General features: G+C 45.5%; 1 protein-coding gene and 1 long non-coding RNA gene across 3 annotated transcripts; one reads left to right on the forward strand and one right to left on the reverse strand.

The window, feature by feature from the left end:
* Window positions 1-16,603: 16,603 nt before the first annotated feature.
* On the reverse strand, window positions 16,604-27,813 carry SIK1 (salt inducible kinase 1). The gene is made up of 14 exons (XM_064497059.1): window positions 27,662-27,813; window positions 27,208-27,441; window positions 26,235-26,351; window positions 23,641-23,704; window positions 23,311-23,472; window positions 22,946-23,070; window positions 22,699-22,822; window positions 21,462-21,685; window positions 21,075-21,224; window positions 20,272-20,394; window positions 19,797-20,019; window positions 18,829-19,104; window positions 18,066-18,297; window positions 16,604-17,280 (listed from the first exon to the last, which is right to left on the reverse strand). Exons 2-14 carry the CDS (start codon window positions 27,358-27,360, stop codon window positions 16,860-16,862), a joined length of 2,394 nt encoding a protein of 797 aa, XP_064353129.1. The 5' UTR covers window positions 27,361-27,441; window positions 27,662-27,813; the 3' UTR covers window positions 16,604-16,859.
* A 22-nt stretch (window positions 27,814-27,835) lies between these two features.
* LOC112981954 (uncharacterized) lies at window positions 27,836-34,764 on the forward strand. Of its 2 annotated transcripts, XR_010385035.1 has the most exons (3): window positions 27,894-28,047; window positions 30,092-30,211; window positions 33,426-34,764. It is a non-coding gene; the product is annotated as an uncharacterized LOC112981954 (long non-coding RNA). The 2 variants fall into 2 exon arrangements; XR_003258862.2 differs by having other exon boundaries at window positions 27,836-30,211.
* The last annotated feature ends 37,044 nt before the right edge of the window (window positions 34,765-71,808 follow it).

The following is a 71,808-nucleotide window of genomic DNA, read 5'->3' on the forward strand; positions in this document are numbered from 1 at the left end:
TTCGGCTTTGGCCCTCTGATCAAAGGAGCTTCTGACCCCTCCTGTTTCAGTGATAGTCGAGTGTAGGAGAAAAAAGTCCAGATTTCCGGGATGCATTTGCAATGCTGGGGAGTACCCCACAGGGACCTTCCCTCAGCCCTTCTACCCCCCTCCCCATTTATCTGACTCCTGCATCTCTAATCTGCAACTTTGCTGTTGTGGAGCAGGAGCCAATGCATCAGTAATGCAAATAATACAGGGAGAGTCCTCTAATGCCTCTTTGCAGCATTGTTCCTCAGAGTGAAACTGGATTTTAGGAGCTCATCTGCGCTTGTTGCTGTTTTCTCACCTGAAACCGTAATCCTGTCTTTGTGCTTTCAGTCACTTCCATAGCAACTAATTTTGATGACTCTGAGGATTATAGCTTCAGGAAGGAACTAAGTAGTGATGGAAGAAAAAAACTGCAAGAAACACTCTGATCCTATTTTTATTATGACGGGATGAACACATTCAGATAAAATAAAGAGCACTCAGCCTTCAACCAGTCTCAAGACAGTCCTCAAGCTGAATTGTTAGCTGATTGCAAAGTTAGGTTTGTCTCCTCCTTTTTTGTGTGTGAGTCACTGTATTTTGGCCTTATAGCCGAGCCAAAGCAACAGGAGAAACACAGTCATCAAGAGCCTGCTCACCTTGCTCTGCTGACCCATCCAGTTAAATCAGTTCAGACAATCAAACAGACTTTAGTCAGAAAAGACCATTTGTCTGTCACTAACAGACCACGAAATATTTGTGCAAATTCCTCAAGTAGTAAAAGTGGCCCAGGAAAAGGAGACAGATAATACATGCTCAGTAGGCCCACAGTGGAGCCCAGTAAAATAAATAGAAAAGTATTCTGGGCTTTTAGTCAGACCAAACTGATAAAAGAGTCCTTTAAGTAACTGTATTAACTCAGAAGAGAGGCTTTAGACATCGCTATGAGGATCTCATTTCTCTTCAGTGCCTCAATGAAGTAAAGTAACCCAAGTATCTGAAGGCAAAAGAAACAAGGTGGAGAATAATATAGGGGGAAAAAATGTAGTGCGAGTCCATGAAGCAATGTTATGGCCTCTGCCAGGGCAGTATGTGCAGTACAGCTCCCCTCAAAATGCCGGAGTAGGAATAGAGGGAGCAGAAAAAAGAGATAATGTGATTTATCAGGTCCTGGAGAAACGATCATATGGAGAGAGATTTTTTCACTTGAACAGAAGAATGAATTAGAGGGGGGTTGATGGAAGTCTATAAATCACCAAGAAGGTGGATTTATAGCAGTTGTTCTTCCTGTCTCAGAGTCGTGGAGCCAGTGTCACTGTTAGGGGTAATGCCACCAAGATAAGGAGTTGAACAGGGAAGGAACCTGTTGCTTCGTGACCTAAGTCTGCCTTCTGTGGCGGTGGCCTCCAGGAGCAGCAGCCTGTTGTACGTGTACCTCAGCCCTCGCTCGTGCCTCCCCTTGAAATGCCTGGCACTGACCACGGTCTGGGAGGGGATTTCAACATAAAAGGACCTCTGTGCTGTTCTTATCTTCCAGAAATGCCTCTTTTAGTATTTATCACTGTTTTCCAAGAAGTGTCAGCGTGTTGCAGAGAAACGTGCCTCACTCGAGCAGTTCAGCACATCAGTTTTTTAGTTTTGAAGGGAAAACAAGCTAATTCCTGCAAACAGAGTATTAGCACTAAGCCCGACCGATCACCCTCCAGCCGCTGCAGGCAGCCTGCCCAAGGAAGGAGCACCGCAGAGCTTGCACCCTGCAGAGGAGAGGCGCTACCTGAGTGCCAGCGGCTCTCCAAGGGTGGCCCTGCTTTCCCCCTGCCGGCAAGGCCTGCTCGGGGCTTGGCCTCCCCCCGGTACCCATGGAGCTGAGGGGAAACGGCTGCAAAGAGGCGGTGGGCTTTCCCCTGGGTATTTTTGTGGTGTTTCTGGCCATGGGAGCTGGTTCACGGGCTGCTGCTGCGGGGTGGGTGTGCAGCACCCTTCCTCCCTCGCGGGGTCCTGTGGGACCCATCGCCACTGGGGAGCCGGGCTTGGAGGAGAGCAAAACAGTGACCTTGAAAAGCTGGAGGGAAAGCTATTTGCATGTGTGTTTCAGTAAATATCTCCGAGGAGTCTAACGAAAGCTTTAATCTCGAACCACCTCCCAGCGCTCAGTAATGACAAAGGGAAGCTCAAACCCATGAACGGGGTGATGCGCTGAACTAATGCATATTCACCACCCTTCCCGTGGAGGTGGCATCAATCAGATCCGCTTCGTTCTCTATAGCCTGATCCAAGACAGGTCACACATAATTTTTTCCTTCTAGCTCCAGTATGTGCTGGGGACTGGTGGTTACCAGCTCTGTTTCCCAGACTGTGCTGGTGAAATGGTTTAACTGATGACTTTGATGTGGTGAGTTCAAAGCATTAGTTCCTTTGTGTGCATATGCGCACGTACATATAAAATAATGAGATTTTCGTGTTGAAAATTGCTGTGAAAAATCTATGCTAAAATATATCTAACAGAAAACCCCAAAGGGACATCTTTCAGATTTTTGTTTTTCCTTCTTGCTAATCCCTTTTTTTCTCAGGGGAAAGGAAAAGGGGAGGAAAACAAGGTGAGAGAGTAAGACAAAAAAAAAAAAAGAAAAGAAAAAGAGATACCAAAACTTTACCAGGATTTTTAGAGGGAAAGCATACAAACCTGGGGTTGCAAAATCACCTAAAAATAAGACTGGAAGAGACATAGCAAGATTACACAGTCCCACTACAAAGCAGGACCAGCTGAACATAAACGTGCCGTATCGCGAGCCTGAAATGTTCTGAATCCGTTGGAAAAACTCTCCCCGTTCCCGCTGCACTGTCTGTGCAATAGTTTGCTTTTTCCAGTCACCTTTCTCAGACTCGCTAGTACCCGGAGGACAGAGATCTATGGAGCACAGGTTGAGAACCACTGGTCATAGAAATACAGACAGCTTGCAGCACAATAAAAAATAAGAAAGAAACACAAGAAAACAAAAAGACTGAGGATGTATTTATTAAGCCAGTAACTAAAGTTCCTCACACAAGCCTCCTCCTAAATTAGCATATTTAGGACCACTAACGTAATCGAGAACATTTCATTGTGACTGTTCAGTCAGTCATGACAGACCCAGCACATTATAACCTCATCCCCACCTCTAGCCAAGTTCCCTGATGCCTCTGCGATAGCATCCTTCGATCTCCAGTGCTGCAGCCTAGAAAATAAATCAAGGCTGCATATTGAAATATATCTGTATGCTGAAAAATATGCCCACATATAGCAACTACCTACAAGCTGCATAAATCCCTAAAGCTAAAACCAACCTGTCAACCAACTCTGGCTGTGTTTCCATATTACGATTCCTCCAGAAGCAGATCTAGTTTAAAAGGTGCCCTTCCAGTCCTTCTCTACACTGCTAGAAGCAAGGCTCACCCCATCCCAGCTGAGACCATCTGGGTGTTTGACTAGCTCTGCTCTAAGCTAAATTTGATGAATGACCTCATTTAAAAAAGCTGTAAAAAAACAAGATGGGGTGCAGGGGAGGGCATCTGCAAACCAGGTCAATTTATAGCTCATTTCAAGCACGCCCACCTCAAGCTTTGGGCTGGTGCACCGGAGGGCTGTGGGAGCTACCTCTGGGAGCAGGAGTGGCAGCAAGCAGCTCAGGAAGAGAGGACAGGGACTGCACAAGCCAGGTGTACCAGCAAAGGGGTCAGGGTATAAATTCCTATTCATCTGTCACTTAGTAAAGTTAAACCTCAGCACATCAGCAACATGACTGTCCTGTACATGGAGGCCTTTTCCACCACTTTGACAATATAAAATGTCCTCAAGGAGACGAGTGACATTCCTGTTCATTTTAAAGCCAACGCCTTGGGTGCAAAGGGATCTGGTTCTGCACAAACAAGGATCAAATAGTAGTTCTAGTTATAACATAAAATACTTGGGTTGTGGAACAATGCCAAGTTCATGTTGTTTGGGAAACCCCAATATGTTATTATTGTATTCTTTTTCAATTTCCTGACTTCCCGGTGGCTTGTCTTCCAACCTGAACTTTGCATGCTTTTCTCACTTTCCCATCACTTAATAATAATTAATGAAGGGAGGGAAAGAAATGTTAAAGAAAATTTCAACAGAGGATCAAAATTCCTAACCCACAGTGGTTATTTTCCAGGTTTCCACACAGGTTTAATCTCACCCTTGAATATCAGTGTGGATGCATTGCTTTCACACCAAAGCTTAAAAGATTTGATCTGAATGAAAATGAGAAGGAAAAATGTATCTGTGCGGCTACTGCCCCAATCCTGTCCCCTCCAAGGTCCATAGGCACCTATAAGCACATCCCAGTTGAAGCAGGACTGAGGTTTTTTGAGAGCAGTGTGAGATGATAAACACCAGGGAGAAAGGGACTGGGCAGGGTCACCAAAAAGGTATAACAAGAATCAGATAAATAAGTAAGAAATAAATGCCATATTTGTACAGTTCTGTTCCTCGTCAGTGTAAAAGAGTAAGCAACTAAATTAAGCAGAAGAACCCTTAGAAGGAATATGACGGGAAACAAAATCCTGACAGCAAGGTCTGTTAGGCTCTGAAATAGTCCCTCAAGGGAAGCAGCGGACGCTTGAGTCATTTGAACAATAGACTGGACAAAGCACTGGAAAATATACAGGAGGGAATAAATCTGCATTAGGAGAGGAATGTCTCAGATAACCTAATGGGTTGTTTCCATCCATAAATCTGTGACTGTATGGCAAGACCTTAGCCAGAAGAGGGTTGTGGCAACATCAGAAATGGATACACCCATATTATGTATATTGGAGCTTGGAGTGACCACTGTGACCTGTGTGTTACTTGAATGATAACTCGTATTTTTGGAACATTTCAGTATGTTAACTGCTTTCCATTGCCCATAGATTCTGGTTCTGGTTTATGTGTGCATCTCACCACCCGGTCCACGTAGTGTTTACAGGGTACAGGAAGAGTGCTGGAATATTTGTGTCTGTTAGTTGTTCTTCATAGTTTAAATGCTCAGGCTAGACCCAGAGCACTGGCTTCGGGGGCTTTCCTGCTTCTCTGTTTTTTCCTTCTAGTGATTGACTTTTGGGGGGGCTCCATCTGGGGACTTTTGTGGGAAGAAAGTGCCCATAAATCTGTCAATTAATCTAGGAATGATAATACATAGCACTTTCTCCCTGTACCACAAGGAAAAACTCATAGTAAGAAAGTAAATAAACAAACAACAGTGATGAAATGGATAGAAAAATAGTGATTGTCTTGGTTTATAGTAGTGCACACAATTCACCTTCTGCTAGATTATCAATACTCTCAGTACCAGCTCCACCCCTTCAATGACTTTAATTCTTAAAGAAACTGTGCTCTTCTGCTCACGACACAGTGTTGCTCTGTTTGACCTTCTCACAGACTAATGGCACCAGAGACTAATTCAGTTTTCCTGTGGGTGTAACACAAACATGAGGAAGCAGGATTGTGTTCCCCAACAAGAGCTGGAGTTAGCGTTAGGCATTCCCTTTCTGATCTCCTTAGAAATAAAGCTCTCTTTCATACCAATGCACGCGCATGCCTACTCTCCATTTCTGATGGCTCCCCCAAAAGTCAATCCTTCAAATAAATCAGCGTTCAAAGCCACCAGTAGATCCCCTGAGCTCCATTCCCTGTTGCCATTCATCCCCCAGGAAAAAAAGGCATGCAGTGACCCTATCCACGCCTCTCTTTGCTCTGCATCACCAAACCTCAGCATCCCTCCTCCCCTCCACCCATTCAAACGCACCAGAAACAATCCAGCGCTGACTGCCACCCATCACATTCCAGCAAGCGCTAGCTGGTCTCTGTGCACTTTCTCCTCTCTTCACTCAGGCCCCTGCGGAGAGGGAAGAGTGCAGTAGTGGTGTCTGCCAGGAAAAGTTTCATTTGCTGTTAGTTAGTCCTGAAAAGCCTTATTAGCCCCTCATTACTGAGCTGGACTGACAAAAGGTAATAATCAATGAGCCGCTTAGGCAAAGAAAGAGCACTGGCGATTGCCATTATTAATTCTGGGAATATAATTTTGTGTAGCACTGAGAAATCTCACTGATTCAGGCTCTGAATGCAATACATGCAGCTCAAAGCACACGCTGTACATGTGTATTCATGCATATGGGCACAAGTGTGCGTGCGTATTCAATCTCCTGATGTGTATCAGCTCGGCGAGAGGATGTGAGCTAGTCTGTACTGCTGCATTTTGACCGGGCTTGTCTACAGCTATAATGCTATCTGATCCCTTTTATTGCCCTGCCGGGCGCCAGCGCTGATCAGCATACTGCAGTGACAGCTCTTGTTTCACCACCCCATAGCCAGCTCCTACCACCAGAATACGAACAACAGTTTCTCCAGACATCTCAAAACTCAGCCCTTCCTGTCGGGTCTGAGGAAATAGTTCAGATTTCCAAAAGTACTTGAAAAACAGAGGAGGACATTAAGCAAGATCTGAAGCTGTGTGGAATTATGCCCCTCACATGCCTGGGTTAATCTGCTCTGAAAATCTGAGTAGACGCATAGCTGCAATTTTAAGAGCTTCAGTCCCTTCGAAAAAGCTGTACCAGCTTGGCCCAGGGACAAAGTGCAAAAAAAAAACAGGCAAGGAGCTCTTCCTGGCTCCCACTCCAATGCAACCTGCTGAGGATGAGGTGGGAATAGATGCTGGCACATGAGAAAAGAATGAGCTCACATAGCTCATCTCAGGAAAGAGAGGGGACGCTTTTTTAATACTTCAGCTGAGTCGTATTTCAATGATGCAACTGGGTTTTAGCACGTAGGGGAATGACTGGGACAATCTTGACATGCAAGGCCTGCTGCCGAGTGCAGTTAAAAACTGCTGTGATTGCCTCATAAACTTTGTTAAGTGCTCATGTGACAGGAAAAGAAAATATTAACACTCCAAGTTTTTATTTTTATTGAGATTTTATTCCTCCAAAAAATAACACACACCTTAAAGTGTAATCTCAGACACCTCAAACTCAGTTGAAAGTTACCTCAGTGCCCAGGCAGCCTTTTCTCCAAGCAAGGCTTGGCCGCGGTGCTAGATCAATGCACCAGCATACGAAACTGTCTGCAGTGAGCTCCAAAGCAGCCTGGCCAAATGTGCTGGACACCAGGAAAAGGTCGGACACCAGCACACACCAGGGAAAAAAAACAGCTGCTCTCTGTTAGCCCTGGCCTGACTGCATGGCCGTGTCATGCAGAGCAGGCATTCGTGGTGCCACAAAATCGTTAGCCAGTGACAGTGGTGGAGAAGGCACTGCTTGAACTCCTGGCTCTTACTCGCTCTGCTGCCCGGTGTATCGACATTTAATCCTGCCCTGAGGAATTGTTAAACCTGCTTGTTCCAGGGCTGATGCAGCCAGTGACTTGATTGCATTTGCAGAGTTAAGGCCGTATTGAACACATTCAGTGGATGCAGGCAGTTTGTGGGGTCCTGCACACAGAGGAATGCACCCACTGTGAGATCAAGAGAGCAGCTATGGGTCTGCAAAAGCGAATTTGTAATTAAGAGCGACTGGGTATTGCTGTGCCCCACAGCGCTTTTGTCTGCACCGTGAGAGTGGGTTGGAACTGCGAGAAAGTGGATCTCACCCTGTGACTAACTCCAGAAAGTGCTGATGAGTGCCCTTGCACAGAAAAATTATGTATTTCCTTTCAAAGAGGAACAGTAAAGCTATGATAAAAAATGAAATAGGCACGGACAACATACTCTAGCTTCAGGAGGCCCAGCCAGCACACATATCCTGGTTGCACACATAGCTGTATCACAGAGGATGGACCCAGCATTCTTCCTCCAGAGGCCTGGAAAAGTTGCAGTATTTCCCACCACTAATGACATTAGCAACAGGTAGCTAACAGTAAAAGACAAAACTGCAAGAAATGCACTGCTTCATGGAAAGCTGTCCTGATACCTGCTTCTACCAACAAGGGGCCCAGGAGGGAAAACTAGACCTCCTGTTCTTCCCTGCAGCTCTGATATGCATTTGCTCAGGCTGAAGTTCAGCTTTTCCTCCCTTCCCTCTGGCGAACACACTTACCTCCACCGGTCAGACTCCTGCTAAACATGACGTAAATCCAAGCAAATGTCAGTTTACCGAAGCGAGCTTAGTGGCTTGAGCTGATGGCAGCTAGTCCTGTCAAACGTCCTGCTCCTCTCAGCTTCTCGCTGTTCTCATGGGTTCTCATGGGAAGGCAACTCACTGGGCCACATAGTTTGGATTCCTCGTAGTCATCAGGTCTGTTGTTCTGTGATTTGCAATTAAGAGCTGAATAGTTAAGAACTAAAGCTACATCTCTCTGTCAAAGCTATTATAAAGCCTTTTAAAACCATCTTACCCTAACCAATTCACAGAGAAGCCTTTTTCCCCTCCAGGACAAAGGAGGGGAAAGCCCTCCTTTTCCCCCTTTCCACTCCCATATTTAGTTTAATTCAAACTGTTCAGGCCTCTTTCTGCAGAGATTTTTTTTTTCTCCCCCCAAAAGAATATCCCAATAGCAGTAAAGCAACATGAGTCATATAGATAACAGCCTGATCTGTCCAACTTTGCAGTTAATTTGGTGGCCCTGTGTTCTTGTTCCTGTTGTGTTCACTTTCTATGAACAGAAAGCAAAAATGTTCATGGAAAATGGGTTTCAATGGCATGTACATGAGTGTTCCTGGAAATCTAATTTTACATTTTCAGCAAAAGCATCTGCTTCCATACAAGGGTGAGCAGGAAAAAACAGTAAGACACTTAGCTGCCCACTGCACAATTGTCTTCACTCAGTCCAAAGAACAGAAAGTGCAAATGTATCCCCTCAAATACAAGAAGAGTAGTTTTGTTTGCAGGTATTAAGCAAGTAGGCCAAAGCAGCTAAAATGATGTGCTATGATCTGTTCATCTGGCATGAACAGATGTGTTTAATGTTCAATTTTGGGAAAATGTTGCTTGCAGGAGGAGATCTGTTTGTAACTCCAACAGGTGGCTAGGGATAATGTATCTGATAGGTCCTAAATTCCCATCTACCTGTTGAGTGTGTAGAACAGCTCCCCAAAATATAATGATGCTACCTTACCAGGAAATGTGAAAGAAATGATCAACAAGAATAGGCATTACGTTTCTACAATCCCTTCCAGCCCTTGACTAGATATATTTGTAGACACAGAATAAACAAAGGACTGGTGAAAAATCAGTTATCCAGGGTGAGTGGAAAGGGACATAAGACACAGGAGAGAAAAAAAAAAAGGCACCCCTGCATGATAAAAGAAAAGCGCTGTCAAACACAATGACTTCACAGCCTCAGTGGCTGAAAAAACAAAAGATGAAATTGTCTGGCTCTGGGGGTCAGGGCTTTAATGTGCTGCTAATAGCATTTATAACATAAAGCAGTGTCACTGCATTAGTCTGGATTTAGCAACGCCGCTTTACATCAGCACCAGAAGTGATTCATAAATTAAAATCTGCATCTCTGTAAACAGAGTGAAGAGAGGCACTCATGGGCACTGCCCCCCCCCCCCCCCCCCGGCACCCATCCCCCTGCCACTGCTTTGGCACCCATCCACGAGGTGTGACAGGGACAACCTGGCTCGGGCAGATCAGCCAACCGGCTCTGCAGACCCAGCCGGCCCCTGGTTCACCACTTCTTCAAATGCTCCCAGGCTGCCGCCATCCGAGAGATTCCCATGGGTAGTGGGAATGGGGTTCCTCGGAGAGCGATGGCCGTTCCTGCAGGACACCCCTGGGAAGGGACGCAGCAGGTGCTCGGCCAGCCCCGAGACAAGGAGCACACACGAGGCAGGGCAACGCCACAGCAGAAATGCTGGGGGCATGCTTTGCGCTCGTGTTCGCGAGGCTGGAGCTGGACTTCGCACCCCACACCAGTGAGTTCAGCCACTGGCTTCACAGGAAAGGAGCCTAGGAAACGCTCCAAAATTGAAGTGTCAGTAGAACAGATTTTAGGGTAAAACAATAAAAATAACAGTAGCAGATTGCTAGGACCAGACTGCTTCACTCAAGAGCTCTAAGGGAGCTCACATTGAAGCTACTGACCTATTCAGTACAATAACACAACTGTTATTGAAATGGCATGGCGCCACAGGAATGGAAGGTGGCAAATGTTACATTCATTTTTAAAAAGGGCTTTTAGGGGCAATCCAGAGACCTGTGGGCTGGAAGCTGGACTTCCATATGAGGCAAATAATTGACAGAAACCATAACAGAGACTAAAATGGCTAGATATGCAGATAAATGTGATACAACAGGAAAGAGTCAGCGCAGTTTTTAGAGCAAGAGGTCATGCATCACAAATCCATTAGTGTCAAGGCCTGTGCAAGTCAGCATATTCATAAAAGATACGACTGTAAAGAGCTGCAGAGCAATCTCAGAAAACTGAATGACAGGTTGATAAAATGGCATACGAAATTCACTGGCAGTAAATACAAAGCAAGGAGCACAAGGAAAAACAACCCTAGCTACATGAAGATCTGGGGCTGCAAATTAACATCGGTCAGGGAAGAAACCTCAAAGTCACTGAATTTGTGGCACACCCCCAGCTCACTGCTCAAGGATTGTCAAAAAGGTAAAAAGGGGGGGGGGGGGGGGAAGGAGCTTTAGGAATTGCTACAAAAAGAAAAGACAACCAAAAGAAGACAACTTCTGGTGTACCTATATCTCAAATACTGAGTGCAGTTCTGCATACAGTCGGTCTAGAAAGGATGTAGAAGCATCAGTGAAGACAGAGAAGAGATGGCGTGGAAATGTGGGATGGTTTCCATAGGTGGGCAGAATAACTACACTAGCGTTCTTCTGCTTGGTCACCTCAACAGAGAAGGGATTTGAGAGAGGTCCTATCAGCTCACAAGCACCCTGGAGAGCTGAACAAGAAAGCATTATTCATTGTATCGTGTTAGAGAAAGGGAGCAGAAACTGATCTGTTGGGTTGCAGGTCTAAAAGAGAAGGAAGTACTTCTTTCACACAGTGCAAAGCTGAGTTATGGCATTCATTCTCACAGGATGCTGTGGAGGCAAAAAAAATTGAATAATTCAAAAGTGGTTGGCCAAATTCTTGAAGCCTCAACGCATCCGCAGCTGTTAAACACAATGACCCAGATGCCACTGAGGAATCCCCTTAACCACAGTTCGCTCACAACTGAGCTGATAATACTACAGAAGGATCATGTTATACTTGCCCTGTCATTACACCCTTTTCCTAAGCATCTGCTTCTGAAACAAGCTACCTTAGCTGGACCTTTGGTTTGGGCCAGTATCAGTGCATATTACATTGTATATAATATAAGACCTATATTGGGAACCTAGGATTTATTGCAGGTGATCATAAAGTTTGTCTACCTCCCATGAAAGTCTTGCTTCTGGTAGGGACTAATATATGATGCTGCAGAATAGGGCATTTCTGTCCTAGAAATTTATCATGCCCCTTGCAATCTGTACTGAAGACCAACTCTATCTTGACCTCCCATAGATGCTCTGTTAAATCCATAAACCATGACACTGGATTACCTTTATCATTGATTTAACTGTCACCACAAAAGTAGTTAGCAGTCATGAAATAAGCCAGTAGCTGTATTTGAAGCAATGCCCTCCTGAGGCACATATTTCCTTTTATTAGTTCTTAAATTAATTCTCCTTCATTGCATGAAGTGTGCTTTATTCTCACACTGTAGGATGAGTAAAACAGAAGTACTGATCACCTTCTATCTCATGCACCATAATTTTGTACAGTCAAATGCTTTCCCTTCTGCCATTTCTCCTTCCTAGCTAACACAGGCCAAGATAAAATGGTGGTGCCTTTCAACATGTGGAAGTCCTTACCTTACCGAGCTGTAATTACCACTCGGCACAGTGAGGGAGAATGTAATGGGTCTGGGGACCAAGTCACCCATCACCTGCAGGAAGGGAGGAAGAGGGGGATGAATCCCTCCCTGCCATGGCTGGATCACACTGACACTAAAGTGCTTGGCTTGGTGTCTGTGCTTGATTTATTCGATGCAAAAACAGCCTGTGTTTTTCATTGCTACTGATCTAGCATCTCTTGTCAGCTCTAAGCACTTCCTTAAGAAAAAAAAAAAAAGGTTTGATCATTCACTTTTGGGGCTGTGTTAAACTTGCCAGCATCTGTTCCTTCTGAAGGGGGGGGGGGGGGGGCGCGGGGGAAGCACCAATCTCAGACTGGAAAAGAAAGGAAAAGGAACTAGGTACCAAGTTGCAACGTGAGAAATGAAGCCAAGAAAAATGACGTCTCAAGAGATATTGAAGACAAAAACAAATGTGGTAAACAGGAGCAGAGACAGATTTCAGAGGAAAGGCAGGAAGACAGTGACTAAAGCACCCAGTGTACGCATGGAAACTGAGTCCAGAGTTCCAGGGTTTCTTTGTTCTCGTTTTTCCTACTTATTTCAGAAATCATGGTCCTGTTGAGATTCCTCTGTACCCAAGGGGCAGTTATGTCAATGAAAGCTGGTGGAGCTGCACTGGTTTATTTTCATTAAGAAGCAACTTTTTGAGCTTTCTCGGAATTACTGGTTTTTAAAATAATGCACTGAGAATCTTGTTGAGAACAACAGTTAGGATTATTCTTAAACCAGTTTGCATTACAAACTAGATTAAAAATACTGCCATCATTTTTAATGGTTGCAAAGATCCTAGGTTTGGATGCAGTCGCACTGAAAACAAAACACTAGAAAAACACGGCTGTGACACTGCTACCAGTTCCAAGAGTCACAGCATGTATGTACAGAGCTCTGCCATTTCCAACTCAGCAACCAACTCCTTTCCATCACAAAATAAGTGATTATCTCTGGTTGCTCCCAAGCACTTGCTTTAATTTTTTAGATTTGCCCCACCAGTGGTCTCTCCTCTCCTTCAAAATGAGATATGTGGATTTGAAAACAAGAAATTCAGATGGCGGATTTTCAAACCAAACATTATTTGTTGTGAATAAAAAAAATCTTTTTTTGCTGGGAATTCAGCAGGTTAAGTTGGAGCCTGCAAATATTTTGGGGGGTCCCTTTGCAGGTAAACTCCTTTCTCACCCTCATTCTCATTGCATATGCAAAATACAGTGCTTTCTATCACTGAAGTCCTACGCTCAGGCCGTGCAGATGACAACACACAGCTATCCACTGTCCAAGAGCTGACAACATTACACATCCTTCTTTAGCTAGTGTCCCCCTTGCCAACAATGCAGTGATCTCCTGTGAGCTGACTTTTCCATCTCAACTCCCAGTACAGCACACCAATTTTCTGTTTAAGTCAACAGAGACTACTCTGCCTCTTTGTCTACATCAAGGCTTAGAGGAAATGGAGCAAATGAAGTAAAACTGGGGAAGAGACTGGGGATCTAGGATAATGTTACTCCACAGTCATGGAAGCACAGACAGGCCAGTCTCTTAGCTCCTCCACCAATATGCCCTCACAGGCCCCTTCCCCCTATCAGCCTCCTGCCAACCCAATTCTTCCTCTCCTTTTCACCATTCCCTCCTTTTTCTCTAGGACCCACTTGGCAAATAACATCTCCACTAGTTTCCAACCCACAGGCTCTGTTGAAAGGCAACTGCTGTTGTGAGAGGTGAGGTGTATCCCCACTGCAGCACAGAGGTACCCAGACTAGCTGCAAACCTGCTCTGGGAGAGCGCGCCCATGGCAATGCTGTGCTGTATGGAGGCTGCAGCTGGTACCTTGGCTTGTTTAAAACTAACCAAGGCATCTCTACACTAGAGCACAACCTGTGCTGTACACGTACTCCTAGCTTAATTAAGCCTGTACCTTTCCTGTAAGTTCCTTTTTTTGAATCCTCAAATTATATTTGAAAGGTTCTAACTAAGCAGAAAACCCAGCTCCATTGGAATCCTTCTTTCATCTCTCTTCCTCTCTGCTTTTTTCCATCACTGCCTTTACTACACTGGGGTCTCTGCCAGGTCAAGGTGACCTGGACAGAGTGCTTATCTGGTAACGACCAAACCACGCTTGACCATTTTCATTGCGTAGACCTTGTTTACAGTCAGATTTTATAACCCGATTACTACAGACCTGGGTTAGATTCAGACAGATTGCCCACCAGTGAAAGGCTCAATATCCCATTATCAGATTTGCACGTCAGCCATTCCTCTTCATTTAGTAATGTAATAGAAAGTGTCAGTAACGTCCTATGGATTTAGGCTTTAAAAGGAGTCTCAACAATGCAAGTCATATGTATATATCTGGAGCTCATATTATACTGCAGAGAGCACCAGGAAGAAATACTTCACAGAACCATATGCAGGACAACAATTTTAAAACATTTTTTATTTAAATATTAAATAAAACACATCAACTAATCATTTTGGTGTACATCTCATTTAAACATAAGAAATAAAATGATTGTTCAGTCATGATAAAAAATAAACTATACATCTTAATTAAACCAATCACATAGTGTCTTTAAATATCCTATTGCATTGCAGTCTGCAGAACAGCACTGTCAAAGATAGCTACAAAAAAAAAAACCCCAAACTTTTTAAAATGACCTCTTTCTGCTCCAGCAATAATTCCAAAGAGGTTGTACAGCAATTGGAAAAGGAAAAAAAATACTATGAAAGTAAAGTGCTTGTCATTGCTTAGGACAGGAAATAAAAAAAATAATCTGTGGCCTTTTGATCCATGGCGTTTAAACAAAACAAACATTGAAGAGGAAACAATTCTGCGTTTTAAGTACGTGTGCTACCCCTTACAAAACTGAAGGCAGAGTTGCTGCTTTGTGATGAGTTGGCTTCTTCTCATCCTCCTCTCTGGTCATCTCCCACAATATTTTTTTTTAAAACCACAATAAATTAGCATGAAACTTTGGTGTTTTCTCTGCTGCAAGGCACCAGTCATTCAGAAATTCAACTCAAGTAATTTTTCTCACTTTGAAGCTCCCAGACCATGTAGCAGCAGTGGCAAGCTGGAAATGCATCAATATAGATACACAGGTACTACACACAGACAGAGCCACATGACATCTTCAACCCTTCCCCCTCCCACCAATTAACCTGGTCAATCTTTGGCTTTTTTAAAAAACAGGTATCTATATTATTTGCAAATGCGTAATACTGCAGGTTGCAAGAAGCCAAGGTAACTTGAAGGCACCCTGTGTCACACCAGGGAGATGGGTCCTTTAAGCATCTAGACCGAATGAAACTATTTTCTGACATTCAAACGGGAACTTCGGGACAAGCTGCCTCACTGTTTGCTCACTTGCTTCCAAAGTTTGAACACCTGACCCTATTCATTTTTGTAGGGGCACAGTCTGTTCTCCCCTTTATACCCAAGCATAACCTCTATTGACACCAATAGGAGTCACGCTCTGCCTTAGCAGGGGGTTTTATACCAGAAACACAATATAAGCATATTACAAAATATAAAAAATAACTAGTGTTATATATTGTTTTCTGCTTCCTATTTATATACATATACAGCATTAAAAACCATACATAAAAACACCTACCTAATCCAAAACCTTATTTTTGCTAATATGCCAAAAACAAACCAACCAAAAAACAAACACTCAAAGATTGTGCTGTTTTACTCACTTTTAATAGTTTTGTTCGGAAATAGCTGTACTCTGTTACAGCAGAATTCTGTTCTAGCCTATTCCTTTTGTCTTTGTCAGTATATAATTATAACCTCAATATTGCACATTTCCCCAAGAGTCAGTTCTGTTTGGACCCTGATAATGAAATGCATAAAAACATAATTAGCAGCGGAAATAAAAATGTGCAGCACTAAGAAATATCTCTCAGGCTTCTTAGCAGGCAACGTCCAGGAGGGTTTCTTTTTTAAAAAAAAAAAAAAAAAAACACACCCTTCCCACCACCCTGCCAATACTAATGCTTCCCTCCTCAGTGCCTCTGCAGGAATATGAAAAAACTTAGCATTTATAAAAAGACTTCTAAAGATTTAGACCAACACAATATATGCATGTGTGTGCATATCTATATCCATATATATATATATGTATATATAGATATGTAAGCATACACACCAGGCCTAAACAAACACACCCCCCAAAAGACCAGACACTATGCGATTTGGAACCTGCTATTAAGGGATACATTTTCAAGAGATTATTTCTTCTAATTAGAACATTTTTTAGCTTTTCCAGCTGATAAATCAAGCAAGAAGTTCACAGTTTTCATTTGAAGTATACATATCTGGGAGGTGTGGGACGGGGATGTTGGTTCCTTTAGAATAAAATGAGTGTTAACTGAACTAAAAAAGGAAAAAAAAAAGGCAATGCTTCCATTTTTGTCTTCTATGAATGCATAATGGTGCATGCCACTTTTTTTGTTTATTTTCTTTAAAAGAGGTAATCATCTTCACAAACCCATAAATGAATATTGTGAAAAAGGGAGGCTCTGGTCCCTTCTTTGAAAAGCTTCTCCCTGCTGTGTTCACCACTACTGACAGCTGCTAATCTTGCATAACAGCAGAACTGTATTGGTCTTGACTTGAGTACAGTACCGAAGAGTTCTTCCCCAACCACATCCCTCCCTGTCCCCACAAAAGCCCCACCCATCTTCCCCATCATTATTTTTTCTTAAAAAAAAATCAGTTTCTATTCATATTTGTTCAGTGCAAGAATAGTAGAAGCAAAAAGACATACATATTGCTTGTTTCAGTTCTGTAAAATTGCTAGCTTTCTGAGCCAGACAGCCTCTTCACATACTTCAAAATTTATTGCTTCTGAAAGTCACTCGTCCACACGACACCAGCCAGCCAAGGACCCACACATGCCATGGAACAGTGGTGAAAGTTCTTTGCAAAATGAGCAGCGTAAGCTGTAGCAGCCAGGTCTCTCATTTGACCAGGACAAACTTCCCTAGCTGGCTGGAAGTCAGGTCCTCCATTTCACAATCCCCGTGCTGCAAAGTGACAGCATCATAGCTTGGAGACTGAGCAGAGAAACTCTGTTGCTGAGAGAAGGTGGTGCTGAGTGGAGAAACATTGCTGCTGATATACAGGTGAGTGTCTAGAAGGTGAGCCGCTGAGGACACTGGTGACACGCTTACGCCAAAGAAATGGGGTCGGAGCAGTTGGCTGTTGCCACCAAAGGCCAACTCAAATGAGTTCTGTCTTTGTAGCTGTGACAACAGAAGTGAATTGGATGTTTTGCAGGTGCCTGTGCTATCAGAGGAGGGGATGCCATTTGTTACAGATGTCTGAGAGGTGTGGGGACAAGCTGGCTGGAGTAGCTGGTGATGCTGGAGCTGGAGCATTCTGAATAGAATCCAAGGGTGGAAGAAGTTAACTTGCATTGCTAAGATTGGTTCATCCCTCCTTTTTTGCCCCCACCTCCGATCATAATTTTCCCCTTTGTTTCCTTCTCTACATTAAACCTCTCCTTACCCAGCCAGGGCAATTAAAACAACTACCACCCACATCACTGTGTTTTCACTTGCCTTTTCCTCATATTGGAGAGGGAGACTATCACCAAAAAGTTATCTAGTCACAAACTGGCCTGCTAATAATAGATGTTCTAGAGACAACGCATGCAGATAAACCAGAAGCTTGATTTTCCATCTCACTTCTATGGGAATGAAGAGGTGTCACCACAAATGACATTTGAGGCCACTGGAACTGTGCCTCCTTTGTGGGCTGTAACTTTTCCAAATTACAAGGTCTCACACTTCCTTGTCATGGGAAAATTACAGGAGGAGGCAGAGCAGGAAGGAAAGCATTCCCAAAACTAACAAAGAAAAACACAGCCTGCAAAGGGGAGAAGCAGTATTTTCCCCCACAGTACCAAGGGCTTCTCAATTCAGCAACCTCCAAATATTTGGACATCACAATTTCTGAGTGTAACTGCATGTCCTGTGTTACATTTCCCAGTGCAGGGAGCCACAGAGAAAGTTAAGCAGTTTATCTGCTGCCACACAGAAAAGATGAGAGGAAAGGAATCTGCAGTGACCAGAATCCCAAACCTCTTTTGTTATGCTCACTCCTCCTCTACTGGCCCCCAGCAAAGCAACCCAAATGGAAACAACTCCAAGCTAGCTTCTCACCTCTGCTGCTGTAGCACCTCTTCCAGGAGGCTTCTTCCCTCTCTGCTGCTCCCGCTGCTGATGTACATGCAGGTGTTTGGCTGCGTGTGTTGGAAAGGGCTCATGGCACTCCTTGCTGCCCGAGATGAGGAGGACTGACACACCTGCCGAGCAAAGCCTTTGATTTTATTCAAGCCGAGAAACCCCTTGGCTCGAGCATTCTTCCGCAGCTGTTGCCTAAAAGCCTTCAAGCCTGTGGGACACGAGGAAAAGAAATGCACTTTAATCCTCCTTAGCATTTGCCTGGGAGCCTGCTTTATAGATCAACCTTTCTGGGCAGCTGCCTTCATTCCTATGAGGACTAAGCCAGAAAAAGCCATGATTCTTCAGTTCACATTCACCTCTCTGCCTGACAGTCAGAGCAAAGCTTATGCAACAGAACAGGGCTTGGGATGGCTCCACCCTAGTGTGGATGGACACATGCACAGCTAAGGAGAATGCTGCCAGAAACCATGATGTGCAGTCTGTATTTCTGGAAGCAGAGAAAGGGGGCTGCAGTCCCACTCACATCAGAAGCAATGTCTTTATGGGCTTGCTGAATCAGTATCCAAGAACCTCTTATCTAGGCAGCTTTTTCACGGAACCTTACCCTCCTCAGGGACCATGATTATGAGAGGCAGAGTACCCAGGCAGCTCCCATGTAACACTAACAGAGGCCTGCTACCCTTCCCAATGACAGTCAGAAGGGTGTAATCCTCTGGCAATAAAGCAAGGCAGGAGTTACCTTGAGTTAATGAGGTATCAGATGCTCGCCTTCCTTCCTGGAAGCTGACAGGCAGGAGAGAAGCACCTCCCATGCAGCCCTGGGCTTGTAACACTGGAGCGTCAGACTGGGAAGTTAGGAAGGGTGACGTCACCCTAGCTGTGGCTGGGCTCCCCATCATTACTTGACCTGCCAAACAACTGCTCAGGGTCACCGAGCTGTCATTTGAAGATGAAGTAAGGCAGCTGTCTGAATTAGTTCCTTCTGTGGGGCTTGCTGAAGAGGAAATGACTATACCTACAGAGAGGAAGGAAGGAGAAAAAGAGCATTCCCAAAATGAGTACAGGAAGAAACAAACATGACATCAGAGCATTCTGCCCACCCACGCTGGCACTAATGAACAGCTGCAAGCCACGGAGGTGTCCAACAACTCATGTCATAGCAGAGCTCAACTCCAACAAGGGGTCACCAACAAATAACCTAGGTTTGGGTTCCTGCCCAGCCAACAGTGTTCTACCAGCAACTCTAGCACCACTGGGCTATGCTAGATCAGGCCTGCAGTGCTTCTTTAGCACAATAGCTCTGACAAGGGAGTTTTGTTTTGTGAGATTTTTTTGCTCATTTGTTTAGTTCAAGGGGTCTAGTTGTATATCAAATATGGTTAGCAGTGAATTGTTTTTAAACTCAGACCCCCACATAAAATAGAAGGCAGTGAAAGCAAGCAGAGATGGGTTATGTCCTGCTTGTGAGACTGCTTCCCTCTAAAGTGATCTAAATGAAATACAGCAGTGCAGTGTCTCTTCCTGAAGATCTATGCTTACTTACGGCAAGACAGATTTGGGGAAGGCAGAGTGCAGACCACTGGGCTTTTCTACCCCAGTCAAGGCAAAATCATCACATTGTCTCTGAGCATTTGTCTGCCATCATGCTCCTTCTCTGTCCCTTCCCTCTAGCTATGGACACCCTTCCTCCCTCACAAGTTTACTTACATGGAGGGGCATGCTGATAGAAATGGGTGCTGACTTCAGCCAGTGTGTGCCTCCTGCTGGTGTTGTTAGGGATGCGGATGGGGTCATATGCCTTAATTTCATCCTCCAACTCCTTCTCTTGCCTTACTTCTTCACTAATGGTTGTTTCCAGCAGGCTGTTGGGGGAAATGGATCGGTTCCGGAAAAGTCCGTTGAGGTTGGGATCCACAGGAAAGAACACAGGCTGCAAAACATGTCAGTTTACAGGGTGAAGCGTGCTTCACTTATTTCTGCACTACTTGTTAATGCTCTACATAGTTCTATGGCATGTCTTCAGCACGCATATTCTTGAGAGGCTACTACAACACCATGCCCAGATGTTGAACAAAAGATTCAAAGAAGAGAACAGACTTACAACCTCTGTTGTTTCAGATCAGTAGAACAATTAAAAGAAAAAAAAGAAAAAGTTGCAAAAAATTTAGCTGAGAACACCAACCTGTAATGGATTGTTCATGTCACAGTCCATTTCTGCCTGCAAGGGTGGCTGAACCAGGCTCTGAGGTTGCTGGTAAAGCAGAGATGATCGCAGGGTTTCACTAGTGAGACCATCCTGAGGCATCTGAAGAAAGACCCACAGAAGCCATCACATATGCTGCAGTTCCAGGTGACTTTTCAAATACTGTCAGGTCAAGGAATTTCAAAGACACTTTCCCTGCAAGCTTTCTCCATGCACATTCTATCAAAATGAAAAAAGTTACTCTTTCAAAGCCTACACAAACACAAAGCTCCTCCTCTTAAGTGAGGCAATTAAACTGGAAGTGTAATTTAAAAAAGGCATCCAGAGCACCCTTTAAAGGTGGTGAGGAAAAGAAAGCGAGTGTCAGAAAAAACATACAAACTAACCCATGGAGTACTTCTGAGGATCCTGCAGGGTATGTAACAAAGAAGAGTAACTGATCCATGCCTGAGAGGGCAAATTTCCACGAGAGACCTAATCCTCTGGCTCCTTAGTGACCAGCACCAGAGACAGGCTATTCTTTGGACCACGATCTACAGCCACGTATTAGGAAATGGGCCATTAGTATTTAATCAGCCTCCTGCTGAAGAACGGTAGACCTTGTCCTCTGGTTAGAGGACACAAAGATCAGAATTGACTCTCAAAAGCCATCTTAGTTACCATCTTATATTTTCCCATAGGAAAGAACAGGGGAGGGAGGAGAGAGAAAAAACAAACAAACAAAAAAGATAGAAAGAGCACCAAAAGACATAGCCTTCCAGGGAAATAATTCTCTTCCTTACCTCAACATTGCTGATGTCAGAGCTCCTCGGCCTTTGCTGACGGCCAGTTGCTGGACGACTCGACAGCTGGCTGCTTCGATACTCCTTGAGGCGCTCCAAGAGCAGGTAATAAATTGCAGCAAAATGGTTGTAGCTGCTGTTTTGTAGAGACTAGAGGACATTGAGAGGATCTTGTTGTTACAGATAACTCAGGACATAAACAGCCAGAATTCATCATTAAGGCTGCATAACAACATACTCAAAAATAAGTAAAAAACCAGAAGGTCAGTGAAGATTTTATGACACTGTGACACTAGATCAAGGCTAGTCACCAAACAACATGTATGCCAGCAACATTAGATGTCTGACAGTCAGTGTATCAGTATCTAAGGGGCAAGCACTTCTCACCTCAACAGTTCTCTGCCTGTCAATGCCAAGTGTTTGCATGATTCCAAGGACCTGTTCATTGTAGTCACCCAGGTTGGAATTGTAGTTTTGCATGGAGAAGGATAAAGACTGCTGCTGCTGGAGAGATGGGTCAGCTTGCATCCACTTGTGCTGCTTTATTTGGGAAATGGTTATTCGCTTGGTTGGGTCCACGACCAACATCCGTCGAATTAGTGTTTCACAATCTGGACAACAAAGAAAATACATAAGCAAGGGGTAAAAATAACAGTCCAGGCCCAGGTCATTGCTAAGAAACCTTCCCAGTAACAGTACTTCTGATGTCTATGAAAACAGGAATTAAAGGTTTCTGAGCAGATGATGCCAGGTCTTACTACCACATAGTCAAAACCAGCATCAGCAAGATCTTGAAGTGAAACCCACAGGAGGCTTACATATATTTCATAAAACCAACCTGTCACTACAGGAAACAAACCCATACTGGATATCAGCAGGGGTCAGGTGACCTTTCACCTTGTAGGAGAACTAGCTTTGAGTGGATGCAGTTTACTGATACTATACCCACTTGAAATAGGTCAGAATTTAGCACAGAACCCAGTCATATACAACTTCCTGATCTGCACAAACTGCTCATGGCTAAAGCTGGTAAAGGTCAGACTTCAAAAGATAGTCTTCATCTCAGGAGAGAGACATAGCTACTTGTTTTTCAGTCCAAATCATCAGAGAGGTGATAATACTCTTCAGTTCCTTTTCTCACCAGACTGTTCAAGTGTGAGCGTTCAAAAAACAGTGCTAAGCCTCACTATTTCTGCTCTCCTTGACAACATAGCCACGCTGAAAAATACCCCTTTTGCATAGTCAGAATATTTTATAACTACACCCATCTCAGCACTGCAGACTAGTCTCATTAAAACCCTTTCTTCCTCTCTCTTTTGTAAGTGAGTATTTCTACAGCTAGGGTGTCAGATATTTTTCTCATCCAGAAAGATATTCAAAGAAAGGAAACAACAGCCTTTTAGATGCACCATAAAGCAGATCTAAGAAACAAAAACATGTACAGCCATCCCCTCAACTACAAGCACTGCCCTACAGAAAATACTGGATACCCAAGAAAGTGATTGCCAGCTACAAAACCAGCCCCATCTGTCATTGCCCCAAGAAGGAACATGACAGCTATTCCTTCCTAATCATTCCTCTACGCATAGCCCCTTTTCTAACATTAAGGATCTGAAAAAAGCACCTTCAGACATGAAGTAAGGGATGCGGAACCTCCCCTCCAGCACTCTTTGCCTCAGAGTTGGTAAATTGGGTCCATCAAAAGGCAGAGAACCACAGACAAGGACATACAGCACCACCCCAAGGCTCTGTCAACAGAAAACAGCACAGCCTGTAAGTGATTCCAGTAGAAGCAGTAGAAGCAATGATTATGAAAGCCTGCAGACCCTAACAAACTGTGAAATGCAATTTCTAAGGAATATCAAGCTCACCCATATATCAAGGTGAGGTCCTTCATATTCCTTGCCTTCAAAAACTTCTGGAGCTGCATAAGGTGGGCTTCCACACCAAGTAGACAGAGGCTCTCCTGATTTGTAGAAGTTTCCAAAGCCAAAGTCTGTAATGAAGGTAAGTGTCTGGAGTGAGACATCACTAAACCACACAATAACATTTCAGAAGTAGCAAAAAAAGAGATTGAAGGGAGCAGATGTGCTCGTCAGTTCTGTGCCTATTCATTTAAGCTATTCACTCAGTAACTATTCTTTTATTTTCAGTTACAATACATCTACAGGATCATCCTAAAGAGACTGACTTTGACAATGTGCCTGATGCTGTTTATAGAGTAACCACACATTACCTGCTAACTTGATATTCATGTTAGAATCTAGCAGAAGGTTCTCTGTTTTGAGATCCCTATGCACTATGTGGTGGCTGTGACAATATTCCACTGCTGAAAGAATCTGCCAGAACTTCTTCCGTGCTTCATTTTCACTTAAGTGCCCATTGGAGGTCAGATGATCTGCAATACAAAATAAAAGAGGCATGAGAATTAGAAACACCTGGAGGAAGTTTTTAAAAACCTGCACCTGCAGGATTATGATCAGAATGTGTGTCACTCAGGAATGACAACAATAAAGCTGTAATTTCTAAGTCTAAAGAACTGTTAGCCTCAGTCGAGAGTACTTACCAAACATTTCTCCATTCTTTGCAAACTCAGTGACAATGTAAAGCATATCCTTTGTCTCCATAACCTGTCAAGACACAAGAGAGGGTACGTTAAAAAATGCACACCTCTGTAGTTTGATTCATTTTTTTAAAATATATTCTCAGACACACCACTTCAATTATTTATTTGCTGCAGTGGCTGGCAGTAAAGGCATCTAACTTTGCAACACAATATTCTTTCCATGCAAACTGCTAATGAAAAAGATAACAAATCAATGCACATGCACCTAAAATATGCAATGGCTTCCCATGCCCTTGTTCTTCTCACCATTACCATGCCACCTAATCTCTCTAAGATAACTGATGAGCATTTCAATAATTTTATACATGTCTCTGAATTATTTATGTTAAAATATACACATGTAGTTTTACAATTAATTTGGCGTACTTGCTACATGCAAAGACACCTGAAGTTCAATTTAAGTCTTCTTTGTTTCAAGGTTAGCAGGCACTCAGATCAGGAGAGATATTTGCAACCTGGACAAACAAAGTAGTAGTATCCAATACCCCACTCCTGTTTGGTATTGGCCAGGGATATGGCAGGCCTGCGAGGCAAGTAACAATAGTTTGCTGTTTGTGCAACTGCAGTACTTGATGCAAGTCAACAACTGCCAATATGTAGCCACAGGTTCTATGAATCTATTATCAACTTTTTAAAACACTTGATATTGGTTTAGATATTATAGAAGGATATGGGATAAATCTAGTCAAAATAGTGCATGTCATTGAAGGAAAAAGAAAAAAAGGACTTAAAAAAGCTAAGTATTTCCAAATTCATCTTCAGTTCCTATGGCACATCTTTGAAATGCTGCACTTCCCAGAAACTGTATGCTCAAGCAGTAGATGTTTTGTTTTGGAGGCAGGAGGCTCACAAAAGAAAAAAAAAAGAAAAACAACAACCATCAATGCTACTTCAAAGGCCCTAATTTCCAGCACTCCTAACATGCAACCTTTTTCGAAGACGCTTGTCCTCCCTTCACTACAAGTACACACAGACACAAAATGAAAATAAACAAACAAGGAGCAAAGGAAGAGAGGTTCCCAGTTTTGTAAAACTGAAGGAAAGTGTTCTGGGAAAGATGCCAGCTGGATGAAATTAAGACGCCGTGCTGAAACTAAAACAATGATGAAATAATACAAGAACACACACCCTACATTGGTATGTCATCTAATTCCATCCCTGCTTCTCAGTCTCCACCAAACAGGTAAAGCATCAGTTACAACAACAAAGAAAAGAAAACTTTGCTGAAAAGAAATTATGGTCCACTACCAACGTCATTTGTTCAATCAAGTGAAGTGGTTCAACCAGACGGAATTTAACCTGCTTCTACAAAAGCTTCGAAATAGTATTTTCACCCACATCATTCCACTGAAATGAAATCAACAGAACTGTTAGAATGCTTCTGTATATCCTATACTGCCCTATGGGCAACAGTGACGTCAAATGTTACCGTAGAATAATTTTTCTTATGATGGTTAATACTATAAATATCAAGTACTTCACATGTGTCACCATCTTTAAAAATAATGCCTTGCCTAAGCACCTGCCTTACTGGCTTTTCACCCTTACACATTAATTAATCTCCCCCCCCCCCTTTTTTTAAGCTAACAAATCCAACGGTAAGATTGCAGCTGATAATAGTGTTTACTACTGCACACAAAATTTCAGACCTGCTGCTTCATTTGCTAATCCATTCCTTTCCCCTCATGCCCTTCTATACAGGTCCAGACAGACTCTGATACATCATCTTCTTCTTAAATTCACATGGCACTATTTAAGATGATTAAGACGAAATTACACCAAACACTAATTAGATCAAATATTTAGACTTTGCAAAGCAATCCTTGCTTGCTAGTCAGCTGTGATCCTGTTTTCTGCATATTAATTTGTTCTTACTGATAAAAATACCCACCTGTAGGAACTGAACAAATCTAAACCAAAATTCACATTGTGAAACTCTACAGTGATAAATACTTTAAATTCCCTTTCAAAACTATGAAAATTAGAACAGAATAACCAAACAGGTCATTTCCTGACATATCCTGAAATATGAACATTTATAGGCTTTTTCTTTTGTACTTAGACTGACTGGGTTTGTTTGTTGGATTTTTTTTTTAATCTCTTCCACTGATGGCAAATGCAACTTTTGCACTTGCTTCTGTGATACACTACATGAGTCTAAATCTTCCTCTATCAAGAGCAAGTAAGGTGTTCCAGTCTTTTAAACTGGAAAAGCAGAGGAGTTAGGAAAGACAAGTTAATCAGAGAAAGACAGGTAATCAGTTCCTCTATCTGAAGCAAACTTCAGCCTGTTTTTTCTTCTGTTTTCTTCTTTCTACAGAAAGTTCTATAGCGCATTTTGTCAATACACTGTCTAATGTACCAGAAACTTGTTCAAAGAATGCTGAATGTCTTTTAAAAATACCAGTTTATTTAAGTATATTTTTCAAGAACTGTTTAAATATGCATTCTCTCTGCAAATATTCAATGTAAAATCATGTGCAAGAGAAAAGCACATTTCATTTACATGCTGCACTTCAAAGCTGACTTCTTACCTGATACAGCTTGATAATGTGGGGGTGATTCAAAAGCTTCATTATCTGAACTTCTCTATAAATCTTCTCCAGATTGCTTGGGTCTAACCTCGTTTTGTCTATTATTTTTATTGCAACCTGCGGATTAAAAAAGAAAAAAACCCAGATATTACAAAACAGATACTCCTACTGTTAAAATCACTTCAGAAAAAAAAAAAAAACCCTACAAATTCACAAAATCCAAATAAAATAGCCTCAAAAGCACAGGCTCGACAAAGCTGATTCTGTTTTTCTACACTGAACAGAATTCATAACACAGAACATTTTCATTTTTCTTTTCTACGTAAAAGGACTACACATAAAGTAATGAACAGAACTGCAGAAATCAGCACTGGACAGGATTCAGTAAATCTTTTAATCCATCCCACGTTAGTGGGAAACAGTTTCTTATAAAAGACTATTTTCTATTATAGTGACCAATATGACTTTAACAGATATTGCAAATGGAACTACTGCAGATGTACATTAACAAATTGCTTTTGCAAATACATTAAACATTGCGAGATCTGTATTTTTGAAACATACACACTGCACAAAAAAAATTAATCCTGTCTAAAGTCTACAAAAGGTCCTTAATTTGCTGGACTCTTAGCAAACTAAGACTCAGTAATTCAGTGAAGCTATCACAACACCTAGCAATGTTATTTTTAATATATTCTTGTTTTGCTTTAATTTATATCAGCTCTATTTAACGCACCAGGAAAACTTTAAGTTCCCAAGAACAGCTGCATCAACTATTGCTGTATAGTCAACAAACCGTGCTAAGTCCGCCAGTCCACTGGACTTTGCATAGCTTTCTGCCTTTCTCTTCATCTTCAATGTCAGTTTATTTTACTATGTTTGCAGAGATAAACCGTCTCGCCACTGCCAACTCAGCAAACAACATGCTTTTTAACGCACAATACCCCTAGCAAACTCCAGCCTCCGTACGCACCTGCGTTTTGGTTACTCTGTGCCTGGCAAGCTTAACCACCGCGAAATTGCCTTTCCCCAAGGTCCTCTCGATATCGTAAAATCCGACTCGCAGCGGCCTTTGCTGGGCTTGACTCGGAGCGGGCACGGAGGTATACTCTGACATGATCACCATGATTTAGACGGGTGGTGGGCAAGACGCGTCGCGCTTAGGAAGGGAACATCGGCGCTGCCCGCGGCGCGCGGGCGCTCGCACCTGCACGGAGACAGCACGCACCCCGTCAGCCCCCAGCGCACCGCCCCGCCGCGGACGGCGCCAACTTCGCCGCCTCGCTCCCGGCGGCGCTCAACCGCGGCGGCTCCGCGCCCGGTGCCCGCCCGCCGGCCGGTCGGCCGCTGCCGCGCGGCCCCCCTCCAACCGCCGCCGCCGAGCGGCCGTTGCGCGGCCGTTGCCCGCGCGCGCCGAGGCGCCGTACCTGGCGGGCGGCGGGCGTTCTCCGCGGCTGCTCGCGCCGGGCTGTGCCGCCGCCGCTGCCGCCGCGGTGGGGTGTGTGTGTGCCCGCGTATGTGTGAGTGTGTGTGTCTGTGTGTGCACCGGGGGGCAGGCGGGAGCACGCGGGATGTCCCGTCCCCCCCCGCCCCGCCCCGCCGTCCCCCCTCCGCGCACGCCCCGCCCTCCCTCCGCCTCTTCCCCCCGCCCACCGCCGAAAGCCGAGACGGGCCCATTGACGTCACTTTGACGCCAGAGCGACGCGCGCCCAGGCGCGAGGCTGAAGGAGAGCGAGACACCGGGCCGTTGCCAAGGAACGGGCTGCGCTGACGCGCGCGCTGATGGAGCCGTCGCCCGGGAGACGGAGGGACGGTGACGTCAGGGCAGAGGGAGGGAGGAGGCACCAGGGTCCCCTGCACCCCCCCCCGCCCGAAGTGGGGGGCGCGGCTCTCCGGGGTCACGTGATGCGTCTCGTATGGCGGCGGGTCGCCCCCTGCCGGCGCGCGCGCCGTCCGCCTTAACCGCCGGGGCCGCCGGCCGTTAACCCCCGTGTGGCCGCCATGCCGCACCGCGGGGCGCCTTTCCCCAGTCCCAACGCACAGCTCGGCATGCGGCCGCCCACGGCAGCGCCCGTGCGGGGCCAGGGAGCCGCCTCGCCCTCGCAGGGGCTCCCGCTGCCCCTGGTTGCTGCGGAGGATGGAGGGGCTGCTGCTCACGGCCAGGGACTGGGGGCAGCAGCCCGGCTGTGGGGCTCAGATGCAAAGGGAAGTGATAGTAGAGCAGAAGAGTCTATATGCACACAGCCCTATGCTTCTGTGTTTCGCACCTGCGATGCGATTCTCTCCGGGCAGTCCGGAAGGGAGGCTTGGGGAGATCGCCCACCTGCACACAGAGGCTGGAGCAGGCTGGTTGGTATCCAACCTCACCGTCCTAGAAGGGCCCTGGAGGTTCATCTCAAGGCCCCCTGTCAAATGTAAAGTGGGAGACGCACTAGGATCAAGCATTTAGGGGTTCAGAGTTGACACAGCAAGTGGCCGAGATGTTTGTAAATTTGGTCTCAAATTCCAGGTTAGCCTTGAAAATACATCTTGAATGCAGTCACCCAGGCTGGCACATCTGTTATTCAACTTAATCCTCTCTATTAGAGTCATCCTAGACTTCCTGTCTGACAAGTAATTACCCAGTCAGCGGATGGGCTCCCGACCATTTCAGGAGGCTGAACACCTAACCTGGCAAGTCTGTCAAACACTGGCCAGTTACCCTCACCTTCCCTCCAGAGGAACCATGCTACCCCAGACAAATTGGATTTGCCAGGCTCCTTGAAATAAGCTGATGCCTTGGGTGGAAGATCTACAGCTCTGTGTTTCATGCTGAAGGTCTCAAGCAACTGAGACAATTGTTTAACCGGTGGCTGATAGTCTCCTTAGGGTCCATGAATGACTTCTCTAAAGGGCTCAAGAGGGACTCCTCATATAAGGAAAGCAAGCTGATCATCAGTCAGTGTAAATTTACTCTACAAAGACATCTGTGATGAGAAAAATGTAGTGGCCTATATAAATCAAATTACGTGATATGTGAGCTCTGTGTCATCAATGCATTTGAGAGCGATCCATCAAGATGTCCCAGGGAAGCAAACAAGACTTTCTCTGCTTCTCTTAACTAATGAATTATATTGCTTTTGCTACCCTCAGTAGCTTGGGTGCTGGCCCTTTGGAAGGTCGGTTACGTTGCAGGCTCTTTCTCCTAGAAGCAGTAGATAGGGAAATACCACCTGAAGCCTCAGGCCTGAAATTAAACTCCCAAGCACTATTTAGCTTGTCGAGTGTATACAATTCATGCAGGCATGGTACACTGTCCCCATGCTCTTTTATGGTGACCGGGCAGACTGGAAATTTGCAGGCCTTGAAATGCTGGTGGGAAGGAGGCTGGAGATCTTGTGGCACAGGGAGTCTCTTACATGGAGGCACTGGTATGACCTAGGTCATGGGACTGCTATGCCATCCTCTGTAAGGGGGGTAATATTATATGGCAAATGCAGGCTATTGCAACTGTAACATTCAATTAGTGCTTACACAGTGCTTTGAGTAACACACATGAAAAGCTGACATTATTATTATTGTTATTATTAAGCTAACAGTCTGTTCTCCACAGAGCTCATGAAGAGAAGGTGACGCACAAACAGCATATACAGTAGCAACTGCATGTGAACATTGCCCCAGGAGTTATAAAGAAAAAGATTACCTTAGTAATGGTTCCTTTGCTGCAGTGGGATTTTCCTCCCCTTAATTATAGCTGCTGTTTTCATTTGAAATTGATTAAGTGTTTTAGGATGGCAAACAGAACTGATCTTTTCAAAAAGAATGCTTGAGACAAACAGCCCCAGCCAGAAAAGTAACATTTTTATTTCTTTTTAAAGGATTCATGATTTCTTTCTTCCAAAATGGGAAGCAGTGGGCTGGATTTGGTGCTGTCTTAAATCCTGATTTTTCCATCTAAGGAGAGGCTGATACCTGTGCCATGGGACTGCCTGGAGAACGTAAGACCTCACCAGAGGGGTACATTGAGGAGAATCCACCATCCTGAATTTAATTAACTTCATAAGTCTGTGGAGTGTGCTTGTACAGAGAGTAGGGTACATACAGCTTTTGCAGTGGGGGAAGAAGCATGTAGTTTTTAAGACTTACAATGTTATTGTATTATTTATTCAGAGTTAAATTAAAGACATCCTCCTGCATCTATAACTCATAGCAACCTTTTGGTGTTTCTCTTCCATTTCCATACATATGGGTCACAACAGTTTCCAGCACTGCTACTCAGAAGTAGCTATTGCCTGGTTTTGGTATTGCCATAATTATATCATTTTTCTACCGCTTTTACTGTGAATTGATACTGTCAAGACATTACAACCTTCTTACATGATCCCATTTTACCACCATACAGTTGCTAATGCTGGGAAAGTTTATTCTTTGCAATTTCTGCTTTAACTCTTTTGCTGCCCTCTGGTGTTTTGGATATACTGAAAGAGAAATCACCTGTGAGAAACATCCATGGTCAGGAGAGGTATAATTACAGAGCCGGTTTGTACATAATGAGGGTAGACAAGCAAAGAAAGTGAAGAGGCACAGTGTCTTCACAAGGATTTTCTTTCGGGTTCTCTAGGAAGGGGGAAAACCAGGGAGGACACAACTGCTAAGTTTTTCTATTGCAGAAGTCCTGCACTGCCTCACCAAGGGTGTCATGATCTATGGGTGGGAATGAGCATAAAGAATGCTTCCTTCAGGAACTCATCTTTCTGATATTTCCAGCAATTCAATCTTTAGTTATTTCACTCAGCATTTTCTATCAGTTTCAAAACAAACTAACAACAATAGCAACTTTCTTCACTTGGAGAAGAAACAAAACCCAGAAAATGGAAGTATTTCTTTATACCTATTTCACCTTCTACAGCTAACATCAGATTGGTTTAGTATTGTAAGATTGCTGGAACACTGCTTGCAGTATAGCTTGTCTTTTCCCCCTTTTTTTGCAGAAAACACCACTGTGATTATTTTGAAAATCAGATTTGTTGGGCTACTTTTAGTGTCCTCTCATTTACACAATGTAATTGAGTAAAACCTTGCTGAAGTCAATAGAGTTGCTCCCAGTAAAACCAAGTCTGAATCTGGCCTAGAAAAACATAAAATGGAGGGTATATTGTGTTCCAAAAAGTGTAGTTACATTTAAAGCAAAGAAGATGAGATAATCAAGTACAATATGGGTAAGCTCATTTTAAAGGCAAAAGTAGGATCTTAAAAAAAATGGGGCATAAGTATTTCTAATACGACTTCAAAGTGTCTTTGAATTTGAACTGTAAAAAATCAGGGCTGCCACCACATTTTTTGCAAAAATATTCCTGACTTTTAAAGCTTATGTCTCCTTACTGATGCATCACAATGGTATCCAGAAATATATTTCAGACCACTGGAATGCCTTTGGTCACAGTATTGCATCAGAATTACATAATTATCATCACAACAATGATCTTTTGTCATTATTGTTTATGATATCTCATAATTAATAAGGCAATGACATTTCACTCACATAATACATTGAGCTTGTCTTGCAGAATAACAGTAGCTAGGGGTCCTCTTCTGCATTCATCCTTATTTAGGGCTATAAAATATCTTTTTAAAGGGTCACCACCAGGTATATTAAGGTTCTTTCCTTTCCTAAATATAATATGCTACAAAATCTACCATTAATGCTAAGGCTTTAACTGTGTTTGTTTGTGTTAAGGGAAGTATAAACACAGAACAAGCAAGATAGTCTATGCCCTTGAGAGCTTCTTTCTTTTATTGTAATCATTTCCTTTCTGTGTTTGTCACTTTAATAGTGTTCCACTGTTTTGGAGCATGTGAACCTGACTTACAGCTGTCTATGAACACATTAAAAGATTATGTAAAAAGAGAAATAGGCAAGGTTATTTCCATTGTCCAGTAAAGTAAAATGCAGAAGCTAAACAATCAACATTGAGTAGTTACTTTTAACTTTGGGGTTTTTTTCGGGTGTTCGGGCTTAATGATCAAAGATAGGATTGGTACTAAAGGTTAATATACACCTGTAACCTAACAGTACCACCTTAAATCTAGCTGAAAGTCATTTTATGGTTTGTGGACTGATTTTCATTTTTCCGCAATTTCTTTTGATTTCAATGGAAGCTACACTTGCTCAACAGCTCTGAAAATCCAACTACATATCTTGCAAGATAAAGTATGTAGTCTATCAAAGGCTTTGATTAAAGAGGACTCCAAAAGCCTGTGGGGCTGTGTACATCTCCATTCAATTATATTGTTACTGTTTGCATCAAGATTAGCCAGATGGGCTCCTTCTCGGAGCAGAACTCTGCGATGTTCAGAAGTGTATAGGCAAGTTCTTGGAAATAGCCCTTTGCCACCAAGAGCACATGATCTTCATAGACAAAACATATAACAGATAAGGAGAAGACATAATACCCCCACTTATTATACCTATTTTACTACTGGGAAGGGAAGAGGACTGCAAGATGAAGTGTCTTGCACATGGTCATGTGGCAGATCTGTGGCAAATTCATTTCTGTGTCCTGAGCCCAGGCAAAGTGCTTTAACTACAAAACCATCCTTCACTCTGCAATTGAGTTGATTAATGTTAATCAAGAGCTAGTGTAAATAAAGCTATATACATACTGGGGTTTGTATGATTTATACAATAGGCAGCTCTTATATGCCATTGTTCACATCAGGCTGGACTTTCTGTGAGATTAGCACTTGCAGTTTAATGTTAGCCCCCCAATTCCAGCTGGAATGTGGACAGACAGGCCAGTCAAATATAGTCAGCTAGCTGGCTGGGGCTCCCAAGGCTTTGCGATTGTTTGCCAGCAGTTTCTGTTGAGAGTTTGTATTGCTTCTTAGTGTTCCCTGAAAGATCCTACAAGCAATAGTAGTTCATTTATGGTTTTGTTATTTTGGGATTTTTAGGCCACATCTGACAGAGAAGTTTAGCCGTGTAAGTTCTGTCAGAAGCTGCCAGCTTCAAAGCAAAAAATAAGCAGTAAATAAATAGACATCAGAGCAGACAGAAGAGCAGAGATGGGAGGAAGACATGTCCACAGATCTATTTAACAGAGGGCTTCCTTCCTTTGAAATTATCCTTCCCCCTTCTCTGGCCCAACATCTTCCCTGCTAAATGCCTGTGATGTATGCATACCTTCAATTTGAATCTATCTTTTCTCCCAGGGCTGCAGACAGAGGCTGAGAAGGAGACAGGGGGTCCATGTCTGAAGATGCTAGGAATCAGGGGAGCTGGAAACAGCAGGCGGTAGGAAGCAGCAGAGAAGTAGTGTTGGAAATTGCCTGCATGGTGAGGGAAGGAAATCCCTTGACACATCTGCAAGAAGACTGGCTCTGTGAAAAAGCCTTGCTAGGGCAGGGAAGAGCTACAGAGGCTGCCATACGTGGGCCCAGAGCTGTGCAACAGGAGTCTGGAGGCTTTGTCTCCCCATCCTCCACCGAGGTGGCTTCACAGCCCCAGGACACCCCTGACCTGAAGCATGGCTCTCGATGGGAACTTCATATTCAAACTCTGAATAAGGATGTGAAGATGACATGGAAGGCCAGATCCACTTGTGCCCGCTTCTCCTTGCCTTGCCCAGGATCTTTTCTCTTTGGGATCCCTACAAACTGGTAAGGGCAATTCTGCAGCCCTATTAGAAGTGGTGGGATACCAGCACCCATTCAAGAAATTTGGGAATCCTTCTATGGGCAGTCCAGAGGACTGAAGGGAATCTGACGGTTGCACTTGGCTTTACAGCTGCTAGGGTTTCCATGAGGTTTTCCCACTTGGGCAAGGTCTGACAGTTTTTCCCAAGCCAGTGCAGATACCCTTATTCGGGCCAGATGTCTGCCCCCTATGCTTGGTTAGAGGGACAATCTGTGAGGGTAGGAAGGTAATTCAGCCTCATTTGTTTTGGCCTGACCTTCAGCAGGTTGCTACTGCTTTTTACAGAAGCAGCATGGGATGCAGAGGTGCCCTTGTGGTGCAGCTGTGGGTGATGTGGACACGTGCCCAAAAGGAAGTAGACTGAGACAATGGAATTCATTGCACATGTATGTTGTTTATAGCCACCGATGTTTGCTGATCACTATGCTGGAAACAGTGACCCAAATGTGACAGATTTTACATCCCTTTGCTCAAGCCTCTACTCCACTCCCCTTGTTTCTGTGTGATTCACGCAGATACATACACATCCTTCCCCAGAGACAAAATGAATAAGGGCCCCCCCTCACCTTTTTTCCTTATTAATGCATTTGCGTCTGTGATCTGTCATGTTTTCACTGCAGTTTGAAATGGAAAGGCTATTGCTTTCCTGATGTCCCAAGTAATTGCTTAATCTGCTTGTGCCTGTCTGTACCTCTGGCAGGCAGGGAGTATGCGCTGACTTTTTTGAAGAGGGTATTAACAGCATTTGTCTACTGCATACCAAACAAAAATCAGGAGCTTCTCCCTTCCCCCCTCCCTGTCTTGTCTTTGCTCACTCTGAAAGAAAACAGAAACAAAATAAAAGTCATATTTGCAGCATGGTGCCTGTGGTACAGTTATTCCACAGGGAAAACTTGATATATCCACCTATTGTCTGAGCCACTAATAAGAGACCTTAGTGAATGAGCAAGTTACGAAAACAGGTATCCTTCCTTAGAGATTAATGTGAAATTTGCGTCTGATATTTCCTGCCATACAGCACAGATTGTTTGTGCTGATGGACAAGTGAGAAATATGGCTTTTCAGAGGGGGGAAGGACTGTTGCAACACACCTTTATTGTCCTCCCCTGGAAGAGCATATTAAATTTATTTTCCATCCATCCCTGTAAATACATTTCCTATAATTGCTACTATGTCAGATGCACTAATCCGTCCCCTCCTATGTCAAATGCATTGTTGTAACCCCCCCTCCGATGTCAGGAAAACTGTAATCCTCTTCTTACATTACATAGGAGCTGCATCTCTGACATTTTCGATTGCATTCACCCAAAGTTAGAGCAGGGACAGAGAACAAAACACTGATTTCTAGACCACAAATGTAATGAGTTCTCCAGGGTTTTGAGTGTGCACATGGCACATGGGTGTTTAAAGATAAATGAGAAATGTAAGGTCAAATGCATTTTACACTCTCAGGAGCTGTCTTTCTCCATCCACAGACCAGTTGAAGATTACTGTTGCTGCAGAACATAAGAAGCTCAGCAGAATTTGTGCATGGCATTGAATCGTGCATCATACATTCTTACATACTGCTCCTGCATGTAGGCTGTGATGAAGGGGAAGTCAATAAATAACATTTTAGAGAACACAGGGTTAGCAAAAATCTTGCTTTGTAAGCCCCAACTGATTAAATGACTCCTATGAAGGAGTGGGGGAGGTGGTTTGGCTTGCAGTTTGTGAGTGGGACACCAAGACAATCTATTTTCAAGTATGTATGCATGTGTTACGCTTCAGTCCCAGGGGCTGAGCAAGAGCCTATGAACAATAGCACAAACAAGGCAAATTTCTTACGTGCAACTGTTGGCACGAGCTGACCCCAAGTTTCCAGGGAAGCGAAGAATACAGGGCATATGGCATCTAAATATATGCAATCATGGATGACAAGAAACACGGAAGAACTTTTTGGATAGAGCTGTTTGTTAACATCCTGAAAATATCTTTCACAAGATAGATACTGACAAGACTATTCAAAAACAGATGGTTCTCCAGTGATTGTTTCAAAAAAGCTTTAACTTTGGGGTGGAGTAAGCAGTTTGTGCTACTGGAGAAGATTGCTTGTGACTTCTGAAATAGGAAACCAGATGTTTGTACTTCAATTAGACCTACCCCTCTTCTCATACAACTGATATAACTGGTGAACACACAGCTTTGTCCTTATATTTAGCAGGATGTATTGCCTTCAGAAAGTCTCCATGTTACATATTTTAGATGGGTTTTGGGTTGGCTCACACTCTGTTTTCTTTGTGCTGATAGTCGTCACCTGTCAGAAGATCAGTAACACAGCTTTTATTTCCCTGCTCAATTTTTGCTTTTCCATTTGGCAGATACTTCCTCAATCTTGTACTGCATACCTGGAAAAAAACCTTTACAATTATGTCTGCAACTACCAATGATGGTGGCTAAGATAGACTGGTGTCTACCTCTTAAGAGATGCCTTTTAAGAAAGTAATTTGTGTTCAGGTGTCCTTGGAAGCTATTTTCTCTATTAGCATGTTATTTTTTGACACTCTCTAGCTTCTGCGAGTATAGCAAGATCATATTCTACAAGGTATTATTTTAAAGAATAACATTGCTGGATGCATAAAATGTGGAGGGTCAGATGAGCAAGAGACCTCATTACACAGCAATTCGCACAGCAATTAGAGGTGAGAAAGTCAGGAGCTGAACACATCTGAAACTGCTGGCCACTTAGATGCTTGTGCAGGAGCCGAGGTCTGTGGTATGGATTCTTCCAGCCAGCGTGATCCTACTTTGGTAAGTCATTCATGTCAGCAGGGCTTTTTGAGCCGAAAGCCTGTATGTTCTGTCTTTCATAATGGCTGGAGGAAGAGTGTGATGGATATTGATTTGCTCTGGGTTCCAGTGCAGAACCTCCTCCGGTGGGCCTGTGTGTGAGTGTACATGTGCATTACCCTGTAGCTGCAGATGGCACCTCCCATTGGCAGTAATGATCTGAGACTGAGAGAACCAGCGCTAATAGGGTGTATAGTCTGGAAGGCCTCCAGAGACACCATCTTGCTTCACTGCCTGTCAATAAAAACCAATCTGAGGGCCAAACCTGTTCATAGTCTGATTGTTAATGACAACTAGAGATAGTAGATAAGAAAGTCAAGACATTTTCCAGTGCATTCCTTTGACAGCATGAAATTATTCTGGTTGGTTGTAATGTCAAATGCAGTTTAACCTGGGATTCAAGGTTTTAACCTGCCAATGGTGTTAGTAAATATTTTGCTCAGTCAAAAAGTGAATTCCTCACCTTTGAAATCAAAATAATAAGCCATGAAGGGATGTGTGCCTTCTCTGTTAGTGCTAGCAGGTACTTCTCCTGATGGCTTTAAAATAAGCTGCCTTACAGAACAGGCTCTGAAATGGGTAAACACAAGCTTGTAGTGTAGTATGAACAAAGTACAGGCCAGAGCAAAGCTCATTGCCACAGACAGGATGGGGCTGTGGTGAAAACATCTATTACTGCATCTTTACAGGACAGAAACCTACTATGGAGCAGTCTACAGCAGGCTCCTCTGTTTTCAGAGTCCATCTCCATTTTTTTTTTTTTTTGCTGTTTTTCATAAACAGGGGACTTCTCAAATGACACAGCAGCCACATGAGTGTTTATAGAAAATATACTCATGCAACAACCTTTATGAAAAGGAAATATTGGTCCGGGAGTCAAGGGCTAGAAAAAAATGCCAAGACCAAACCCACAGAATGAGCAATGAGTATTAAAGGCACGAATGGCAGCAAAGTCCATCAGGCAATCCCATGCCAGTCACTGAAGCCATTCACTAAGATATTTCCAGTGATAACAAATTCCCCAGATCTGTGTCCAGTTTCAGAAATGGACAAAAAGAAAAATTCTCTTGAACACCTTGTTGATGATGCACTGTTCACCTAGCTTTAGAAGGGAGCACAGTGGGGATGTGTGGCTGATTGCCACTCTGCTTTAACATAGCCTTTAAAAGCCAGTGACCCAGGGTCTCTGACTGCTGACAGTATTTGGAGGAAAACCTGGGAATGCCCAAAGGTGAAATGGAAGAGGATAAGACTGGGTGGTGGAAACTCAGCGTTAGGAGATAGCAATATCGGACTGGCGCTGCAGACTGGGGATGTCACAGCCTCCTGAGCAGAAAGGAGCCTGGAAAAATTCACTGCCTGTTGTCAGAGAGATGGCTGGCAAGGAGAGGTGTTATTTGCAGTGGGGAAGGTGTGCCTTTTGCTGACAAATGAGTCAATGATCCACAAGGAGAACTCAGCAGTCTCCGTAGGACAGACTGCTCAGGCAAGAAGCAGCCCTGTGAATCACCACCAGCAGCTCTCCTCATTCAGAGCTTCGCTCTCGAGCCTACAATATGTGAATAATGCGTGTGTACAGGCGCACACATGTATCTGGAGGAGGAATACCTTCTAAGTCTTTTTGCTGCTGCGCACGGAGGCGATGCACCCAATGCTAGGCGTAACTACTACTATCACACTGTCACGGTACAGGAAAGGGGGTGAGCAGTGAGGAGGCAGGTGCAGACGCTCTGTGTATCAAGGATTTCCAGGTTTTGACAGCTCACATTTCGCTGTGGAATGAGCCCTCAGAGGACATGCGCCTGCCAAGTGCACTGTCATGTCATAATGTCCTGATACAGATCCCAGCCTGGCTGCAACTTTCTGTCACTGGAATAGCACAGGAAAGCTGGAAACTCCTGCTGGATACAGAGCTGGGCATGCTGCTGGAGCAGGGGGCAGCCAAGCCCTCCCAGGGAAGAGATGGGGAGGGAGGACGCAGGGCAGCGTCACTGGCACAGGCCCTGCCAGATAATGCCCAGCTCCCCTTCATCGCCTTTCTCTCTGCCTTTATTTCCCCAGCAGTAAAGCTTGTAAAGGCACTAACCCACCTGGCAGGAACAGCATATTTGTATGGCACCAGGAGAAGCTGGCACATGTGTAAAGTACTATTGCACACTGCTGGCACAGCCCCTTGCAGGGAAATGAGTGGAAAGGCACCATGACTGCGCAGGGTCACTATGTGCAGCAGTCACGCGGGCAAACTATGATAGAATTGCCTTCTGCCGTTTGCCAGCAAGTGCACTCTGCCAGGCGGCAGGGACACGCTGGGAGGCCACGTGCCGCTGCAGAGTGGTGCAGCGCTGCTCCAGAGGTGCACTTTCCCGGGAACCGTGACCCTTTTCTTCAGTGTCTGGAGTCTCCATTTAATTCCAGCCAAGTGCAGGAAGCTCTATACCCCTTGCCAGTTCCTTCTACCAGGAAAAATCCTACTGCCTCCTGCTCTGTTGCTGGACATCTCGACAGCAGCAGGCTTTGTGCAGATATACGGGGTGCTTGCTCAAGCCACAGAGCCAGGATAAGCCCATGTTGTCTTTGTGACTTTTAAAGCCAGCGCTGCAGCTGCCTTCCCACCTGGAGTGGACAGCGGGGGGAAGAGCAAGCCAGGCTCACTATGCTCCTCACCCACAGTCCCACAGGGACCTTCAGGCATACCAGTCACTCCAGCCTCCAAGAGGCTGTATACTGGCCTGGGGGCAGTCGGAAGGATGAATTCCTCCCGGCGTTCCCAGATCACTCAGCCTTGGCTCCTGGCAGCTCCCTCGCTGATGCAGTTTGTTATCCTTGAAAGCCCTCGCAGCTGTTGAGTCTTTCATTAGCTCTGGAGCCAGGATAATTGGTGTGCTCTGGGTTCAAAATAGTTTAAGACGACTGTATCCTGTCTACCTAAAAGTTACCCTGCAGGTTCTCGCAGGTGGCCCCAAACAGCTGGTTAGTGTCTACGCGTGCTGTTTAGCAGCTGTGTTTCAGACACAGAGAAGGGACTCCTGTAATGTGTAAAGTTGTCTCAACTCCCTTGGAAAGAAACAGCATGTCATCTGTCCTGGCTTGACTGAAAATGCCCTCAGTGAGTGCTAATTGTGCCAAAACCATAATTACCTAGTCTTCCTTGTTCTTCTGGGATAACCAAGAGTTGTTTTTTATAGGTGGTAATAGTAGTGCTTCTTCTTTCGCTAGCAAACTCGTGTGAGCTGTTTCTGACATTTCCATTTCTTGGATGCATAAGTACCAGCAAACGAAATCCCCTAAATGCTCTGTAATTACATGCTAAACACAGAACACAGAGGCCCTATATTCTGCCCACTTTGAGGCTGATGCAGCATCACCTAGAGTTCAGAAGTAGCAGAGGAAGGTGTACGCAGCCGCCAGAAAATAGATTGTGGTGGTGTGGTATCGAGTTTCAAAAACCGTAGTGTCTTTCTGCGTAAGCAGCCCCACGCAGTCAGCAGACCAGTGCATCCTCATTATTCACCCGCAAAAAATATGGAGCGTCTGCAAAATTTGGCTGAGCACATACAAAGGATTTGGACAAGTTCCGGTAATGTTCTGGGTATCCCCACCGAGTGGATGTGGTGAGTCTGGCAGGATTGACTGCCCACCCACTAGGTTAGATTTTCTGCTCAGTGACCAGCATTAAGCCTCGACTTTAATTAATTTATGCTCAAGCGAAAGAAAAAGAAAGTCTTTGCATCACGAGCATTTTTTTTTCTTAACCACTGTGATCCAGCATTCACCTTCCTCATGTCCCAGCTTCTGGGGAAAGAACCTTTATATCAAATAAGCCTGTCAGCACAAAGACCTGCTTGCCAGGTCAGTAAACAGCAGTGACATACAGAGCTGCAAACAGACCGAACTTCTGTTTTAACGACTAGAGAATTCAAACAAACAGCAGGTAAGAAAAACTACAATCTCTCTGCTTCCACCATCGTCTCTGACAGCAAAGATCCTGCCAAGCCCAGAGACTGACGCAGATGTCTGAAGGCAGGAAAATCCTTTTTACTTCTACATCACGCGTGGGTCAGCCATGAGGGAGATAGATTGATTTTTTCTCCTTCCCTGATACACGGTCCTTGCAGCAGGAGCAAACACCTCAGTCTGAGGTTGTGTGGAGGAGCCCAGTGCAGTACACGGATAGTCACTTTTGGCTAGTCTGTGTTAATAAACAGAGATGGGCCTGCAGCCCTACTTGTCTGCGCTGCTTAACTACTGCTCTCTCCCTGTGTCTCTTTTGGGCTGCTCCATTGAGCTCTCTGCAGCTCAGATCTGCTTTGCACATATATATTTTTTTTAATGTCTGCATTGTTAAATGTGAAAATGAATGTGTTCCTAATAATTGCTCTCAGGCAGAGGTAACGTTATAGTCACGGCATCCTACAGAAACATCATGAGTCAGAAGAGAGGTAATTCCAAGATAATCTTGCTGCTGGTTGGGTCCAAGCTATGAACAGTTTGTGCAGTTCTGTGCAAACAGACCCAGCAGGACTGTAATTTCAGTTCTAGCATCCTTCATTTCCCCTTTTTACTGCTAAGATGTTCCTGCTCTGAACCCCAGGCCAGGCTTATTGCATTAGCTGTATTCCCAGGGCTACATGGCTTGTGTCATTAGTCACAGACTTTGATCCTTCTGCTCCCATTTTCTCAGTGGCAAGAGCCCAATCTCTTTCTTTCTGACACCATTCTGCAGGCTCAGTTCCTTTTTCCACTGTACTGAACAGCACTACAATGTATTCAATAGCTAATCAGGAATCCAGTGACCGGGCTGCAGATGGAAACGCCAAAAATATTCTGATACGTATCTGTTAAAAACATCCAAATATTTTTGAGCAATAAAATGCAGCAAGGGTATAGTGCAGTACTTCTGGAGGACTGCAGAGCCCTGTCTGATGGCTAGGCATTTGAGATGGCCAGCTCTGTATACTGCACAAGCTTTGCTAATGGGCTGGATATGTCAGACTGATGGGCTGGGGACCAAGGCTGGTGCATTTAGTATGTCTCAGATTGGAAACTTCTTGTGCCAGGGATTGTGTTTTACAGGCAAAGAGTTAAGGTGTTGGCTCTCTGTAAATGCTGTATGGACAGCTGGCATTTTTGGTGGCTAGAACATCAAAAGCACAAGCAAGGAACTGGCATTCTCTGGGCATAAGGTGGTGGTATCAGAGGTGCACCGGGACAGGATGAGAAGCAACTGACACGAGCTGCACAAGGGAAATTCTGATTTTAGGAAAAAAATTTCACTGTGAGGGTGGTCACACACTGGACCAGGTTGACAACAGAGGCTGCTTAATCTGCATCCCTGGAAATATTCAGAGCTCAACTGGATGAGTCCTGGAGCTACCCAATCTAAGTTGGCCCGGCTCTGGGCAGGGGACAGGAGCAGATGTCACCCAAGGTATCATCCACCCTGTGCAATCCAGTGGTTTATGACTCTGTGCAGGTTCAACTCCCTATGATTCAAGAAGACACCCCGAGTGTTAAGAGTGAGCTAAATTCTTCTCTGCTTCATAGTTGTTAAACTAGAGCATCCAAAAGCTTTCTAGCTCACCTCAGGTACTGTGGGGAGCTACTCTGCTTCAGGGACCTGAGAGAACATTTCCACCGTTGCCTGTCCCTAAGTTACAACTTTATTAAGACAGGGCATTTTTTTTTCCTTTTCTCTTCTGACTGATAACCTAGTTGCAAGAAACACAGTCCCAGTCAATGTCGGGCCCAGCAGCTGACATTTCAGGAGAGATCACAAAGTCATCGGGACAGCAGCAGCAGCATTTTGTGGTTAGGACATGTCATCCTCTCTTTGGCTCACTGCGTATTTAAAGAGCCTGTGGAAAGTGGAACGACTCGAGCATGAGAGACTGAGAGCTGCCCACCCCAAGGGAGTCCGGAGAGCCGCGGTCAGGACATGGTGAAGGAGGCTGGAGATGTGGGTTTCCCCCAGGCTCGGCATCACCCACATCCTGCGCAGAAGCCCTCAGCCCAGGGCACGTGGCAGCAGCACCAACCCCCACCCTCATTTTGCACTTTGTTTCTGCCACTTTTTTGCACAGCGCCCCAAGCAGAAGCGGAAGGGCCACCTTGGGGTGTTCGCTGGGGATCAAAGAAGATGGGCCAGCTCACACAAAACTCATTTCTTTGTCATCTGCCAGAAGGACAAACCCAAGGGGTCCACTTCAGTCGGTGGCCTGAGCAGAGGCCCGACCACAGGCTCCCCACGGCAGATAGCAGGGCGCTGTGGGAGCAGGAAAGGAGCAAGGGCACAGCGATGTCACCCAGGCCTCTGCCACCACCCTCCCTTTGAAGCCTTGTCCCTGTCCCCTTCCCCGGGAGCTGCAGGGGTAGTGGGGCACCACTCGGCCCCCCAGCTGCACAGGCCTGGGGTGATGGGGCCACAGCCAGGCTTCATGGGCCCCTTCGGAAAGGGCTGCAGGGGCAGGAAGGCCAGGCACTCCCCTACGCTTGCTGCTGCCGCTTGCCCTGGGCCGAGGAGAAAGCTGGCCAGGAAAAGGGTGAGGAAGGCGCTTGCACCAGCCAGAGCACCAAGCAGCATGGGGATGAAGCTTGCTGGAAGCAAACTAATACAGGATTAAAGAAAAAGAGGGGAAATGGGGAGAATGGAAATCTGTGGAGAAGAGCACAGAGAGCAGAAAGCTGAAAAACACACCTCAGCCAGGGAGTAAACAAGAGAGTTAGCAAGATTTATGACTGTGACCCTTGAAGCTTTCAGCATGCCTGCTCTATACAGTAGGTAGTTTTCCCTGAATGAATTGCAGCACTATAACAACCTCTTATGTCAGCAACAGAGGGAGTGTGTGTGTTTGTGTATGAAAAGAAAAATCAAGAGTAAGACTGATGAGAATTTTTTAAAAAAGAAAAGCTGAAGAAAAACAACAACATGAGACCCAAGCGCAAGAGTTTTCACAGGAACTGCCTGCTCTTTCCCTTTGGGCCTGTGTGTTTGCCCAACACATAAACAACATTGCTCACACAACTCACGAGGAAACCTGACCAACAGCACGGGCTGCCTGGGTGGGGAGATATTTTTGTCTTAAGGCCTGAAAGAGGAACAAATAATATTGAGCAGAGATCATAAATGAAACACGAGACCAACAAAGCAAGCACTGAGGCATCGCTGGGAAGATGGGGAAGTTGGTCAGCAGGGAAAAAGCGAGACCTCCTCACAGTCAAAGGAGCAACGTGGACGAATAGGAAACAGGAAATGTAAGTGGGAGCCAGAAATGGAGAGAGTGGAAGAAGAGATCAGTCTGGGGTGCTCCAGGTTGGAGAGGAAGAGTAGGAGGAAAGTTGAGCTGAGCTGTGGGCAGAGGCTGCTCATCCCAGAGTTTTAAATGTCAGGATAAAAAGCTTGACCAAATGCGGAAGGAAACAGAGCAGCATGGCAGTGGAGGGCCTGGGAGAGTGGGTTGGGTTGGCTGGAGCAGAGAGAAAGGTGATTTCAGCTGCCCCACTTTGGATAAGCTGGAGAGAGTAGGGTAGGATGAGCTTGCAAATTAACGTAGTGACTTGACAGGCCGTAAGTACGACTGAGAAGGTGGAACAGGTTTTGGAGAAACTGTGGAAGCTTGTATGGAGTATGTGAAGGCATACGGAGGAGCGGTAGAGGCCAGGGAGCAGCACCTGCACAGGCAGGGGAGCAGTGGGTACAGGTTAGGGCACAGCCGAGACTGGCAGCAGGTTGGAAACAGCTCTCCAAGGATCAGCCGGAGACACCAGGGAAGGACAGCCTGGCAGGCGAGGTGGCCGCTGGGAGCCCATGTGTCCGGGCCCTGCAGGAGACTTGCTGACAGCGGCTGTGCTCGCGGAGGGAGCAGGGGTGAGCACAGCGCGGGCGCAGAGTAAGTCTTTTGGTTTGGCAAGGAGAGGCAGTAGCGCAACGTTTCCGAGAAGGCGGGAGACGTCCCGAAATCCCGAAGAAGGGCTGGAAGCCGTGGCAATGGGAATAAATGGCTCTTTCAAGGTCCTTAGCAGTAAACAGGAAGAAGGAGATAAAGCTGCAATTGGAGAGGCCGGTTGGTTTGAGGGAGATTTCCTCTATCTTAGAAAGACTAAGGTGAGCTTGCAGGCTGAACAGCCAGGGGCCTGGAGGAAAGACAGGATATGGGCAGCGGGAAAAGCCGTTGCTGACCTGAGGACTGGGGTTGTTTAATAAAGGAGGGGTCAAAACCACCAGGTAACCAGGCAAATTTATAACTGGTGGTGTTGGCATAAGCACAGGCCCTCCTTTTAGGATACTCAGCCAGAAGGCAGGAGGGGAGGTGGCAGTGGGGCGCTGAGATGAGAGAGCTGAAATGAGCAGGGGCAGGGTCGTGAGAAGGAGAAAGAAGCAGAGGAGTGTGGTTCTGATGACAGGCTGAGTTTTGAGGAGGGAAAGTGTAAGACTGAGCAAGCAGTAACAAAGATCCACTGAGAAACCTGGAAGGGGGGTGTGACTGCACAGCGAGGAGGCGAGTGCTGTCGAGGATGCAGTGACGAAGTGGCTGTGCTGGTGCCTGATGCCGAGAACCCCGGCTGAAGGCACCCGAGACCCCCGGGAACTGCTGAGCACCCTCCTGCTGCTTTACAGCACCTCCCTTTCCCGCGCCTTTCCTCTCCCCAGGAGGACCTTCCCACAAAAGAGGACCTTCGTGGAGGAAAGAAGGCAAAGCTTGTCCCTAACAAAAGCTTTACCTCTCCTGCTATGTTGGTGCTTTCTCTTTGCTCAGTTCCCACCTCCACAAGCCTCCCTGACTTCAGTCCCCAGGAGGAGCAGCCCTCTCAGCATTTTGCAGTTTGCCCCACTGGAGGAAGAGGTTTCCCCCCGCCACGTGCAGATGTGGTGGTCAGGGCTGTGGGGCAGGCGGTGGTGGCAGGCGGGCAGAATGATGCCTCTCATACCTCAGCCTGGGCTCCTCTGTGGGTTCAGCCCCTCACCACGGGGCAGGGTGACCTTGGGAAGGGAGCAGCAGCTGTGGAAAAAGCCAGCTGCACCGAGAGAGCAGCTACTGAAAGGAGATGCAGGAAAATGCGAAGGTAGAGCCACCGCGAAAGTGTCAACAGATGGGGCTGCAACCGCCTGACCCCAGGGAGCATTTCTCTGTGGGGCAGCAGCTCTGACCAACCCTGTTTCCTACATGTGATCCAGTTTGCTATGTCACCCAGGGAAACCCTCTTTAATGGCTTTGAAGAGAAACTATCGTGCAAAGGCTTTCTTTGAGCTCTGGGCCAGATTTGTTCTCTGACATTCCCCGGAGACTGCTAATATCAGCGTGTCCCGCTTCTGGATAGCTCGGCTGGGAGAGCCAGGACTGCCAGTACCTTCCTTGCTCTGGATGTCTGTAATCTGACTTACTGCAAAAAGAGGGTAGGGGAAGGAAGACTGCTCCCCCAGCCTTGTCTGCCAGACTGCTCTCAGCCCTGCTGTCAGCAAGCAGCGGCGCGGAGGGGAAGTGCTGGTTTTCCATCAGGGATTATTTTCCAAAGGATTCCTAGCCCTTGTATGACCCTGAAGGTTTTTCCACTGACTGCAAGGAGTGAAATATTAGAACTGAGATATTAAAAAAATGTGTGCAGTGGTCAGGAATGTTGTTCTGTCAGCTTTTAGGACGCTGCTTGATTATAAAACAACTTTGATTAGAGTGGAGATAAATCTAATTGCAATTTAAAGGCCACGTCATCAAGGACAACACATCAGCACAGCTTTTTCAGTCTGAAAGACCTGTAGTACCCCAGATGAAGTGCAACCTAGTATATGCTTAGTCCACTGTGGGCTTGATTAGATCGTTTTGTCCATGAGCAGCATTTGAAGTTGGACTCCAAAGCTAAATGACCATGGTCCCTCCATGAGTTTTGTACAGGGAGGTGCTCTGCGCTTTCCCAGAGCTCATTGTAATGGAGAAATGTCAGTCCAGACCCAAAGTGCAGCACAACTTTGTTGTGTACAACCCTTTCCTCTCGGTCTCCCCAGATGTCAGCAGCGCTGAGCACTTCCATTGCACACTGCCGGAGAAGCAGGTCAAAACGGTCTCAAGCAAATAGGCACTAAGTAAAAGCAAAGTTCAGGGTTTTAAAAATCAAAGATTTGTGTGCAGCTGAAGAAATTCTCTGGGTAGTTACTATATAACTTTAAAATAAAGGGTCTGGGGAAAAGGCTACATTTACCTACAAATACCCACTTTTCTGCAAAGAGAATGCTTTTTTTCTAAGCTTGCTCTCTTGCAAACAGTCCTCCAAATTGGTGCATTCCAACCACCACATGGGAGCATTTTTCAAGTCACACTAACGTGTAGTGAGGTGGAGGCTCTAAGTGCTGGTCTGGACCTTCTGGAGAAGGTCAAGACCCTGTTTAAATTCCATTAATGTCACTCTAGTTGCTTTTGATAGTATTGAATAGCAAATGGAAGAAAGAGAAAGATAAAAACAATCTTAAAAGCTTTTCAAAAATATCACATTTTTAAAGAAAGTGATACTTGTTTTAAGGTAGCTTCAGGGGAAGAAAGCAAGAAAGAACAAATGTTTCTTCACTGATTCCCAGATTTTGTGCTGAGCGCTGGGACTACTGGGGTGTGATTCAGTACTTGTTAGACATTGTGACTGCCTGAGAGTTGCCCTTAGTTCTGCTTATGTGGCCAAAGGAGATGGTCCAATACCAGCGGGAAATGTAGGGTGGAAAAAATCCCCTTGTCTCTATGCACTTATGGAGCAGCACAGAGTAGACAGAATAAAAGTCAAGATCTGTCACTTACATAATAGCTCAAAGGGTTAGAAAGAAAGGCCGTAAGAAATAGTTCATGTCCAGAAGGAAGAGAAACAGTGGTCACCAGCTCAGAAAGACCACAACAGCTTTCTGCAATGCATAAATGTCATGCTGTATTTAAAATATTTCATCAACCTTGTTCAGCCAGCTCTAATCTGGCAATAAATATACTGTGCTACTTTTTAATGTTTCCCTCAAAGGATTATCTAGTAACAAACACTGTATTCAAAAAAACCTCAGCAGTTGCAGTTCAAGATTTGTTTTAACTTTTCAGAAAAACAAAATCTCAGAATCAAAACAAAAAGAGCCATAAGGGAGTGTGGGAAACTTCTTCCTAGATAAACGTGAAGTTACATTTTTTTGATATTTCCACCCTGACAGGATTGTCTGGATGCCACCCAGAGAGGACAGAGGATGTGTGGTCTAATGACTAACAAGGCCCAAGGAGTCTGAGTCAAAACATTTCAAACACAGAGAAACACCTCAGGCAAATCACTAATTGCCTCCGACTTCTTCCCATTTCTCCGAGGGGTAACAGCTCAGTCTCTAGCGTTACATCAGTTAAGGTTTGACCACTGCTTTGAAATCCCGGGTTCCCAACATGTGGTATAATTTCTCCTTCCCGTCAGCAGAGACCACGCTGCAGTCACACACACGGAAAAGGCCAGCTCCAAGCTAATGGCTCCAAGCCTGGCTTTCCTTGCTGCCCCTCTGAGTGACCTCACGGTGTGACGGCTCATGGTTAGAGGAGCCAGCCGCGCTGCCCTTTGTGAAAACCCAGTCGGACCGAGCTTTGATGGGGAGGCTGCAGCTGACAGGCTGCAAGTTCCGAACAAGCTACCAGAGGCCTGTGCCAGTCATTGCACTAGTGAGAGGGAACAGCCAGTTTGTAATCCTGTCCCCTAGGGCTGGCGCTGGAAGGGAGCGGCAGGGGGATGACATGGCTTTGCTACAGGGAGCAGGGAAAGTATCTGCCAAGCGTTTTTCACCACTGCTGCAAATGGTACAGTAGGTTGTAGCCGACTTCGGTGACTAAGGTCCACAGAAATGTCAGTGGGCTTTAACTAAAAGCTGCACTCTGCAGACTGATACAACTCAAACACTCAGTCAGACACAGAGCCTGAGGCGGCCGCGAGCTCTGAGCTGCCACGTGCTCCTCGCAGCATCCCCTCCAGCTCCCAGGCGGAGGAGCCCCAAGGAGGGCACCTGGGCGCCTGCCCCAGCTGCCATCCCCAGTGGCTGGCAGATGAGCCCATCCCCCCTGGCAGCGCCTGTGCAGGAGACCCCATGCACCCAGGACGGCCCTGGAGTAGGGTCTGCAGTCAGCTGCGTGGAAGAAAGCCAAGTGAATTTTTTTTAGGTGTCTCAGACTAGGAGAAGGTTAACTATTATTACTAGATAAGGCATTTTCCATCTAAATATGACATTTTAAAATGCCTCGCTCCCAAGTAAGCATTTCTGAGAAGCCTGAGCAAAAACAGTGTGCCAGAATTCATTGGTTGCAGCTTTTCGTGCCACTATTTTGACACCTCCCTCTCCCTTTGCTTCCCCCTTTGCTTTCTTTCAAGGAAGAAAGAAACAAATGTTGAAATTGGAAGACTTCCAGCAGGACGGAGATTTCATTTTCCAGCAGCTCTGGCGGCCATGCCAAACCCTGTGGGTCTGCACGGAGGCATGGCTACAGGCCCTCGCTGGCCCTCACGTGGGGCCACCATGTGACCCACGAGAAGACCTGCAAGTCCTGGTGGCCAGGCAGCCTGCCGAGCCCACAGCCACTTTGAAGCCAGTGCCTTCATCTGCATGACACGCTCAGCGTCGGGGCTCCCCCAGTCCATCAGCCTCTGCTAAAGACACATGGTTGGCCCTAAATTCCCATGGAGAAGGTGTCCAACATCTCCTGTCCTGGCCAGGCTCTGGCTTTTTCCTGCTGTTGCCTGCAGGATGACCCCTCTTGCAGCTACACGAAGGTCCTACGTGATCTTTGGCCGCTGCCCGTCGTGTCTAGATCAAATGGTGGAGTTCAGGGACTGGGACCGTGACTCAGCACCTGGCTGCAAAGCCGCCACAGCCAAAGTGCCGCATGCACTCTGAATCACCCGAGCCAGGGCTGAAACCGGGGCTGAACTTGTGACAGAGCTGTTCAAACGCAGTAATGTCCACGCTTCACCGCGTGCTGCCAGGGTCACTAAATCAACCTTTCCTGTGAAGCTATTAAAATGGGGAAAAAATGTATCCAGAGAGAGAGAATAAAGCCTTACTTCTGCAGAAGAGACAAGGTAATGCCGCAGAATTTAGGTGAAGCAAATGCCCTCCTTTTACTGGCAGTTTTATAGCAGCAACTATTCTTATGCTGTCAGATAGCGCCTTAACCACATGTGCCCTTGAAAGACCATAAATGCCGGGTTGCCTTCTCCACCTTTGCTGGGCAAGACGTATAAGCGCAACGACTTCCCGTATTGCGCCGCTGTCTTCATGCCAACTCTGGCTCCTGCTGACGTCTGACAAAAGCCTTGTCAGATAACCCCAGAGGTCAGCATGAGGCCAGGGCAGAAAACACCAGCAGGGAGAGTGCTCGATCACTCGATTGCCACAGTCCTGCACACTGGAAGACGTGGGACTGGAGAGAAGTCGGCGAAGAAACACGAGGCCTCTCAGAGCACTGCGACGGCTCCCCAGGGAGTAAGCGGCAGGGAAACAGCAGTAGATTCATGTTTCCTATTGAAATTGCCACAAGCCTGAAAAAAGAGAAGTAGAATAGCACAAAGGTTGTCTCGCTGCCTTCTCTGTGTCTTTCCTCTTCCTCTGCTCTCTCTGGTTCCTCCCAGGGCCTGTTTATGAGGTCTCATTTATTTCTTTTGCTAGCATTCCCTTTCACCATGCTGCTGCTATCACTGTTTCTCATAATGGCAGAGGCAAGTTTTAAGACGGTGTTTATTCCTAGTTAGGTTTAGCAGTGCTTCTCCAAGGTACGGAGGAACTTCTCTGATTTCAGTCTTGTAACACCCTTCGGTCCAACAGGTGAGCCAGGACCCCTTCACAGCCGAGATTATTGCCAGGACCTGTCACAGAGTGTCAATAAACAGTGACCGTTTGGGGCTGTTTCCTGTCCCTCAGGTGATACACCCCAGGCAGACATGCGTTTCACCAGAGCCTGGCAGTGAGACCCTGGCTTACTGTGAAGCGAGGCTACGCTGCACTACACTGGGAAAAGCCATAGCTCATATGTGAGGGCTAAAATAACTAGATTTCCTGGAAAACAGCTCTGAGCCTCCACAAGCGCTGGCTCATTTCATCACCCTCCGCGGGTAAGGAAAGGGAATCCCATACAAGACATCGGGAAGAGCTTTGCATGGGAGTTTCTGCACGTTGCTTCTTTCGAGCTGTGGGAGCTCATTAGAGAGCTTGTAGCATTAGTCATCCAATTAGACAACATAAATCAGCATCTGGACTACCATTTCAGCCTGTTCCTATTGCTCCGCAATGTGCCAGTTCCTGCCACCTCCAGTACCCCTGCTGGCAGCAGCCCAACTGAGAAAAATGTACACAGTGGGGAAAGCATTTTTGGATCAAAGGTCCTGTGTAAAGAGTGGCCCTCACACCATCACGCCACTGCTCACGCAGGAGGCAGGGGCTTCACTCCCTGGGCTGCAACTTCAGCTGTGAAGGGGGAAGGAGTTGTGAGACAGCCCTCCGAAAATGAGCTGTCCTCTCAAGCACATCCCAGCACAGTTTGCCACCCTGCAGCAGACAGAAGATATGGCACGGCAGCTGGGAGAAACAAGCACTCATTTCAAATGACAGTCCTGCTTGCTTTTTGGACTTCTTCAGAAGAGTTCAGGTGGGGAAGCTGTGCACAAGTGCCGTATTAGCCAGCCGTGCTCAAGATGCCCAGCAACTTCTGGGGCTGCACGTTGTGCAGGGATGTTGCTTCACAGCCTGACTTCTCCTGTGACTTCTTCTAAGGTCACTCCAATCATTTGCAGCCTCTGGGGCAACCCCCACATGTTCAGAAACATCTCTGGTGCTGTCTGTCAAGAGGGATGACGCAGCTCAGACATATTTAGAATGACCCAACGAGCAAAGGGGGAAAAATAATTCAGTGACAGGCTGGAGCTATTGGAAAGAGTACTTCTGACAGAAACATCTCAGCATGACTGTAGTTCTTCATTTCTCAACCCCCTCCCTCTCTTGCAACTCTATGCAAGAAACCCAGCCTGCCTTTTCTGCTTCCTCCTCTTCTAGCTGAAGAATCACTGAATACCTCAGTGGACAGGAGATTTGGGGAGTTCTTCTGGAAGAATCCTCTCACTCTTAGACACATACCACAAGCATGAACATCAATCATACACACATATATATACACACACACACACCTATATCTTTATATGTATGTATCTATATAAAAGTCATGCATGCAGCTACCCTTTTCTTTCAACCCTACATTCACTTCCACCACAGAGCTTCTCTTCCTACAGATTGCCCCCTGTCAGGGCTTCTGTCACCCCTCTCTTAGCCTCAGGCTCAAGTGCCAAATTGCTCCCCTGCACCTCCTATTCCCTCAGTGGTTTGCACAGGCCTCTCTATCCAGCGCCCTATGGCTTGCCTCCTCTGCTCTGTGCTCTGGGATGTACACCAGGCTCAGGTGAGACCAAAATGAAATGCCTTTAAGGGCCTTTAGGGGATATCACCCTGTACCTTGCTGAGGTACCACAGGTTACCACTGCAGGGTTATGGGGCCCAAGACCTGACTTGTCACCCCCATACAGGTAATGGACAACAGATAGTTGAAAAAGCAGTTATTAAAAGCCCCCTCACAAAAACCAAGGCAATAAACTACATTATCTTCAATTGGGAAAGGAGACCAGGGCATTTACCACCCATGGTAGAAAGACTCACTGCTACCCCACATGTCTGAGGTGTTCTTTCCCACTCAACACTGAAGGTCATGTCCTGTCCCCCAGGAATAATGCATGTGGGATAGGCTGAGCTTACTATGATCCCACCACAAGATACTGCAGGGAGGGAGCTTGCCACTCTCACTGGGAATAGACCATGTTCCCACAATGCCCAGGTCAGTGCTATAAAGCCACTCCTCAAGGAAGAATAATTATTTAGGAATAAATTCAAGCCTCTATTGTGTTCTGAGTAGGTTCTCATGTTTACTTATCGCTACAAAGTCTGAGCCCCTTCCGGCAATGCATTCAGCAGTCTGATGAACATTTGTCATGTTTGTTCACTCATTCTCTCCCCAAAAAGAGAAGTGCGAGCCTGTCCAATTGTTTGGACACTGGGAGGCACAGACTCAGCCGTGGAGCACTGTTTACCAGATAACAAGATACTCCTGTTACGGGCATTCGTATTCATATAACAGTCTGGGAGTAGTCATGAACAGGGACTGCTTGTGGTCTCTTAAAAGCTTAGAAACACAAACTCTTGAAGCCAGCTTGTCAGTTGGTTTGATAACTCTGCAGTCTGGGATATTCAATAAATCCACATAGATCAGTGGAGATAATTTAGACTATTAAATTTTTCACAGTGATCGTCTCTTCCTGGAACTGTGTGGAATAGCTTTTCCTGAGCAACTCCACCTTATTCCAGAGAATGTGTCTGATTCAGTTCATCCATTTTGATCGAGTTGCCTAGGAGTAGATATTATGATTTAAAGTTACAGCTGTCATAATACAAGATAGATTTTTAAGTGTATACAGAGTCCTGTAAAAAAATAGAATGTTCTGAAAATGTTATTGAGATACATAAATGAAAATCAGGACTGGTAATAATGCGTTCCAGGTGAAGGGGTAATAAAGCACAGTTCAGGAGCAAGGCACAAGCGACAAACATATGTACACACAGAAATTAAGAGTGAGACATACTTACCTTCCTGTCAGCTAACCATAGGAGCTGTAACTCCTACTTCTTTGGAAAATGCTTAATAAGAAAGGATGATTGAAATATAACTAAAATCTGTATTCGGTATGTTACATGAAACCAATGCATTGAAAGACCCCTTCTGAGAAGTCTTGAAATGGGATGATCCAAAGCAGGCTGGTTTACAGGAATATGCAGAATGTATTACGCTCTCTCTCTTAGCCGGTAGCTGGGGGTTGAATGGAGGGAACAGCTTAGTCACCATTAGGGGAACCATTCATGAAGAGCTGAAACCTTCACCTTCTGTTGCAACAGAGGAGTTGTTGTTTTCCTCTTCCCCACCACTTATGTCACCGCTTATGCGTGGCAGACAGCTCTCCCCCACTTCCCAGCAAGGTTTCCATGTCACTGAGTCAGACCATTCATGTCCCTGTGGGGACGTGCCCAAAAACTAATATCTCACAGAGAACATTGCAAATGCCCTGGCTGAGCAGCAGCTGTGGCACAAGGAAGCACATATTCATGGAGGCTGATATTTGGGTAACGGTGCAGTCTCTTACCGAAAATTGCAGTTCTTTATAAGAAGCAGTAAGAGACCCGTGGGGCTTGACTCAGTGGCCATGAGGTAAACACTTTTCATCAGAGGCCAGCCATAAAGCTCCTTGAGACCAAAGGAGAGTCAGACTGATCCCCATGGGCTGTTACTCAGGCATTAAGGACCCTTACATTATGTTCGCAGGGGCAATAAGACGTTACTTCTTTTCGTAAGCTGAGGGTGGATCAATGCTGTCAAAGTCTTCCTGGAGGCAGTGTCGATGCCCTTGTATCCAAGGGTTCAAGAATGAAGAATGAACAGAGGGATTTAAACTCGTGTTTCCCATCTCATGTGACTGCATAGCACTCTGGGGTTGCAAGAGCTGATCTCATTCCCTCCTGCTGAAGCTGTTCCACTTTGCACAGATAAATTAAGTATTGATGTAAGTATTGATTACTGTCGTGCTATGTATTGGAAAACTTATCCTCATCCTTTAGTGGATGTTTTTCCATCCATCTGTAATTAGATACCCAGGCAGGCTCTTCCCCCTGAGAAGACAAGGCCTGATTATCACAATGTTCTGTAGGCCAAGACTAGGGCTCACCGGCAAAGGGGCCAGAGGAGGCACCATTGCCTTGGCAAGCAGAAAGAGAGATTGCCCAGGCAACACAGCAACTAGTGGTGAGTGAGGTATTGCAAGTAGACCCAGCACCCAAGGCCTGCAGCTGCTGGCTTGCACTGAGAGGCTGCGTTTGAAAAGCAGAGTGAGCACACAGCGGGGAGATGCCATGAGAGGTTACTGTGCATTGGAAAGCACTGGCTGGGACCAGAAGGACCCCAAGTAGGATGTTCCTAAGGAAGAAAGCTCCTCTGGCATGTGACTCTGAGAGTGACTTTTCTTTTAAACTGCATGTTTATGAAGCCATACCTACAGTGGTAGTATTTTATCAGCCTAGGTTTAACAACAGTGACAAGGAGTGTGCGATATACGAGCAATACTGTGCTTTCCGTCAACAGAGTGAAGCCACATGCATCTCCCTAAGCAGACCCAAGAACTGGTGGTGACTGCACTCTGCCTTGGCAGTCTGCACACCATCTCGGTGAGGATCACACTTCTTCATACCCCAGCCCAACTCAGCAGTGCTGATGGAAGTATGTGGTATAGACATGGCTCCCACTATGTAGTCTGATCTATGTCCTTTCCAGGTTTTGCTCTGAATCACAAAGTTAACACAGGTCTCGCATCACAGGGCAATTTTTAGTAGAAACTTTTGTTTCTTGTATACGTCACTGCAATGGTTTCATGTCTATGAGGCAAAATTAAAAGGAAAACTATTTTTGGTCAAAATAGTTGATGGATATTTTGATGAACAGTTGGTTTTCCAATGAGACTATAAGTACGGTATATCTACATTAGAAGTGAATCTGCCTGGACCTCTCCCAAAGCGTAGCAGTAATCTGATCTGTGGTTCTGATATAGTGTCATTGATAATTTCTTGGCTTCTTGAAATATTTCACGGGGCTGCATGCCAACATCGTTCACTGGCATAGGGTGCATTCACTTCAGAAAGAGGAAGTAAACAACAGGTCAGATAAGAGCTATCACATGTTATTCACAAACAGTGAAAACAAAACTTAAAAATTAAGTAGGCCAGTTTTTCGTAATATCATGTAAGCTAACACTCTGCTGTTTGTGAATAAAAGTATCCTTGAGTATTTACTGGCAGTGAAAGAGGCAACTGAAAACTTTTGCAATTTATCAGCTTCTTTGTAGAGTGAATATTTGCACATAGTGGAGCTGTTTTTCTTTTTTTCTCCCAAATCAACTGAAAAGTGCATGATTTCTCACTAAAAACATCATAGGTTTCTGTGGTTCTGCCAGAATCAATAGATTCCAGTAATGTCTTTGATGTGGAGATGTGCTGGTGAAGCAAACTCACTGCAGTATGTTTTTAATGCTTCCAATGTGTCTGTTCTCATTGGAGAAGAGTGGAGAGAGGCAGATAAAACAAAAATACAAAACACATTTTACATGACACCTTATCCCACCCAGAAGCAAAGAAGCACTTAGATCTCACAGCTCCTCCCTGAATGGTGCTTCTGTCAACAGTTTAAAGTAACATTGCCTAAAGTGGCATTTATCTTTGGGGCTATCTATCAGATTCCTTTCTAATTTTGTTCCTTGCTCATTCCTTGCCGTTTATGCCGTACATGGTTAAAGCGAATCTTTGTTGCTTCTCAGCAGGTTACTGCAAGGTCAGAGCTTTAGCACTGTACATCCTTTCGCTTCCTAAATATTGGACACTTAATCTCAAAGGCTTCGTCACAGACGTGGAAATACACCTACAGGGATACCTTCTCTCCAATCTGCCCCCAAAGTTACCTTCTGCACACAAAACTCTACGATCACACTAGCAGCCTTTTAACCCTGCTGTGTAGGCTTCAGTGTAAGAATGAGTTTATGTATGATTTCAGGCAGGAATAAGCCCATTTCTCCTTGCTTTAGGCTTACATTTAAAGCACGACTGGAAGGGATGTATCCTTGTGCTGACCTGTCCCTGAGATGTCTGAGAGAGGTAAAGCAAATCAAGCCCTGGAGTACAACTCAAGTGACTGGGGTGGTGGTCCCCTTTCTGGCCAGGGGCTGCAAAATGTTTCTTTGCCAACTCACCACCCTGTTTCCCCCCGGTATACAGGATTATCTCTTTTGCTGAACATTTTGAGATCTACCATGCAACCATTGCGCAGAACTAATCTGCAGCCCATTAAAACTGGAAGACAATTTTCCACTGCTTATCAGTGAACAAGTGTTGGCTTAAAAAAGGTGGTAGAGGGGGTTGTTAGGAGTTTGGCATTCAGTAGTTTCTTCGCTATGGCCCACCAGACAGAAAAATTAGGGCCTTGATGAACAAAAACAGCATCAGTTCTAGTGCAGTACATGTATTTCTGTGTCAAGGAAGTTATGTCTCCCTTCTCTCCCCTGCCCTTGGGATGAAGGCCCATACAACATCAAAGTGATACATGGTGCCACAGAAGCAGCAGTAAGGCCTTAGGAGGCAAGATCCTGGCTGCTGTTGCTATATGAGAGAGATAGCCTTAGTAAGAAGAACTCCAGTCTGCCTGGGGAAAGCATTTGGCAGAGATGGAGCAAGCCCACCCTTTACTCCAGCATATGCAAAGCTGAGTTTCTGTGGTCAGTTCATGCCCAGGAAGCCCACTATCTTCTGCCACTGAGAGGGAGAAAAGCGAAGAATCAAGTGGGACAAATAGGAGCTTCATTGTTCAGTGCCCTGATAGAAATTATGATCACATAAAAAAGTGTCTGCAGCTGAATGCTACCCCAGGCCTCTAAACCATGGTGCACAGTTGCACAGAAAATCTGCAAAGATATCTCTGAACATGCCTCACTCACCATGCAAAAGCTTAGGACTGCAATGAATTGTTAGGATGGGGGGTGGGGGACAAGTCTAGATTTTGGAGCAAAAATTACATTCATTATCCCCCACTGGAGTAGACAGAGGAATAACCAGCGTTGACAAAAGACCTGAAGGAAAACAACATATACAGGCATGCACGAAGACATGGTTAAAAGCCTGAATGTTCCTTAGCTCTCAGAGCTTCTCCACCTCCTTGACTGATTGCAAAAGCTTGATTGATTCCTCTGATTGCAGGAGAGAAGGCAAATGGGGAACACTATTAATACCTCCGACTACAAGCGGTGAGCAGTTGTGGTTTGAATCTCATGAATTTCAGTGGGAGTCTGACAGAAACAGAAGGTTTCTTTGCTGTTTATGGCACATGAACAGCTGTTTAAGAGGGGAAACATCTCTGCAGTGGATGAATCTGCCATAAAAGACATCCCTAGATTTGGGGGAATTTCTGGCAGTTGACTCCCTTCTATACTGCAGCTGTCCAAGCAACACTGAGCACAAAACACACGCCCCTCTATCTCAAACAGAAGCCTATAAAATCTGATAGAGAAGGCAAAATTAGCCCCAGGATAACTGAACTGACTTCAATGAAGTTACTTCTGATTTACACCAGTATAGACAGGAGAAGAATCAAGCCCTGTATGCTGAATCTACTTCACCATGTTACGGTTTTGTAAAATTAGAGAAGATTAATGAAAAACCCCTATATCAGGGACAAATGTCTATGAGATGAGGAACAGTTTCATGTAAATGGCTATATTCTGGGCTGTTTTACAGTGGGATAGGTTGGGAGAAGCAACACTGCCATTAATGGCACCTCTCCAGTGGAGATTTGCTAGTCTGACACATGTTTTGTACCAGAACTTGGCCTGCCCCGCAGGCCAAACAGTAACCAAGCTCTAACATCCCCTTTCCATGCCCACTTACAGGGGAAAACATGTCCAGCAATTCCATTTATTTTATCCTTTGCTGTAGGCTCTAAAATCTTGTAAGAGCCATCGAAATCTGGTAATGGGCAGTTAACAGGCAGTGACAAAACATGATGACCATTATTTTACATTTAGGAGTGGGAGGACTATTCATCAACACATGTCACAGGGAAGAATAACAGCCTTTATCCTACGTGAATAGTCTCATAGGTCTTTTCTCAGACCTTTGAAACATCTACATGCATGCCTATGTGGGTTTGTAATCGTGCCTCTTTGCAGAGCGGGACATACAGGGAGCCACGTCTTCGTTGAAGACAGGGTCACTTACGAAGGGTTTATTTTATCTTTCCCTGACCACAGTAAACATTCAAAGGCTGTGAGAACTTCCTTTGCTACTCATGTGCCTGGTAAGGACTCGCTGCTTAAATAACAACTTCACCGAGGAATTGCTTCCGCAGACAGCCCAGCCAGGACAGCCTCTGCTGCGCTGCTTTTGTGGCTTTTGCTACCTCAGCTGCCGGGGAAGCCAAGGCAGCGTTTTGTTGCAAAGCCATGTGTGTGCACGTGGATGAGCACATGCGTGTGTGCAGCTGAGGGGAACCGCTCACCGGTGGGAACACTGAGTGGGCTGGGTGCAAAAGCTGCACAGCGGCGTGCTCAGGGCTGTGGAGCCAGAGAGCAGGGGGAAGCACAAAAGGGAACAGGAGAGAAATCCCCAGGCTGCCCGTATCACCTGCCTAGGGAAGAGTTAAAAGCGGCACTCTGGAAAGTCTGGCCAGATGACTTCCTGACAGAGTTTATACAAGTATAGTGTGCACAAGGACGTATGTGCCTACGTGCCACTTCTCCCGAAGCAGCCGGAGCTAAGCAGAGGGAGGGAAAAAAATAATAAAAACATCACAGATGGGACCAGCCTGAAAAAAAGTGCCTGATGTATGTGCAGGGTCAGCACATCCCTCTCATTACAAATGCGCCAGAGAAATCCAAGCGGTGCCTCCTCTGCTATGGAGCACCCTTGTCACTGTGCAAAAGCACGGAGGGCAGCAACTCGGGCAAGGCCGGGCAGAGAGGAGGGAGCAGAAGACACTAGCATGGGGAATTTACAGTGCCCCGCACACCAGCTGACAGCTGTACAGGTCTCAGGACATCCCCAGCAGTCAGGGAGATGGTGCAGGCTTTTACATTTGCTGTGATGCTGGGGCAATGCCTAAAGTGCAGTCAGGAGGTGTGATGGTATGTGGGTGCATACATGGGAGTTAGGATCACATGGTCTAGCCTGAGTAAAAACAGGAGTGAAACACTAACACAGCCTTGTTAGCGTGGATCATACAAAACTGCCCAGGACAGCGGTACTCCGGCTGTCCTCCTCTTCCCCTCAGGCTATGTGTGAGCTGACTGGATGGCAAACCGTCAGGGTTACCTTGATACGCCGCCTCTGCGTCTTCTGCTGCGGAATTGTCATAGCCAGAGCTGCTACCCGTGAGCGAAACACAGTCTTGTGTTAACACAGGAACCTTATTCTCACTGCTCTGATTTCTCCCAGGGAAGCATTTACTGAGATGGCTCAAGAGTGGCTTTAGCCTCCCTGTAGCTGGCTATCCTGCACCCTGGGCTGCACCTAGTAGTGCCTGTAGCAGCCAGAATTACCTTTCTCAGCCCAGTGAACATTACTTGGCCCTATGACTTAGGATGGACTTCTAGCTCCTTACTCCAACTTTTGTTTAGAGTTAACTTCAATATTGCAGCTATATGGGAGTGTAAGTATCCCCTAAAACATCTCAGCATGCATACGAACAGGGGTGCACAGAGCTTACAAGGAACCCAAGACAAAAACCGAGATTGTGAGCCTCTAGGTGCTAGGATTTACTGCTGTGTGCTGAGTGGCAGCCCTCTCTAACCTCTCAAAAGAGAAGAGCTGGGACAGGGCTTAGGGACAAATCAAAGACTATATACAGTGACCTGATCAATAGGCTGACCTGCTCTAGACAGGCCAGTGAGAAGTGGGCAAACCCCGCATTACTCACATTAGCAGTAGATCAACCTTACTCTTCATTATGTCATTCGTCTAGAGCACAGTTGCCTCCTCCTCCTTCTGAGTGGGGAGACAGGGCACAGTCTATGGAAGAATTAAACATCAGTCCCTTTAGGGATGCTTAGTCAGTGAACTCGTGCTTCTCATTACATATTTTCAACCTGCTGTTATTTGATAAGCTTGTGAAAGGGTTTGTGATGCCTCAGAAATTCCTGCTCGTTCACTGCAGCTGTGCTCTGAGGGGTGCTCTGTGACGAAGGTGTCTCAGCGAGACCCCAGACAATTTCCTTAGTAGGTCAAAAGGAAGGTTTTCCACAGCGCTTTGGTTACAAACCCCCTCTGTATTTCCAGAGCCAAGCCAGGTTATTTGCAGCTCCATCATCATCACCAATAATTAAAAAGTTGCAGACAGAATGGGAATCAAAAAGAAAAAATATAATTCCTTTCCCAATAGCTGTGCTGGCTCTAGAAGGTAAAACATGTAAAAAGAAGTGGAAACTGGCCATGTAGGCAAAACGAGCATTTTATTCATTGATTTCAAAAGCAAACACTGAATCCTATCATCTGACCATCTAGATTTCACAAGTCATGGTATTTTATTCAACTGGCCCTTCTCCTATTTTTTGTATTTTGTATCTCCAATTTTTTGAGCCCACACACTTATCTTTGACTGAAACAATTACAAATTCTGAATTCTTGGGCGCAGTTCTCTGGAAAGTGGTTTCAATTTTTGACTTACTCTGTCCTTTTTTCTGGATATTCCCATCTTCAAAATTCCATCACAGATATTTGTCATTTAGAAATGGTTTGTGTTACAGACCAAAGTGCAGGTGGAAGAGCAGGGAGGAAGAGGAAGAGATGTTCCTGTTTTGCACCAGTAGCAAAAAGCTTGCTGAACAGCAGCAGCCAGAGAGCTGATTCTTGCAGCAGCAGATTCACAGCTGATTTCCACCTCTTCCTAATTCACCCTCTCTGCAGACTAGCACAGGCCCAAATCAGGATAATTAGGATTAGGATGAAGTGAGATAGTGGAAGAGAAGTGATTTCCTCTTAATGCAGGCATTGCCTACTGGATTGTCTCCCACTTGAGCTGATGTGTTAAAGAACAGAGCTGTTTACCTCTGTGCGGTAAGGGGATTTACACTTGGTGCACAGCCTGCATTGCACTTTAACCAGAACTGTGCTCGCTCCCGGATTGCTGCCTGACATAGGCTGCAAGAGCACAGAGCACGGCTCAGACTCCCTACCTGAAGGACAGACTTCTAATGCCAGCCACTACAGTAGTTTCCCTGTTTGGATGGAAAGGATGGGCAGCATCAAACAATGAGCGGATTCATACCAGATTTATTCCAAAACCTAAGAATCAAACCAATCTCTCCTAAGAAACAAACTCCCTTTTCAAAAAGAAGAGTAACTTAAGGTCAAATGCTTTCTTCCTAAGTAACATGAAATGAAGAATAGCAAAATTTGGTTGGCATCCTCCTGTGTGGTTTACCAGCAGTATCTTGGTCTGGGGGAGGAATGCAATGTCCTGCCTGCACAATTCAAAGGCCAGCGAGCCCTGTTGCAACACTTCGTGGCAACATAATGACATCAGGTCACATTACATGGGAGCCTGCCACACCAAAAGGTCATACCTTGGGCTCCAAGCGAGCCTGTCCCACTTGGAAAGTGGTCTTTGTATGCTATCTGCATTGCTTTGGAAAGTGCCTGCTCAGGATCAGCCTCCACCTTCGTGCCTCCCCACGGGCCATGGCATATGACTGCGTGCGGATGCAACACAAGTCCAAGGTAGCAGCTGACCAGAGAAGCTTGGAGTTGGCACAAGTCAGCAAGCAAAATAAAGGAGTCTAAAGGGAGGGCTCATTTCTTAGAAAGAGAAAAGGAACGGAGCGCTCCCAGTCCGGCCAGCCAGCACAGCGTTTCACAAACACTGCTTCCCCACGAACTGAAATAGCTGCCGAGAGCTGTCCCGAAGCCCAGCTGACGGCTTTCCTTGCAGGATAACACTTCCCTCTCTTTTATTCCCCTCTGAGTATTTCCTGAGCTGCTTCAAGCTAAACGTAGACCCCGATGTGCTGGCAGATACTAGCAACATCTGGCAATACTCCCCACAGATATAATCGGTCACTTCTATGTTTTCCCCACCTGGTACAAATTGGTACCATGTCACTGCATTATAAGACAGAGACTTGTGACCCTGTAGTCACCAGCTCTCCGTGTGACGGCTCCATGTCCCACTTTCATCCCTTAGCTGCTTGGCAAAATGCCCCAGCGATCGAGGTTCAGTTTTGCACAGCCCAGACAACCCACTGGTGATGGCTGGGCTCACTTCCCTGCCATGCTACCACCACATGTGGAGGGCCCACCGGGGACAGGGGATGCTGGGCCCTCCTCAGTCCTACCCGTCCGTGGGACCCTCAGTGGGGACCATCAGTGCCACTTTTAATCAGTGCTAGCTGGTTAATGGCTTTGCACTCGCTGCTTCAAACCTAACTGAGTCCACTGACAGGCCTAGGGAGGCTGCCGAGCGGGTGCTGGATGCTCACAGCCCTCAGTGCTGGACCCTCCCAAGACAGGGTCCCCAGGACGTGGCTGCAGATGCAGGAACTGCATCTGATTTTGCATGAGACATCCAAACACCCTCTGGCACCTGCAGCCTGTGGGCCGTGAGCCTGACAGGGCTGCACCATGCCCTGTTCGCCTGCCCACCCAACCATAAGCACCCATGGGAGTGTGTTTCCACCCTCAGGAGGGACTCTGCACTGCCCTAATTTGTTAGCTATGTACCACCAGGGCATTACTAAGGGGCTGCATGCAAACCAGGCTCTGGCGTATCCCCATTCATTGAAATGTCTAGCGATTTGGATGCTTGTGGGCCTGACAGGCTCAGTGCTGAGACAGAGTCAAAAAGAAAGTACATCCTAAATTCACTTAGTTTCTGGGGAAATAACAGGGCTCGTGAGTGTGGTGATCAGACCCAGTGCACCCAAGGAGTGGTATGCCTCAGTGCTCAAGCTGTAACACTCTAGCCCTGGCTGAAGGCAGGAAAAAAGGTGTTGCAACTAAATGACTCACATCATCATCCTTAAAAAATTCTCCATGGTTTCCTTCTCCCCACGGGGTGCAAAGCAGTCACTTGCATCTGATGCATCTGATGTCCATGACACAGAGAGGGAGGAGGCTTGAGCTCCTCACGGGGGCATGTTTCTCACCCACTTTGCACTGGTACAAATCATGATGCAGCTGGCAGAGTGCCAGTTGCAGTGACCTAGCCATCAAGGATCTAGGTTGTCAGGAGCTGGGGTCCTAAAAGGAGACATCAGCTCTTTCTGGGACACCACATCTAGCCCCTGCTTTCACACACAAACACCTCTCACACCTACTTTCATCCCTTCCTAATTCCTGTCTTGCCAATGGGGACAAAGTAGTCATATATGAGCAGTGCTATGCTCAGTTTTTGCTAGGCATCGCTGTGGCCAGCATGGCACCTGCATCCCACTATCCCAAATACATCTGCCTTTCCTATATTGGGCACTTAGACTGAGATACCTGGCTTAAAGCTTTGGCTGCTCAAGACAGGCTACAGGTGAAGTCAATGGCAGTTTTACCTTTGATTTCAATGAGGGGTTTATTTTGCCCTGTATGGTGACAAGTTGCTTCTAAATACAGAAGCTAATTCAACACCAGCTCTGGCTGTTAATTTTCTTCTTTCTTCTGTCTTCTTTCGTCTTTCTTCTTTCTCCCTTCTTCTTTCCTCTTTCTTTCTCCTTTCTTCTCTTATCTTCTTTCTTCTTTCTTCTTTCTCCCCTCTTCTTTCTCCTTTCTCCCTTCTTCTTTCTTCTTTCTTTCTCCTTTCTTCTCTCATCTTCTCTCTTCTTTCTCCCCTCTTCTTTCTCCTTTCTCCCTTCTTCTTTCTTCTTTCTTTCTCCTTTCTTCTCTCATCTTCTTTATTGTTTCTTGTTTCTTCTTTCTCCCTTCTTCCTTCTCCCTTCTTCTTTCTCCTTTCTCCCTTCTTCTTTCTTCTTTCTTTTTTTCTTTTTTTCTGGGGACATTGTTTAGTTTGGTTTTAAAACAAACGAACAAATGTGCCCCTCATTGCATGGGACAGGGCGTTCTTTTATCCTGAGGCACACAAATGAAAAATCAGGCATTTAACTGTGACAGCTATTGACTAATCACAGTGGTTCTTGTCTTCCTTTCGAGCCATGGCTGCTGTGAATTCCTGCTGTTTGGACCACTTCTGTTCAGCAGAGACCCTGCAGGACATTAGACAGGGCCTGCTGCCCTGCAGGCCCCCTCCTGCTCTGACAAGCAACTTGCTGTGTGACTCACAGGCACTTTACTTTTTCATGCCTCAGTTTCCCCCTCTGTATCTAAAAGGAAGCAGAAGCTGAAAATGCACCTTCCCCTTCTTTATGAAGTTCTTTGATACAGAGATCTAAAGTACAATATAAGAGCTAACACTGACCTACACTTTCCTTTACTGTGTCCAGACCTATTTAGTGCCTATTTATGGCAGCCTGGTCATTAGCACTGCAAGAACAAATCCAATACAAAGAAAGCTTTAAACCACTGAAGTGGGGTGTGCCGGGTTGTCAGAACAGCTATTGTACAATACTTTCCTCCTTGCCCTATCAAAAGACAAAAGCTGCATTTGATGATTGAAGACACAGAGAAACCAGAATAGCAATGGGAGCTCCTCCTGCAAGAAAGGAATCCTGCGGTCCCAAAACCCCACATCTCTCCTCTCCTCCATGCTCTCCAGTCCCCTCGCATCTTTCCACAAAGAGATCAGAGCAAGCTTCTTCCCGCAGCTGCCAGCTCATCTCTTACACCCTCTCAAGTCAGGCCTGGGCTAAGTTATTCCAACTGTGTCAGAAGTGCTTGTGATTTGTACATTTTTTGTTGCTCTGTTTTCAGATAAATAATTGGGCAGGCAGCTGATGTGAGATGTGGGTAATCTCTTTGTGACGTGGGGAGCTGCTGCCACTTGCTGGCATCCTGTCATGTACGAGCAAGAAGGTTTTGCCTACTGCATTTCTTTCCATGGAAGGTTTCAAGGGTGAAAACACCTTGAAAGGAGGTATACCTTGAAAAAAACACACATGAGCACCCACTGTGCATGCATTATGTATATATTTCCCCACTAAATCATTTCTTGTTTTTTTTTTCAATTCCATTTCAAAATGCAAATCTGGCCTAAGCTGCTTGCAACAGACCAAACTGACTCCAGCTGCTGTCAGTCCTAGAGATGTACAGACAACTTGATTTAAATGACTAGTGTAACCAATGCTGTGGATGACATGGGTATAGTAATATTTTCCAGGTTGGGTATGATGGAAACAGATATCCATACCCTCCTCAAAGAGGCACCGAGTTGGATGGGTGGATGCAGCAGGGAGGGAAAGATTAAAAAATCAAAAGAGTAGAGCTTATAAAATGAGCACCTTACTTCAGGTGTCAAACCCTGTGGACGCTTGGAGGATGCTGTGCTGTCTGGAAAGAACTCTTCTGTCACCTGTGAAAGGATTAGAGATATTTTATGGCTGACTCAAATAAACTATAACAAGGGGATGAATTACTCCCAGAAAGTGAAATCACCATGAAATCACTAGGGAACACCTCTCTGCCTAGGAGGTGAAACTGTGCTGTAAACTATTTAAGCCCAAGGAATATCCATATGGAGAAAGTTCTGTTTATGTTTGCTGACTATCAGATTAGCAGAAAATTAGATAAGGTCTGCTTAGTTATGTTTATTAGATAAAGTTTGATATCTAAAGTTTCACATCTATTTCTTGCTCACAGCCTCCTTTGCTTGGCAGACCAAGAGAACCAACAGACTGTGAAGGCTATCATCTTGAGCAAAGCCCCAAAAACAGTCTTTCAAGCCTGCCCTTTTATGACCCCAAATATCTATTTTCTATATTGATTTGCAGATACTCTGCAACACTTTGAAGTTGGCCTTATATTGTTGGAAAAATATCAATACATTTACATTTATATTCGCTGAATCACAATGACCTCACAAATATCTTATCATAACCATTTAGGGTCACAGTGACTTATTGATAGATATTTATGGCAGCCTATTTCACAAAAATCTTATCAAAATCTCCTAACACTCTAAGCAGATTCTGACTGAACCAATTAATACATCTCAAGGCCTTGCTGCCTTTCACCCAATGTGTAAATACAGATGCTCCCTTCTGGGTCAGAGAAAACAATTCCTATTTCTGTTACACTGATTAATCAAGTTCCCAGCTAAACTGGAGTCAAATTCTTTCCTAAGCCTCTTAGGAGTCAAATTCCTTCCTGTTTATACCACTATAGCTACCGAAAACTTTTGTACGGTCAACAAATACCAGCAAAGTGGAAAAGAGATGCACTGAAACCAGGATGGTTACTGGCAGAGGAAGTCATACTAAGCAGCAGAAACAACAACCTCAAGCCTATAAAAACACATCAAGAAATAGGACTAAATTAGGTATCCAAGAGTAATGAAAAGGTCCCTCAAAGGAGGTTTGAGGTGCCTCAAGATTACGAACCAAAGTAGGGAGACAAAAGGGTGAGAAAGAGAGCTAGAAGGAACCAAAGACTGAAGCAGTTGGTTTAGCCCTTCCTCAAAGAAAACAAAGCAAACAACCCAGGATTTAGGACAGTGAGACAAAATGCAATAGAAGGGTGAGTAAAAGGAGAGACCAGGTCGAGCTGATTTACAGGGCCCAATGCTACTGCCACAACCTCAGTGGGAGCAAGGCCAAAATGACATTAAATCTGAAGAAGTGTCATCAAAATAGTGTTATTCTGGCTGAAACCTTAGAAGTCAGAAGTCAGCTACAGGCCAGCTACTGAAGTCAAGTCAAGGTATTCCAACAGTGAACCTGCCTTTGGGGAAGGGCTAAAGAGACCACTTCAGTCTTTGGCTGTTTTTAGCGCCCTTTCTCTCCCTTTTGTTGCCTACTTTGGTTCATTGAGTAGATGTAACTTTGGCTACATCTACTGTTATCACACGCAGAGCTACATTAAACCATCTAGTAGATGAGCTGCACATTTTGGCTAGACAAGATACTTATTGGAAGAGCACTGCTCTTGCAGTACTAGCTGGGGGAGATGAGTCAGTACCTTGCAGATGGCCCCTGTTTTAATTCTTTTGCATTTGTAACTGAGGAGCTGAACTGATCTCTCACAGCATGGCCAGGGTAAATCTCCTGAGAAGAAGAAATAGATGCAAAGAGGAATGCATTCAAAGCTATCTGAGGAGGGGAAAAAAATATATCTTTTCCACAGCTTTTTTTCTACAGCTATCTGTGGAGCTGGCAAAGTGGATGAAAAGAGTAAATGGGAGGGAGGCAATGGTAAGTTAAAATGTTTGTGTTATAAACGGAAGAGAAGAAAATGGAAAGGAGGATAAATTATAACAGGTTTAGATTGCAAATCCATTTCTTCTCCATAACTCACACACCATTTTGCCTGTTCTCCTAAGGAAACAAAGCATATGTGGCCACTCTGGTCCCTTTCCTCCCTGACTTTGATAACTTCTGAATTTATTGGCCAATTTTGATTAAATTTACTGAGGGACAATGATATCAAAGATGACTTCATTCCTACAAGAGTTGCCCAGCTAGGTAAAGAAAAGAATGTTTGTGAGACATTCTACTTTTAATGACACGAAGCAACTTCTCCTTCTGTTTGTTTATGTATCACAGCTTCCAATGATGCCCTCAAGGAGGATCAATGCTTGGGCTAAGGTTGGGGGCAGCATTGCCCTAACCACTAGTTATCCACCTTCATGACAAATCTGCACGCTTCTGCCCTTTCCACCTGGGTGCAGAGCCCTTCTGTTCCGCCAAAATACAAGAGCAAAACTCCCACTCCACTACGGGCAAGTGGGAGGCCGTTTAACAAATGTGCTCTCCTGCTTTTTTGGCTTTATAGAAGCAGTGCCCAAAATCAACTTACATAAAACAATGAAATAGAAACGGAAGAAGTAACAGAATGATCATATGCCTGGTAGCACCTCCAAATGCTGAAGGGGAAGAAGCTTATAGGGGCTTGTCAACTTACTGAAATAACATGACTCTTCCTCACCAGCATATTCATACATGACTTCTGCCACAGCAGGTCAGGAAAGATTTATTTGCTAGGTCTGAAGCACAAACCATAGGAAGTTCTAGCTGGACCCTGCCTGAACGCTGTAGAAAAATGTAGTAAGCAACAAACTGATGTGTTGGTTGTGATCATAAGTGTTTTGGTGCTTTTCCTTTTGCTATATCTTTCACTGAGACTTACAGTAAGTATTTATTAATTACAGCATCAGCACATCTTGTACCAGTCAGTGGGTCCTCAGGACAGGTTAGCAAAGACACAGAAATAGTTTGCAATGAAGGCAGGATCAAGGAATGAATATCTCAGCACTGATCTCTTCACCACTCTGGCAACAGTGCTAGGAAACCAAGGATCACAATACAGAGAACAAGGATGTTAATTCTGCCTAAATAACAGACTGCATTTCCTCTACCCGGCTGTTCTGGGGAGCTAATTACACAGATTCCCAAATCAAAGAAATATAAAACAGTCTGCAAATGATTGCAATGTTGATGTGTTGGCAGTCCAAACCATGACATATGGTCCTTCAGTATGCCATCCTAGAGAACAGGCTCACGAGCAAAGCTCATTACGCAAAATACTGTCGTAAATAACAGAAAGAGGCTGATTTTAGAAATGTACATGCGGTAGCTTCCCTGTTTAGCCCCACAAGAAGAAAGCCAGTGTTTTAAAGAGCTGCTGCCTATCTGGTGATAGGTTCCTAAATGTACCTCCCTTGAGGGGGAAGGAAGGTGAATCATATCCAGGCAGGATTCCTGCACATTCAGTACCCACACACAAACTATGCTAAAAGACCGCTAAAGTTGCAAAGCCAAATTTTTAGCACCAATGCTCTTTTAGTACTGTGTCTGTGTGTGTGTGTACCATCACCTCTGTTTTGAAGAGTGCATGCTGAAAGACAGAGATTCCCCCTGGGGTGTTGCACCAACCCTCACACCACTCATCAGCAGGATTCAAACCTGTAAGATCACCATACAGCCCTCTGACACTGACCTCAAGGAGTAAGTAATATGTGTAGTCAGACAGTTTGTAGGCCAGGACTGGAGAGGGATGAGACACAAGCTCTCCATGAGCTTTCACACATCTTCATTGACAGCATCTGCACAAAGGTTCAGCAAGCTACGGACTGTCCCAGGAGAGGTGAACGTTGCTCCTGCTGGCACAGAAGTTGTGCCATTCCCCGTGAGACCCTTCCTCTCTTTCCCTCTTTTAAACTGCTCTTGTTCTGGCTCTCTCCTTTCCTCCACCCTACCCCAGCAGTGCCCCACTTCGCACCTTTGGTCCCTGACCCACTTCCACTGCGCTGTCTCAGCCCCTAGTCCACTCCCAAGTTGATGCTCTCACTCCAGCTGATCTCCTAGCCCAAACCCAGCCTGCACTTCTTGCTCCGGCAGAGCTGCAAGGCTCATGCAGCTTCTTGGCAGTAGTCACCCCACACAGAGTGCCTTGCAAATGCAAGGGCACTGCCTCCAGGGACTGAGCTCACGGGAGCATACCTGCCCGGTGCTGCGGGATGCTCTCTGTAGCCCGCATGCCTGGCAGTGGCAGCAGAGAACAAAATTCTTTTTGACACGCTGGAGCAGAAACCCTCAGGACCAGATCAATGCTCCTCCCTGGCAAATGCAGAATCGAATTTCACTATCCAAAGGTTAAGGACAGATTTAATTTATTTTCTCTTCACCCTCAGGGCTACAAAGTTCAGTTACTGGAGCAGCATCCTCCTGAGTAGCTCAGGGCACGGAGATCAAGTTTTTCAGCCCAGAAAACAGGTAACCCGGGCTCCAGTGCCTGCATCCTCAGCCCAGCCCTCCGCCTGCCCCATCAGGACCATGTAGCACCAGCAGGATGGTAGAGAAAAGGCAAGGGGAGCGTGACCAACTGCACCACTTCTTCTTTAAGGGCATCATTTTGCTGACTGTTGCCAGTAGCTTATTTTTATGTGCCTAACACAATGTATGCTTGGACACAAGTTGTTTGCTGTGGAGTTTATAATTTCAGGAAAGAAGAAAGGGGCACAGTGCCATTGTATTTGCCTTTATCACTGCACACTGAAATCCCAAATCCTGGTGTGCAGAGGGCCCCAGATTGCCACCCTCTAGCACTGGCTGTGTTTGACCTTCAAATGGGCAAATATAATTCTGGTAACTGCATAGAGGAAAGCTCAAAGAGGCCACTGGAGCCTTGTGCCTCTTGGGAAGGAGGCAGCAGATAAACAGGATTAGGGAATTTTACACAGTTCAACCTGCCAATTTCTACAAAAAGGAAATGTAGGCAGTGCCTGCAGCCCTGATTCAGAGGAGAAGCCTTTGAAATGCCTGCCAGGCAAAACATGTTAAGATACAAGCTGCTTTTCCTTCGTATCACGGTGCAATGCAGAGAACAGCGCTCCTCTGTGGACTCCAGCTCTCACTGAGCACCACTGGTGGTGCTGGGCCAGCCGGCAAGAGCACTCCTGCCCCAGTAGAGCCTCCTCCCCGGGACCCAGGCAAAGGAGGCCTGATCCCACATGACACGCACCAGTTACTGCCATAATGGAAACGGTCAGGTCAGCTGCAAAATGTTCTGTTACAGGCAGAAATGTAAATTTTCACTAAGAATTTGGTTTCCCATGAAAATCTCGATTTTTTCCTTCCTTTTTTTGTTCAAGGGCCTGAAAAATAAAATCTTTGAACGGGGATAGGAAGGGATTCTATTTGGGGTGTTCTTCAGAGGAAATACTTGGACTTTCAGGAGGAAATGCTTAGTTTTCAAATTTCCATCCAAAAGGCAAACTATTCCATAGAGAGATAAAAATATGCTTCAGCTAACTCTAACACACAGTTTCACAGTAGCACATATATTCCGTAATGTCTAGGACTTCACCCTGAGGGAACATAATAATAAAGGCCACCCCAGTATTGCATGTCTGCCCTCAGAAATCTCACACCACTCCAGGAGGAAAAAACATGCCCATAGCTTGCCTCTGCTCCAGAAAAAAGGGAACTGTGAGCATCTCCCCCCAGAAGAAGAGCCTATGCTGTTGTCTCCTTACTCCTGGCCAAGGCACCAGAGGATGAATGTTGATTTTCAAGTGAGCTCGCTGTGAGCAAATGCACAGTGAAGCCTGTGAACAGTCTGTTCATTAACACAAAGGGAGCATACTGGGAGAAAGGGCAGAAGCATTGCAAAAATAAGATGTGTTGTGCAGCCAGCTCACATGGTGTCACTGGACTGTCGTGTTGGTAATACTTTGGATTAACAGCAGCAGCCATGCCTTTTAGCCCCTCAGGCCTGGAAAGTGACTGGTGCCTTCAAAGAGCAGAGCCAGACTGGAGCAGCTTAGTGGAACTGGAGGGGTGGGGAGAAGAAAATCAGAGCAGAAACCCTCACAGCCAAAGTGGTCC

This window comes from Dromaius novaehollandiae, chromosome 1 (assembly GCF_036370855.1).
Source record: "Dromaius novaehollandiae isolate bDroNov1 chromosome 1, bDroNov1.hap1, whole genome shotgun sequence".
NCBI lineage: Eukaryota > Metazoa > Chordata > Aves > Casuariiformes > Dromaiidae > Dromaius > Dromaius novaehollandiae.

Coding starts and splice junctions, on each gene's coding strand:
- SIK1 (XM_064497059.1), bottom strand. CDS start 27,360: ATGGTGATCATGTCAGAGTATACCTCCGTGCCCGCTCCGAGTCAAGCC. Junction 23,473..23,640: donor AAAGAATGGAGAAATGTTTG/GTAAGTACTCTC, acceptor TTTGTATTGCAG/ATCATCTGACCTCCAATGGG. Junction 23,071..23,310: donor CATGAATATCAAGTTAGCAG/GTAATGTGTGGT, acceptor CCTTCATTACAG/ACTTTGGCTTTGGAAACTTC.